This window comes from Coptis chinensis, chromosome 5 (genome assembly GCF_015680905.1).
Source record: "Coptis chinensis isolate HL-2020 chromosome 5, ASM1568090v1, whole genome shotgun sequence".
NCBI lineage: Eukaryota > Viridiplantae > Streptophyta > Magnoliopsida > Ranunculales > Ranunculaceae > Coptis > Coptis chinensis.
Genome location: NC_141460.1, coordinates 11,448,637 through 11,509,584, shown reverse-complemented (window position 1 = coordinate 11,509,584; position 60,948 = coordinate 11,448,637). Strand labels below are relative to the sequence as shown.

The 60,948-nt window shown below is 37.1% G+C and overlaps 2 protein-coding genes and 1 long non-coding RNA gene across 4 annotated transcripts; all 3 read left to right on the top strand.

Annotated features, from left to right (window-relative positions):
• Positions 1-229: 229 nt before the first annotated feature.
• LOC147496671 (Chaperone DnaJ-domain superfamily protein) lies at positions 230-8,733 on the top strand. Of its 2 annotated transcripts, none has more exons than XM_086559617.1 (4): positions 230-307; positions 393-466; positions 643-821; positions 8,271-8,733. In XM_086559617.1, exons 2-4 carry the CDS (start codon positions 464-466, stop codon positions 8,425-8,427), a joined length of 339 nt encoding a protein of 112 aa, XP_086415743.1. In that variant the 5' UTR covers positions 230-307; positions 393-463; the 3' UTR covers positions 8,428-8,733. The 2 variants fall into 2 exon arrangements, with proteins under 2 accessions (XP_086415743.1, XP_086415744.1); XM_086559618.1 differs by having other exon boundaries at positions 250-307; positions 396-466.
• A 1,485-nt stretch (positions 8,734-10,218) lies between these two features.
• Positions 10,219-11,739, top strand: LOC147496670 (AP2/ERF and B3 domain-containing transcription factor At1g50680-like). The gene is made up of 2 exons (XM_086559616.1): positions 10,219-10,433; positions 10,531-11,739. The coding sequence occupies exons 1-2, from the start codon at positions 10,354-10,356 to the stop codon at positions 11,567-11,569; spliced, it is 1,119 nt and encodes a 372-aa protein (XP_086415742.1). The 5' UTR covers positions 10,219-10,353; the 3' UTR covers positions 11,570-11,739.
• Positions 11,740-13,944: 2,205 nt separating this feature from the next.
• Positions 13,945-14,589, top strand: LOC147496669 (uncharacterized). The gene is made up of 2 exons (XR_015196636.1): positions 13,945-14,061; positions 14,139-14,589. It is a non-coding gene; the product is annotated as an uncharacterized LOC147496669 (long non-coding RNA).
• Positions 14,590-60,948: the final 46,359 nt, after the last annotated feature.

The window sequence follows — 60,948 nt, the reverse complement described above, 5'->3', positions numbered from 1 at the left end:
ATACTCCTCCATTTTTCAGGTAATATAGATTTTGTATTAATGGGTAACGGTTTGGAAGAATTTAAAAGAACAAGTGCGTTGCATACTGCACGGATCGCATTACAAACGCATTGGGCCCACAGTCCTATGGCCCAATCTCTATTCTTTCTAAGATCTTGGCCCATTAAAGAAAGTCTGTTGGGCTCTACGTGGGCCTATTGGGCCTAATAAATAAATTTCACACACTCTTTCTTCTCCCTTCTCTCTCCGTATATAACAAGGCTGCCTCTCATTTTCCAACTCCTTCAACCGCCATCAACTCTCACAGGTATTTTCTTTCCCCCTTCTTCCTCCTTTTTCTTCTCATTTACTTATTACACCATCTTGTAATCATTCATCTTTGATTCCTAAAGAAGGTACCACCTCATATATTCAAACAATCTCCTTGTTCTGAAACCTGCCCTCGCCTGGAACTTTCTAAGAAATGGTAAGTGTTATTTACATACCATGTCATTTCATTTTTTCCATTCTATTAAGAAAAAGGTGCCCTTTTACTTTTTTATCTAGGAAACATAGAAAATGAAAGGGTGGTGGTGTGTTTCATGTTTATTTCTTGGTCAAAGATTTTGACTTTAGTAATTTTGACCTTTGGTTATACATCAGGGTACACCGTTTATAGCAGGAATTGCAGTTGCTGCTGCGGCATATGCTGGAAAATATGGAATCCAAGCATGGCAGGCATTTAAGGCACGACCACCTACTGCTAGATTACGCAAGTTTTACGATGGTGGGTTCGAGCCTTCAATGACTAGAAGAGAAGCATCTCGTATTCTCAATGTTAGGTAATTTTACATGTTATTTATCCGTTTTGCTTGCTATCACAGAAATGAAGGATTGATACATATGGATTATTCGTTTCATAATTAATAGCGTTTCTTCAGTTTTTACTTTCATGGATAATGACCCGATGTAAATATCAGCTTTCTGTATATTACTTGTTAGTGTCACATACTATCGACGTGTTTTCATGACCTTGTTCTCTATGTGTTGAATTATAATTTCATATCATTTGGGAAAAGACATGCATGGTTGACCATGTTGAGTGGAAGTATAAAATCCTTCGGGAAATATCATTTCCAGCCAATCGTAAGAGAATTTCACTTTAGTAATTCTGTACCTGTGGTTGTGTCAGTAAGTTTCCGGACTCCGTAAGGTTTAGGCAACTGGTTTTTTCCTGTTCGTGTTGAGTGCTTTTCCACTTAATGTCCAAATGTTTCTTCATTTTTAAAATGGAAAATGATGACTGTTCAGGATGTAATATGGATTGTGAGGCCCAGCACATTATCCTCAAAGGACTTAAGAGTTAAATCTCCTGTTGTTTTTCTCCTTCCTAAAATAAGCAACAGTTGCACATATGAACACCCTGTAGATTTCTGCTTCAGGAGACTTGCCTTCACAAAACCTTAGTATATCACACCGTTCTCTGTTAACGGGATAGACATCTCCATTTAAATCGATTGTCTTCTCCACTTTAGACCACAAAATCTTCGGATAGGCACAAGCAAAGTAATTATTCTTCCCATAGGTCTGTGTGCGCAATATATTATGAAATCTTATAGGAATTTGTATCTTGTTAGATGCATGACTTAGGCTGAGTCCAATGGCTCCCTATCCCTTTAAAAGTAGAGCTAAAGTCAACAGATTTTACTCTCTATCATTAATTTCCTCTTTATATATACAAAGGATTCTACTCTCTATCTCTATATATAGAGAGTAAAATAGAGATAGAGAGTAGAATCCTTTGTATATATACATAGAAAAATAATGATAGAGAGTAAAATATGTTGACTTTAGCTCTATTTTGTTGACTTTAGCTCTACTTTATTGACTTTAACACTACTTTTAAAGGGATAGGGAGCCATTGGACTCAGCCTTAATGGCTATGTTACATGGACACACCATATTTCAAAAATAATCTGTGTCGGATACGTATCCACGTGTCTGTATCGGACACACAAGGACACATATTGTGTGTGATATACCTTAGTTTTTGATATTTCGCCGTGTCAGACACTCCGTATCCGCATCGGATATGGACACACGTGTCCGTGTCAATGTATCTTAGCTTAATGGTGATTGTTGTACTTGAAGGAAGAAGACAGCTTTAGTTTAAAAAGCATTATTTAAAGCAACATTTACTAGGCAACGACAAATCTTTGACATTGTCTTGGAAGCTCCATATTCATTGTCAGACCATGTCAATATACCGCAAGAGAAGTTTATGTCAATAGGTCCTGTATTAATCAAAAAGTCCATAAAGCCTGCAGTTTCTTTAGGGTGCACAACAACACATCCAACTTGTTAGAATACAGTACATTATCAAAATCACCTACAACACACTAAGGTCTTGAGAAGCAAGAACTAATTGTACCCCCCATCCCCACCTTTTTTTTTCCGTATTATTTGGTGTATTATTTTATTTATTGATATTAGGTTTTTACTGATTTAGAAAATAGAGTTTTCAAAATATGGTTTAGTTAGAATAGGAGAGAAACATGGGAATAGTTATCTGGACTAACTCACTTATCTTTCTCCTTTCTCTCCTACACGTTCCCATAAAAAAAACATGGTAAAAAGAAAAGAAAAACCCTACTGAAAAGAAGAAAAATAGAAGAGAAGAAGAGGAGAATGTAAATTGGTCGGTTCGCTGCACAATATAATATCGTTGTCCTCGTCTTTTAGATTTTTGTTTCCAGTAGAAACATGATAGGTTGTTCTGGTATGTGTTGTTCATATGAATGTATATAGGAACTAGGAAGTCATTAATAAACTGTAGGGATTTATGAGAAGATGATGAATAGTAAACAATACACCTGAAAACTACATTGCACAGTTTTTTTTTTTTTTTTTTTTTTTTTTCTGTTTAGATGGATATCTTCATGTACTCGGTTTTATATAAAATTTAGTCCATAGGTTCATGATAAACTGTAGTCTTACATATGAAATTTATAGACCGATCCAACAGTTAGGTTTATGTTGAGGCCTTTTGAGATAAATCCCCCCACCCATGGATGAGAAGACTTTGGATCTGGTGTCTTCGTGTCTGGGCGACGTAAGTGGGGACAATATCGATATTATCGTCACGCCTCGATTTTCATAGAATCCAAATCGACAACAAATAGATGTTACTCTATTTCTACCTCATTCAGATTTTACTGATCTCAAAGCGTGAGCCGAGATTGTTCCTTTTTGGTAAACAAGCAATGAATTACAGCTATATAAAATTGCGGAAAAAGATAACTTGCATTGATCCAAAATAAATAACCTCCGAATTACAATCATTCTCGACAGAAACTTAACCTTTGGATCGGTCTAAAAATTTAATATGTAAGACTACAGTTTATCAGAAAGCTATGGATTAAATTTGAGATAAAACCGAGTACGAGAGGATCTCCATCTAAACAGGAATAAAAGACTGCGCAGTGTAGTTTTCAGGTGTATTATTTATTGTTCATCTTCTTATAAATCCCTATAGTTTATTAATGGTTTCCTAGTTCCCATATGGCCATAGACATTCATATGAATAACGCATACCACAACAATATCATGTTTCAACTAGAAACAAAAATCTAACTCACCGTGTTGAAGCTAAAGACGGACAACGAATAATATTGATAGTTGCGGCGAATTGACGAATTCACGTTCTCCATTTCTCCTCTACTTCTTCTATTTAGTAGGGTTTTTCTCTTTATTTTTTTTTAATGGGAATGTTTAGGAGAGAGGAGAAAGATACGTGAGTTAGTCCCTATAACTATCCCCACGTTTCTCTTCTATTCTAACTAAACCATATTTTGAAAAATCTATTTCCTTTACTAAAACATAATATTAATATATAAATATTAGTAAATATAATACACCAAATAATAAGAAAAAGGTGGTGGGGGGGGGGGGGGGGAAGTGTTTCTTGTGAAATCAGATTTCTTCTAACTTATGTTTCTGATTGGCCAAAGAACATAAAACATCCTCAGGGATCATTTATCGCCTTAGCTTTAAAGGTGTCATTTGTTGCCCTTACATTCCCGACGCCTATTGATATTACTATCATGTGGAACGTCTGTTGTTCTTCTCCCCTGACCTTCTTGGTCTTACTCTCCCTCTCTTCCTCTTAGAGCTCTGCTACTGGTTTTTGCTTTCTGTCCCTTTCACTATCAAATGACATCAGAATTCTGTAGAAGCAATACTTTCTCAGAACTCATTTGCTGCACCTCAACAATCTCATTATCTAGATTACAAGGAGCTACATCTCGATTCACACCTTCATTGACATTTAGGTCATTACCATCATTGCATATAGATCATCTACCGCACAGGATTCCAATACTTCCTTAGCAGTACAAGGACTGACTACCTTCACAACTTGTTTCGTAGTCCTAGAATTAGAGACTCGAGGAGAGCTTCTCATAATTCAAGATATAGGTGAAGGAGTGCTAGCCAAAGCTCTGTGTATTGCTTACCCTTGCATTTACTAAAACTGCTGGCTGTAGCTAATTCAGCTATTAGAATGCCTTGTTGTTTTTCTGTGTTCTTTGCATTAGGATTAATTAAGTGCTTCTGAACTTCATTGTGACCAGTTACTTTTGTAATATCGGGCCTCTGGTACATCTTGGCTGTCCAAATAGGGCCAACTCTATTCGGGTATTTATAAATAAATGGTCAAATCGATTTCAACTAGAACAAACTGTTGGTGACAAAGGGTATTCAATTCCCGCTTTAGCTCCAATTCTGAAGGTGTAGGCTGAAGTTGTATTGACATTCATTTTTATACAAACCATAACAAGGTTTCCATAGGTGAACCTGCGGAAGGATCATTGTCGAAACCTGCTCTATAGAACAACCCGCAGACAAGTCTGCCTCTTACTAGTAGATTCATTTAAGCAAATAGGCACACCAATCATACTAGCTACATACGAATACCTTGATTAGTCCATAGCTTCTTTGGAATGTTCAAAATATTCAAATATTAATTCAAATGGAATGAAAGTTAATCTGGTGGAGTTGAGCTCCCACTTCTTCAGACGTAAGTCTTTTAACAAATATCCTTCCAGCAATGCGGATTGGTCCCATTTCCGTCACCACCTTCTTGTCTTTCTCAGTGTTAAAGTAGAAATAAAGGAGCCCCTTATTAGAAGCTATTTTGTAGTTACTTTTGAGCTTCAGACATGACTTCCTACTGATGGTGCTTAGTCATAAGCCATCTCTCATCTATCTATAAATATCATGCTTTGTCAAAGCTTCCTTAACCATTGGATATGTTAGACACTTTTCATTGAAGAAACCTACTAGCTAGCCTTGTCAAGTTGTTACACCTCTACATAATGGAGGACGGAATTTTGAACATATGATTCACCTATCAAGGCTTGGTAGTGTTACTTTAAACAAGGAACCCCAATACAAGATCTCTTACTGCTTGAGTTGGGGTCTCCTTGTATCTACTCAAACACTTGAGATTATGGAGGAAGGTTTTTGATATAGAGGGAACGATCTGTTTGCCGTTGACAAAATCGATCAAGATAATAGAAGATCTGTTCTTATTCTTGACCAAAATAGAGAGCTTTGTCTGGTCAGTTTTGGTCAACAACAGTGAAATTTACTATAAGTGGCCTTTTGCCCTCCTCGAACAAGAACAAAGGATAAAGATAACAAAAGTAGTTAAAAGAAACACGGAGTCGTGCTTTCCAGAGTGAGAAAACAGGATATTCACTCTAACCCATGAGATCCCTTCATTCCTTTTGTGAAAAATGTTAAAACTTTGTAATAGGAAAAAGTTGATAACTCTTAGTGCATTACTATGTGGAGCAGAAGCACTTCAAGGTTTCCAGTTATAGTCTCTTGGGTAAGTTCTGGCCCTGCATGGATGGTGAGTTGAATCGAAAGAACAGAGTTAAGTTTAAAAGAAAAAGAATTGGAAAAAAGGAACATATTAGAGATGATTAAAACCAAGTAATAAAATATATTCTTACACAAATCTGTGTTCGGCACCCGGACACACTGACACGTTACGCGTTCGATTTCAATCTAGGTGTTTACTACTTTGCTGTAAAATCTAAAAAGACTAAGAACATAATCTATTAGCCAAGTGCAATGGTTTTGAGCTTTTCATCCTCAAATCCTCAAAAAAAAGTGGTTTGTGGATGAGGGTTACGAACATGCGTCCCAATGGGTCATCCACATTCTATGCCACTTCAATTGGAGGGGTTTGAAAATGGAAAATTATAAAATCAATAACAAAATCATTGTATGCTTCCAACGCCACTTCAACTAGCTTGGTTTAGTTTTTCCAAACTACACGAGTTGAAGTGGCGTTGAATCTACTCCTAAAACCTTGAAATCACTTCTCATATATTCCAAATGATATATGGACAGGGATGGAGGAATGGGGGCTTGAGGGACCATTAGAGGGCTGATTTTCCACATTTTTGGGGGATGAGAGACCATTGGACTCCACCTTAATATAGTTATGACTCCATGCAGGTGCCAACTAGCAAAGTTGGTAAAACCTTTGGGTGATGATACAAGAGGTATGGTGGGGCTTGAACTCCTCTAGCATCAAAGAGTTGCCGAGCTCATTTTAAAAAACAAGGCTTGCCAATAAAAATTAAAAAAAAAAAAAAGTTACGGCTTCATGGTATGCCACTTTCATAGTAACTTATTTGTGATGCGCTTTGTAAGGTCTTGAGCGAAAGAATTAGTTGTAGTAACAGTTTTCTTTTAAATTAGATGCGCCCCCATGTCCTACATCAGGTCACCATGTCGGACAACGACGCACGTATCTGTGTCAGTATACATAAGTATACATAGATAATTTTATGGTTAGTTAGGGATATTACTAGTTGCAATTAGGAAACCCCCTCCCCCCAATTGCAAGATCCAACGGCTACGAGATGAAGTGTTTTTTTTCACATGAAAAAGTATTACCGTTGGATCTTGCAACTGAGGGAGTATCCCTAATATTTTTGAAAATGGGGGTGGGGTGGGGTGGGGTTACTAACCCATAATTTTAATATGTTCAGAGGTAGTGAGATCCACAGGAATTTATTTTCAAATAAAAATTAGATAACCCAATGATTGTTGCCAATTTAGTTTTTTTTTTTTACCCGATGGGTTTCTTCTTGTCATTTAGAGCATTTGCAATGCAGGTGATAGAGGGGGGTTTGTGAAAACTATCACCTAGTTGGGTCCAAAAGTGCTGTGCAATGCAGGGTGATAAACTCGGTGATAGTTTTCCCCAGTTCAAAACAAGGTGAAACCTTCCACCGAGTTTTTCACTGACTTGTTAACTTCGGACGGGATGTTGGATTCCGTCTCGTGTGTTTTTTTTAAAAAAAAAATGGGTTTTTTTTTCGGACGGGATGTTAGATTCCGTCTCGCATGATTTTTCGACTTTTTTTCGGTTTTTTTAAAATTTCAGACGGGATGTTTCATTCCGTCCGGAGTGTTTTTTTCAATTTTTACGTCCAGACGGAATCCAACATCCCGTCCGAGATATTTTTTATCACCTTTGCATTGCACAGCTTCACCTTGTTTTTCACCGGGTTAGTGAAAAGAGGGTGAATAAGTGATGAGGTGGCGGTGATAGAGGGGGGGAAAATTATCACCTGCATTGCAAATGCTCTTAGTCTGATATGGAGGGTATTAACTAGACCTGATCTCATGGCTAATAATTCCAGGGCAGGTAGTTTACATGTCTGATAGCTCATCATCCATAATACACTGGAAAATGATTTTATGTAGGAAAAAAGGATACCGCAGTCCACCTTCTCCCCATTTGTCTCCAAACTAATATATTTACTGGGATAGAGTGACTAGTTTGGAGGACTGCATGTGCTAAATAAGGTCATATATGAGCATATGCTGCTTTCTTCTACCTGATTGTCCATTTTTTTTTTGTTATTTCTTTTTTAATTTGATCAGTAAAATTAACTTTGTTTTCATAGAAAGATAATAAATGCTATAATGTTCAAGGCTCTAAGCTGCAAGGAGGTACTCGACTACACTCAACCTCCCCAAAACCCTAATTAGGTAATTAAAAAGCTCGCTCATCTCACTAGGCCCATCCCAATTACACAGTAAATCAACAAAGTGACATATTTGCAATCTATTACATATTTCACGTCACACAAACTATTACGTACTTCATGTCACATTACTATTAGATATTTGCATCACCTTCATGTTTCAGGTATTTGCTTGTATTAACATACTCATTATCCGGAGTCGTTTTGTTTTGTCAGGGAGAGTGCACCACCAGATAAGATTAAAGATGCACACAGAAAGATCATGGCTGCAAACCATCCTGATAGAGGTGGAAGTGGTTACCTGGCTCGGAAAATTAACGAGGCTAAAGATATGTTGCTTGGTAAAACAAAAGGCGGTGGGTCTGCATTTTAGTACCATTGGCGATATTTTGATGTTACTCTGTCCATTCTTGGTATGTGAGCCTATAATTTTATTGTACCATCTAGATAATGCAACTCTCCCCTTATGTGTGGGAGGTGCAAATTATGATAGCTTCATGGTGCCAGTATTTCTTTTTTCACTCATTTCTTTAAGACGGAGAATGTTTCATATCTGGGGAGTCAACAAGTACTGTATTATTAGTATGTTAAGCGTGGGAGTATGCAGTAACCATTTGAACTGTGTTCTCTAGAACTGCGGAGCTATAGCTTGATGGGAATCAAGGTACTGTTTTTAGAATTGCCTGCTGGAGTTCCAAATTTGAAACTTCTGTTTGCACGGCAGAGATGGCGTATTTTTTTGGTTTTGTGCTTCAATTACACTGACTAAAATTGTCATTGATCAATGGGGCCACAGTGAATTATCAGAATTCTAGCTTCAAAATCCTTAATGCCAACTGACATTATTGGGAACTGATGCTATACTTACTCACGGTCAGTAGCAGGTTTGCGTGTGTTGACTTGTATGACTGGTTAGGCATAGGAGGAACAAAATTCGAGTATTTTGGATCCTATAGGGATTTGTGTGTACCCAATTTGAGACAGAAATTGTTGTATACCCAAAGAAGTTGTGGACTAGTGGACGAGGTTCACTCCCAAATCTCAATACCGAGGGCGACTCACAATCCATGTTAAATTCGGCATAAACTTATCGTGCCAAAACTCTCTTACCTCCTGTGTGTTACAAGGGAAAAGATAACTTCTCATTTTTTATGGATAATTTCTCATGTTTAACCAATCAGTTGGAATGCAAAGCATATTTTGCATCTGCATACAGTATACAGATTTATGACTATATAGGGTCGCTTCCTCCCTCAAATTTGAAGATCTAAATTATGACTGTGTGACTGTGTCTTCCTTATCAAAGTACTTTTGATGAATATTACAACATCATACGGAAATGACCTTTTCTATTCTGCTTTGGACATTGTGGATCTCCGTGCTTGAGACAATAATAGGCTACCCAAGCAGCGATAGATGCACTAAGTTTGTCTAGGAGCAAAGAGAAATCATTGATTTTTGGTCCTGTGGATGATAAGGTCAAGGTGGTACAGAGTTACAGACTACAGAGCAACTGCTCGACTGGGTTGGACACTTTCACATCTCAGAGAGGCAAATTTTGGAGCAGCTGCTGCTGCTAAGAAAGGATCATCCTTGAGTAGAGGGGATTTCATATGGAGCACCTCAAGACATTCCTTCATATCCTCTATAGAATGGACTACCAAATATGTGTTCTCCAGTTTGCTTACATATTCACTTGTTCAGACTTCAGAACCCACACTACATCGGTGCTCAATAACACAATAATATATTTACACTATTTCCTACAGTATTTACAAAACCGAGCAGCTTACTGCATATCTGATTTTCAATTTTCGAGATCCTAATCTATGGTGGACTTAAGAATCACCAAAGACTGTTTTTTTAATTTGTCACATCCATAAGTTAAGAAGTACTGGAAACATTAACCAAATTCCTAGACATGCTTACGTTATGGATCTGCTCCTTATGGGGACTTGAGCATCAAGCAAACAAACCCAGCTAATAATGATTATCTGATGATAACCCACGTCTTGGTTTGCCAAAGCCACAAATATGATGGTTTAATGATACACAGAGACGTGTGATTTCATAATTGTTTTCAAATAAAATCATGTTGCCTATAATAATGACATTGTGATTTATTTTGGTTTATAAAAATTTTGTAAAGTAGAATCAAATTAGTGTGGTTTCTTAACTAGCTGGTTCTCTAATTAGAACTTTCCATTTCCATGCAACATAGTATCTCCTCTCACAGGATTCTCTCTTTCAAATCACTTCTATTTCTAAATGAGTTTTCTAAATTGATTCTTTGTATAGAATGATTTCAATTACTTATCTTCATTGTTGGCTGTTTCCCCGATTTGTTGAAACAGCCTACTTCATCTGCTATATATCCAGGTAACAAAAGTTTTTAAATCCAATCTCATGCACTAATTTCTTTGATTTGTTTATACTTTCTTTGCTAATCTGAGTAATCATGTGCTTTGTTCTTTAGATTCAACATGTCTATCACAGCGTCTTCAGATTATTCTACCAACATAAGTGGTGGAGTTCACACTCAAACAACTCCAGGAAAATTCAAAGGTGTTGTTCCGGCAAAGAATGGAAACTGTGGGGCTCAAATCTATTCTAACCAGTATAGAATATGGTTGGGGACATTTTCATCTGAGATCGAAGCAGCCATGGCATATGATAGTGCGGCAATCCTGCTTGGATGTGCAGGTAAGGACAAGCCAAATTTACCACTGACTGATTTCAGTGCTCAAGAATCGGCATTTCATAAGTTACATACCGTGGAAGAAATTTTGAACATGATACGAAATAAGACATACCAAAACAGCCTCGCGGAATTCATAAAAGTATCAAATCAATCTCACAATGACGCTGAATGTAACATTAGAAGTTTTGGTGATATGGGATTGTTGCGGCATCAACTCTTCCAAAAGGAATTAACGCCGAGCGATGTTGGCAAGCTTAACAGACTTGTCATCCCAAAGAAGTACGCGACAAAGTATTTTCCTCAACTTTCTACTGCTTCTGAACGTTCTGAAGGTTTAGAAGACAATGGTTTGGAAGACAATGGTGGAAGCGTGGAGGACATCGAACTAGCTTTATATGATAAAGAGATGAGATCGTGGAGCATTCGATATTGTTATTGGAAAAGTAGCCAAAGTTTTGTGTTCACAAGGGGTTGGAATAGGTTTGTTAAGGAGAAAGAATTGAAGGCAAAGGATGTTGTTACATTCTATCAATGTGAATGGAGAGAAGGTGCACAAGTTCAAGGGAAGCAATTTTGCATGATTGATATAGAGCACACTCCAAGTGAAACAAACACTTGCAGCTTTATTGAGAATACGCTGTATGATGGTAGCAATGAGGGAATAGGACTTGAACTGGGAGTAAATCATGACTGTGGATTGAACAAGGACATGAATAATAAGATGGAAGTGGAGCCACCACAACCAATTAAGAGAAAGGCTGTAGAGGAGAAGAAGGGTATTTGGCTTTTTGGGGTCCAGCTAGATGCTCAATAGTTTATAAGAAGATGGTATTTTTGTTAGAAATTAAATTTTCTCCGTTTTTGGAGTTTTAAGACACAGTTGCGCTGTGTTATATGTATAGGCGCTAATGTTACCTTTTGAGCTAATTAGTATAAAAACAAACTTGGTGCTATGGATGCATTGGTCCACTTAGCACTTCTCTTTATCTGGAACAGGAAGCATTATAACGAATGGATTTACGTTGTTCTTGAAAATTTAGAACCAAAAATTGTGAAAACTGATAAAACCGTTGTGTGGAAACAACAAGAAGTTGAGCACAGAAGGAACGTTAGGAACTAAGGCATGCATTACATTGTCCTTAGAGCATCTTTAGGAGAGCAACAAAAAAAAAAACACCAAAATTTTGAACAAAAAAAACACCAAACCAAAAAAACACCAATCAATTTTAGGAGCAACATAAAAAAAACACCAAGCAACTACGCCAAAACCGCGCCACTAAAGCCCAAATGATAGGCCCAAGCCCACGCGGTTTTCAGAACACCGTGTGCTACTTCTATATAAATAGCTCCAAAACCGCGCGGTTCAGTCACTTTCACATTTTCTCACAATTATAAAACTCTCTCCTTAGTTAAAAAAAAAACAAAAACCTACCTAAATTCTTAAAATTTGATATGGATCATTTTGAACCTTTCGACGATGATGATTGGTAGTACACATACGACATTGACGATGAGGGAGAAGAACATGAGGAAGTAGAATACGGTGGGGGAGAAGACAGTGGGGGAGAAGAACCCGAGGATGTCGCGCCGACTGATAGACATCCCTATGTACTGGAGTATCAGATGAACGATTTCGATTGACAATTTGCACCTAGAGAAGCACTTGATATGGAAGTTGTGTCTTCTACACATGATACAAAACACGTGTCGAGTGCAGTGGCTAATACTCAGGTAATTAATTAGTTTTGATTAAATATTTTGAATATTAATTAGTTGATTTGGACTAATTAATTATTTATCTTATACGCATTATTTTTTTTTTATAATATCAGCATGTTATTGACTACCGAGTTAGATCGGCTTTACTTGGTGTTAGAGAGTGGTGGAAGGTTATTAGGAGTTTGGATGAGTTTGTACATATTAGAGATAGTATTTTGTATACACCTTTGGGTATTTTGATTGATGTGGATTATGAGAAGGCTGATTAGGTAGTGGTCATAGCTTTAGTAGAAAGATGGCGGAGTAGAACTCATACATTTATTTCCCTTGTGCGGAGTTAGGGTTCACACCACTAGACTTCATTATGATTTTTGGGTTGAGTATCGGTATAGGCCAACCGATACCTTTTCATACAAATTATGAGAATATGGATAGTATGCTTATGAGTTTTCCTCGTTTGGGTGCGGATGCTTATGATTCTTCTGGGATTAAGCTATCTCATATTAAGACTGCATATATGGAACCCCTATTGTATATCGATACACGAAGCCGGAGTTAAGCTTTATTTTCTACCGGGTAGTGAGGGTGCTGATCAGTATGTTAGGGCTTTTTTGATGTTTTTTATTGGGCATGTTTTGTTTCCCAATGGTCATTCTACGGTACGACTGGGATATTATGCTTATGTATCTGATTTGCATACTATGAGAGATTATGACCTGGGTAGCTCAGTATATGCCACATTGATATCGACGTTAGATAAAGCTTCACAGACATTCGGAAGTAGAAGTCCTCAGATTGCAGGATTCACGAGACTTTTAGAGATTTGGTTTTATGAGTACTTTCGATGTCTTTGTCCTAACATAGACATGATTGCTGATACTCGCCCTAGATTTGCTAGTTGGTCAGGGCCTCACTTGACTCGTAACAGATGGCAGATTAGGAATAATATCTGTATGGCTCGTGCTCAGATTGATATTAGATCATTGTCATCTATTGAGTGGAGATCTTGGCATTTGTCTACTGTCTTTGGACGATCCAGTTGTACAACATGTTTGTGTGTTGTCACGTCACATAGTTGTTTTTGCCGCACGTGACTATCAGGTTTGGTACTGTGGCGACAGATGTTGGAGGCAGATGACTGGACATTATGGAGTTCCATGTGCTCCCATGCCAGATGTTAGTGATGCAAAGTCGTGGGGTAGAACTCATATTCATGAAGTTAATGCTAGTTGTGGTCCTTGGCCAGATGCATCTTTTTTTGTTGTTGAGTAGACTGCTGATCAGTATTATAGATGGTGGAACCGTGTCTCCATGGGTCCGTTGTTGCCTCATGTTGGTCGGGCTAGCAACTTCGAAGTTTTGTGGGCTGGAAGGGATGAGGCGTGAGCTACGTATTCCTCATCCGCCCGCGACTGTTTACAACCCACAACCTCTCGAATGCATATCATCCAACTCGTGGTAATGCGCAAGAATCCTCGGATGTTTGCCGTGTGTGGACCTGATGGGGAACCTACTTATATTTCCATTCCTGAGGTGCCTCATGCTCGTTTCTCTGAGTTAGAGCCACATATTGATCAGTATACCATGGTGAGTTTAATTGTTTTATTTATCTTCTTCATTATATATATAATATGTACTCACACTGTATTTTCTTGGATTTTTAGGCTGAGGTTCTAGAAAGATATGAGAACCAGGTTCTTATGTTTGATGGGATGAGGACTGCCCTGTATCATTATAGCCAAGAAAGAGAGGAGGCATATTCTCAGACATATCAGCAATCCCAGCGTGCGTATGATGAGACTCGGAAAGCGTATGAGGATATGTAGCAAGTGTACACGTAGCAACATCAGGGATATGAGGAACTTCAGGCTGAAGTAGTTAACCTCCGTGCAGACAGAGAAGATCATAATTCTCAGATTAGGAACTTAGAGGAGTAGCTTCGGAACGTCCAAATAGGGAGAGGAGAGGGATCGAGTGGTAAGGGGCGTAAGAAGAGAGCTAAATAAATTTGATGTAATATGATAGGTTTTGGATTATTTTGGATATTATATGATTATATCATAATCATAGATTTTGGACTGCATAATCATAATCATAGGTTTTTAATTTCTTTAATTTTTTCGATTTTTTACAATTAATTTCTTCAATTCAATTGTTAATTTCTTAACTTCTATGCACAACTCATAATTTTTCAAGTTCTATGCACCACAGTTCTAATTTTCAGAAAAAACGCACGCGGTTTTGGCAAAACCGCGCCCATTGAAGCCCAAGCCCACGCAGTTTTGCCAAAACCGCACCATAGAAGCCCATTTAGCAGCCTAAGCCCACGCGGTTTTGGCAAAACCGCGCGGTGTTCCTACAACCGCGTAAGTGATTTGATACAGCATCAAACCTGGAGCCAAATATTGGTCAATTTGGTGTTTGGTTTGGTGTTTTTTTGGTATTTTCATCAACATGTAGTTCTCCTGAAGTTGAAATAACACCAAATTCTTGATGTTTGATGCTAGGTTGATATCACTGCTAAAGATGCTCTTAAGGAATGGAGCTAGGAATGTAAGTGAAGGTGAACCAGCCAGACAAAATCCAAGCATACAAAAAAAATAAAAATAAATAAAAATAAAAAAAATATATATATAGTCCTTCTCTAAAAAGTAGCTATTTAAGTTAACTTTAAAATAAGTACGTAAATAAAACTTTCCCTACAAAATGAATTCAAACCTATTTTTTTGTGGATATGATATACTCAATATTAAGATCACCTCTACAAAATTTCAGCTCATTTGGAAACCTCTAACATTGACAAAAAACGATTACAAAAACTCAACATTTTTAGACCGTTAGATTTTTTTTTTAAAGATGTCAACAATTTTTATCTATGTTAGAGGTTTTTAAATGAGCGGAAATTTTGGAAAGATAATCATTATGGTGAGTGCTTCATAACCACAAAAAATTAGATTTAAATTCATTTTGTAGGTAAAGTTTTATGTATATACTTATTTTATGTTAACTTAAGTAGCTACTTATTTTTAGAGAATTACTGTATATATATATATACAGCCCGACTCCTAAAAGAACCTTAAATAATTACAAAATCTAAAATACCCTAACTTCACCTACAAAATGATTTAAAACCTAATCTTTTGTACATATGATCGATCTACTAACCATAAAGAACATCTTTACAAAAATTCAACTCGTTTGATATTCTCTAACTTAGATAAAAATTGTTGTCCACTTTTGAAAAAATATCTAATAGTCCAGAAATGTCTAGTTTTTGCAATTATCTTTTGCCAATGTTAAAAATTATCAAACAAGTTGAATTTTTGTAGAGATGTTCTTTATGGTTAGTAGATCATATGCACAAAAGATTAGGTTTTAAATCATTTTGTAGATGAAGTTGTAGGTGTTTTAGATTTGGTACTAATTTAAAGTCCTTTTAGGAGCCGGGCTATATATATGGGGAGGGATCCGTTTACCATGGTTTTTTATACCATGGTTTATACCACACCCCTTTATAAGATGAGTTAAAAGTTAATATTTTGTGGATATGATCTCCTAACTATGGATAGATTTTCTACAAAAATTCGGCTCATTAGGAAATCTCTAACCTATTTACAAATTGTTGACAACTTTAAATTTTTTTTAACTGCCCAGATTTTTCGATTTTGCAATCATCTTTTGACATTGTTAAACATCATCAAATGAGCTAAAATTTTGTGGAGGTGATCTTCATGGTTTGTTGGACATATCCGCAAAAAATTAGGTTCTAGTTCGTCATGTGGGCAAAGTTGTGGGCGTATAAACCATGGTATATTGATTCCTCCCCTATATATATATACAGGCCCGATCTTAGAAGTACATACTTATGTTAAAGTTAAAATAAGTACGTAAGTAAAACATCACCTAGAAAATGAATTCAACTTTATTATTTTGTGGGTATTACCTATATACCATAAAGATCATCTCCACAAAATTTGAGCTCATTTGGAAACCTCTAACCTAGCTAAAAATTATTGTCATCTTTAAAAAGAAATCTAACGGTCCAGAAAATAATATTTGTGCAATCATATTTTGCCTAAGTTAGAGATTTCCAAATGAGTTAAAATTTTGTAGAGATGATGTTTATGGTGAGTAGATGATATCTACAAAAAATTAGGTTTGAATTTATTTTCTAGGTGAAGTTTTACTTACGTACTTATTTTAACTTAAAATAAGTATGTACTTTTAAGATCCGACTTATATATATATACAAAAGATTAGGTTTTAAAATATATATATAAATGTCTAATCTTTTGTACATATGATCTACTAACCATAAAGAACATCTCTACAAAAATTTAACTCATTTGACAATTTTTAACATTAGCAAAAGATGATTGCAAAAATTAGACATTTATGGACCGTTAGATATTTTTCAAAAATGGACAACAATTTTTATCTAAGTTAGAGGATATCAAACGAGTTGAATTTTTGTAGAGATGTTATTTATGGTTAGTAGATCATATGCACAAAAGATTAGGTTTTAAATCATTTTGTAGGCGAAGTTGTGGTTGTTTTAGATTTGGTCCTTATTTAAGGTCCTTTTAGGAGCTGGGCTATATATATATATAGGAAAAAAAAAAGAGAAAAAAAATCAAATCTAAACAAATACTTGTTCATAGTTATCCTCGGCGGCCTTCTTTTTCATCATCCTTCTTCATCCTCTGGAAGCGTTGTAAGATCAACTCGGTATCAATGCTATCAAAAACTTCTTTTTCAATGTATGCTATTAAACAATCATTCAACCATTCATCCGCCATCCGATTGCGCTGATGATTCTTTATGATATTCATAGCAGAAAATGCCGTCTCCATAGTGGCAGTAGCAAAAGGTAAAATCAGTGCCAATTTAATCTACAAATAAACAAGTGGGTATACAATGTCTTTCTTCGACTCAACCATTTTTTTTGGCTAGGCCACTAATTCTATTTACTTTACCAAACTTAGTATCAGAACACACATCAATGATATAATTCTCAAGTTGATCCGCTAATTCAATCTGATCTATGTCTGAAAAATCATCGGGATAAAGTCGAGCAAAACGGATCAACTTTTTCTTATCGAAAGCAACAAACAATTCACTAGGATCAAGACATGTCATACAAATAAGTAATTATGTGTTTGCTTAATTAAACCGGTCGTTTAACTCTTGAAGTTGCAAATCAATACAGTGATAGAATAATCCAAGATGATAGTAATGTAAATTGGTGTTTCCTTTTGCTCTTCGTCGAGACCTCCCTCGAGCCATACACCTCTCTTCCATATATGGAACAACCACATCATGTTTGGCACATAGTGAAAAAACTTCAGTCAAGAGACTATCCCACCTATCATCTTTCATCGTCTGTAAGCGTACCTTTGTTATTTTAACAAGAGTCATGGCATTGACAATGCCTTGGTCTTCATGCTGCAAAGCCTTTGACAAATCATTGCTAATTCCTCGTATCGCTTTCATCAAATGCAAATTGAAGATAAATTCAAAAGACTACACTAAATCCAATAATCCGTAAGCCTCACCTCTTTGTTCCGAGCTTGAACCATCTTCCGCTACATTATCAAGCACATCAACTACTGAACCATAAGTGGTTATCATGCCAAGACGTGTATAATAGTGTGAGCCCCATCGGGTGTCACCAAATCATTTAAGACTAGTCTCTTGATTCAATCTTTTGCCACTTGAAATTTCTCCGCTTTGTAACACTACAACAACTCTAGCCTTCATTGCAATGTGCAACATATCTCATCTCTTACATGATGTTCCAACAGTATTTACCACATTAGAGAGAGAATACTAAAAAGGTTAGCAATTGACTCATGGTTCTTTGCAACTGATACAAGGGCTAACTGAAGCTGATGAGCAAAACAATGAACATAAAATGCAGACTCATTCTCCTTCGTTACAAGTGCTTTTAGGCCATTCAATTCACCTTGAATATTGCTGGCCCCATCATACCCTTGTCCACGCAGCCTAGATATGCTCAACCCATGTTTAGAGAACAACTCATCGATTGCCTTTTTAAGTGTTAATGCACTAGTTTCCTTAACATGCATAACTCCAAAAAATCTCTCAATCACGCAACCTTTCTTGTCGACATAACACAAAACAACTGCCATTTGCTCCTTAATTGATATATCACATGTTTCATCAACTAAAATAGTAAACAATGAATTTCCATAATCTTTTAGAATAGTATTTGTAGTTTCCACAACAGCCGAATTTACAATATCTTTTTGGATATCAGGCGAGGTCAATTTCTGATCTTAGAAGCATTATCAAAACTTTCTTAATGACTTCGTTATGATCTTTCAGAAACCGTATAAGTTCAAGAAAATTACCTTTATTGATCGACTCATCTGATTCATCATGGCCACGGAAAGCTAAACCTTGTCTCAAAAGAAACCTAATGCAATCAATTATTGTAGTTAGGTGTATTTGATAATCCCTTCGAACTTGGTCAGATTGTCTCTGTAGAAATGTCTCGATATGCTGCTTTTGATTTAACAAAGCATGTGCTGCCCTGTAAGCAATATTATGAACACTATTTGGTCCTCCAATGTGCTATTTTAATTTGGTTTTCCTTTCCCAATTAGTAAACCCCCTGTGAGAAAAAACATCCCCATCTCCTTGTGCCCCCTTATTAGGTTTAAAGAGATAACTGTTTCGACCAAATATGATCAAAACACTAAGTGGGGACGAGATACATGAATAACATAGAAAAATAGTGAGAAAATTGATAGTGATATAGTGAATGATGAGATTGTACCTTTCGGTTGCCTACGTACCCAAATTATCGATATGATCAAGTCTCAAGAACGTAGTTCTTTATGAAAAATAGTTTGATATTTATATGTGTAGAGTAGAAATTTCTTGTAGCTTAAGTAATCGTAATTGAACATGACTCTTAATTGATAATTATCTCTTTGATAACAAACGAATCTGGACATAAACTAATGTACGTATGTGGCAAGTCATGTGGCTAGGGTTCAGCCCTAGACACATGAGTTAATGGGCCTGTACATCAATCCATGGTATTGCAAATTGGGCCTTAGCATTGTCAATTAAACAAATAAAGTGGAGACCCCTACTAATGGAAGTTTGCCACGTAGGTGGGGGTCGAAACACCACCCCCTCTTTGGCATGTGAATGAAGTTCATATGGCAAAGAAGAGAAAAGAAAATTAACGAGGAAAAATAATGAGAAAAGAATAATTGGAATAAAGAAGGTGTGAATTTAAACGAATTAGTTATATGTGAAAATCGATGGGCCAATTAGACGGGACTTAGGCGGGGCTGGACAGATTAGTTGGGCCTATGTATTAGGCTTTGTTATAAAAGCCGATCAAAATAAAAAGGAACTTAAACGTTCATAGAACCAACCCAACACAAAAACATAAAACACCCAAATAGGACAAGCTACTATAAGGGTCCAATTGCTGGCCCAATAGGACATGCTAACATCTTCTTCTTCGCTCTTACTGTAAAAGATTATAATGGAGGAACAAACTCGACGAAGCCTCAAAATTATCTGTGTGCACGAAACTAATTTCGTTTATCTAGTGACTTAAAGTAAGCAAAACCTCGACGGGGGGGGGACGCTTCTTAAAGTGTGCATGTGAGGCAAGCCACCAAATGGAGAAGGTATTCTGGAAATTGGATTTATATTAGAACTTGGATTTGTGTGGGTGACAAAACAATAACGTGCAAATGGATTAGAAGATGGAAACACTAAAGGGAAAGTAAACACTAATGGGAACTCGGAGAGAAACATTAAGACTTGGACTTGAGTTCTAATTGCCTAAGGAATGGACTGAAAGCGTATGAATTTGAATACGAATTGGAAAAAGTAAAAGACCTGTGTATACACCTTATAGGGTGGACGAAATTCGATATCTAACAACGTGAATTTCCTGCAAGGTAGTAGTAGTACGTGCAAGCTCGCGAGAGAAAGCCAAGCCGCCAAGCAACCTGATAAATGTAAAAAGAATAATAGTTTACCTACGAAATGAACGATGAAACTCAAAACGTAAGTAAACTAAAACTTATTATGTGCCTAATTTATCAAAGATTTCTCTACTCTCGATCTATTGAACAGATATAGTGGAGTAGGAAGTTCGTTCCACTCTTAGTCCTTCCGCATGTTGTGTTTTCTAGTCTAAATAATCTTAACTAAAGTCTAATGAGAGATTTACTAAATGATAACTAGACTACGATGCAACTACCCACAAAATGCAACTAGTCGACTATTTAAACAACTATGGGAATACTACGTCGATTCTATGATAAGGAGTTAGAGGGGGATTGATTCCACCTTAGCTCAACTTAATCCACTAACGACGAATCATTGTAATCCGAATTGAACTGCTTCGCAGAACAATTTGGTTATTCCTAATCCCTAATTACACATGGCATTTCTACCAATTCATAACTAGCATGTGAATGATTACACCCATTCTCATGGTGAACTAATCATTTCTAGAGTGGAAAGGAAATTAAGATGACTCTACGATAATCGGAATCAAGCTTTCATCAAGACTTCTCAACCCCCTCTAATGGAAGTTTAGCCGAGAATCATCACGCTATCATTCCCAATCAAATTCGAACAAGACATGATATAAAGATTTGAACTTTGCTTATTTAAACTCAATTGGAAACTAATCATGCAAGAATTAATTGAAACTAATAATGACAAGTAATTGAATCTAAGAATTGAAACTAAACAATTAATGGAAATTGAAACTAGATTACCAAGAACACTATTTTATTAATCTAATGAATAATAAAACAATGATTCAAATACTAAATTAATAATCTACTTTGTTCCAAAGTAATTAATTAAACATGAAACTAGATCTAAAACAAGATATGAAAAACTAATTAATTAACTAATTGAAATTCTAAAACTAATTAATGGAGGCTAACTAATCTAGGTCTAACTATCTACCATTAACAAAGAGTCAAGCTTTTGTTTGTATATCTTTCAGATCCAAAAATCGTGCATGGGCTTGGAGCCATATTTTGGGCCAGAGAATCAGGCCCAAAACCCAATTCTTTCAGTCCAAAAAGGCCTCTTCAGCTACAGTTGACTTCAACAGACTTTTCGTCCACTTCTGCTCCTCTGATTGCATCAAGGCTTAGACCATTGGAAATCTCTTTCCGAGCCGGTCGTTTTGACATAAGGTAGGCCCAATTCCGAGGACTGAGTCCAAAGATACGGTCTTCGAAAGTTCTGTTGACTTTGTGTGCTGTTTCTGTCCGCGTCGACTTTTCAGCTTTTGACCGGGCTTTAGAAAGGCTTTGTCTTCTTAAATCTTGGCCTTTAATCACAGAACTCCTTAGAAACCAACCATTGCTCCTTTATCTTATCAAAGTGGCACATTTCTGCACATAATTGACTTTGAAGCCTGAAACGCATAAAAACACGTAATCAGTATTAACTCTTAATTATTACTCACATAATTGGTCTAAAAGTATGACTGTTATAGGGTTAAAACTACAGTTTTGGGCTCTTATCAAACCACCCCCAAACAGCATTTTGCTTGTCCTCAAGTAAAGATGAGATATTAGAATAAGTGACCAATAATGGAGTTCTATCTATTCTCGTTTCGCTGAGTGCGATTGCATTGACCATATGCAACAAGGCCTTAAACCACTAGGAATTCCCTAGTGGACTAGTTATAGCCTCGTGAGAGTTTTCCAGTGAAGGTACTCACAAACTTCATCTATACTACAACGACTAAGAAATAAAACTATTGTTTCCTTATTCATGCTCTAAATTAACTATACCTCTTACTAGCAATGCATATAGAGTAATCAAGTCGAAACCTAAGCTAATATATGCATAATAATCAATCATCTACAATAAACATATATACAATGAGTAATACTATGAAATGCCTAGCAGGTTCGTTTCTGAAACTCGGAATAGTGTCCTTAAGTAGGTTCTCACAATAATAGTCAAGATACAACACTCTGATTTTTCCACTCAAGTTTATTTACTCCGATTAGTGCAGTGGGCACACTTTACCTTACAATCTCAATGATAACAAGGAAGCCGGAGTCGATCAAACACATCTACCACTTACTATCACACTAACCTATTCCTAATTAAGCTAGAGGTCTTTATTATGTATTGCGGGGATTAGGAGATGGTTTAAGAAGGAAGGAAATGGATATTCAAAAAGGACAAGTATGAGATAATAGAGTCTTCATATTATGTAACTAGAGAAGACCTTGTTATTTACTTTTGCTTCTACACTTTGTTTCCATCTTTAGCATATATTTTTTTTTCTTTTTCTTTGGCTTTTGACTCATTTTATTCTATTTTTTTGGAGTTTTTATTTTATTTCTATTTTTATTTTTCTTTTCTTTGGATGGAAACTTCTTTTCTTTATTTTCTGAAGCAATTAATTAACTTTTGTTTACATAGATTTATCTCTTCTTCTTTCTTCACTCATTCTATTATCAGACTTATCTAAATTGGGTAGGTTTTTTTTTTTTTTTTTTTAATTTTGTTTTGTTTTGTAATAGGGTAAAGGATTTGTGGTTTATGAAAGGCTAAAGAAAGGCTCAGAGGGGCGACTAGCGGAAAATGATTCATAGGTTTGAATTTCTGGCTATATCAATCCAAAGAGGGCCTAAATTCTCGCTTAGGATATGGTTTAGTGATCAAGCAAGTGGACGTGTGATTTCTCTATCCAGATTTTACTTCTCTCTTGTGTCATTTCTCAAATGTTTCGCTCATATAAGGCTTTAGGCTATATTCTCATAGGATTTGTAGAATAAGTACTCTAGCCTAGATTTCAGAAACTTACTGCTAACAATCATAGATACTCATGTAATATATTTATAGATAGATGCAAAGATTATTACCTACATATTAACCTAAGTTTCTAAAAATTATTCTAATGCAAAAGCTACGTGAGACTTCTAGATTATTAAGAGCATAGAGAAGGAAAACAATACCAATATTCCTAAGTGTATAGCATGAACTTATTTATTTATATTTTTGAATTTTTGAAATTTTAACTAGAAAACAAATGCATATTATACCTATCTATATCCTAACAGAAGCATTTAAATAAAGAGGGTAGAAAAATACTATAGAAACGCGTGAAATTCTAGAACATATGCAAAACAAGGTTAAAACATACTAATATAAAACTGGCGCAACTCTATAAGAGTTCCTCCCATTATGGGGTTAACAAGAATCAAATTGATTGGGACATAAGCAGGCACTAACTAGAATGAAAACTTACCTTATCTCCCGCTTTATTCATCATCCTCATCATCCTCTTCTTCTATAAAGAAGTGAGGTTCCTTCGCGTCCTGCCATGCCATGATAATTTGCCAGGCTTCCCGCCATTTATCATCTATTATTGCTAACCTATTAAGCGCCATTTGGTCTGACGGGGTGTAGGGTGCAACCTGATGAGGTTGTATCCTCCACCCTTGCCAAGTCATTACACGGAAAGAGCGAATAATACTATTGGTGGGTCGCATGCGATTGTCGCGGCCGTAATCCAATCCGTGAAACGTGTACAAAAAACAGGAAAGAAACATAGCATAATACGGGAAATTAGAACAGGCATAAGAAGGTACTTATGCCTCATGCTATGGGCTCGTGCTAAACTAGACATCAAGGTTCTGGGAAGGTCATGGCACATACGTCCCGTGGCTAAAGCAAGGAAGATGCTGCAAGTGGCATTATTTACAGAAGAAAAACGCCATTCCCCTAAAATGTTTAGCTTGATCCAAAACATAACAGTTCCTATGTTTCATGGACAGGCTACCAAAAGCGACGTTATATTCCCCTTGGTCCTCGATACGGAAAATGCCTGCCCCATATGACTCATGAAAAAACTCATAAGTGTAGACATGCATATTATCTACCCAATAGCACCATGGGTCTTGTATTTCAGCGGGCATAGCAAGTCTAAGAACAAATGCTAGCAAGAACCTGGTAATTTCCATTGGTTCATCATCAATGTTGATGGAGAACACTTGTTCTCCATCTGGTCTCTCAAAGAACATGTAGTTATCGTAAAAATAAGATGCTAGTGTTGGAGAATAAAGTTCAGCAGGTCTTACCATAAGTGGTTCCGCCCTCACGATGTGATTGCCTCGCGAAACCAAGCACCATAAGTAGTGCTTTGGAACAAATCTTCGAAAGACTATTTCGGTATTATTGTAGGAGATGTCATCTCAAAATGATGCTCTGGAACAGCTGCAAATGATCCGGGAACAACCCGCAGAAAATTGGAAATTTTTGTGTTTTACGGAGGTCGTAGCGAGTCTTACACTTGAAGCGTAATGCGCTCGATGATTTTCGAGTTCCAGTGTTTGGACGCGAGTCGCGCTCAACTTGGGCGTGGGTGCTCTCAGTGCAAAATTTCGACGAGAGGATGAGTAGTAGAGGCGCCTCCGAGGCCGAGTGGCTCCGAAGTCTTGATGGTTGAAAAATGACACGAAACGTGGGAAACGTGGGAGTGAAAGGTGAGTGATAGAAGTTAGGTGTAGTGTAGGTTGTGAGTGTAGAATGAATGAAGTTTATATAGGTTTTAAGTTGCTAAAACGGATCGGGAAGTTGCCAAAAAGTTTTTACGGCAGTTTCCGAAAATACTAAAATTTCCAAACACAAAAACGGAAACAACTCATATTCTTGATTCTAAAACAACCCTAGTATCTTTTAGGTTGAATTTAGGATATAATCTACCTATTTTATCGAGATTTCATCCTACCATGATATTTATTCATAGATATGCCTAATCGGCCATATTTCCACCCTGACTCCGAAATAACTTCTAAAAACGAGGGTCATATAAAAAAATCATGCTGGAATAGATAACACCACCCCCAAACAATTTGGGAAGGTGGGATCAATATTAAACAACCACGCACAATGAAAATAACCGTATTATATTAAATTTTTAATTCAAAGTACATTTCACTACAAAATTCAAATTACGGAATTAAAACTTACATTAAAATAACTAACAATAATAAAACTACAAATAAAAATCATCAAGCTATACTATCTCTAAACACGTCAGTACTGGTAGCGGAGGGCACACGCTCAGGAGATGGCTCCTGAGCTCCCGATGGGCCAGCACCATTCGTCTTTCGGCGATGACGCTCGTGCCTCGATGATGTATCCTCAGAAGGAGAATCCTCGTGAGGTGGGAAGCGAGCAAGCATATCGGCCCAGAACTGGCGCTGAGCTTCTAGCTAAGTCCTCATCTGTTCCCACTGCTCATCCTCTCACTGGGTACGAATCTCGAAGTTATGGTGGATAGTAGCCTGTCGAGTCCGGAGGTCTTCGCAGATAGTATTGAGTGAACGCATGCCACGATGAATCACAGCCATGCGTTCTGCATCTGACCAACACCTCTCCAAAGCATCAGCATCAAAACAAGTCAAGTCATCCTCATCCTCCGAGTCATTCTCATTTCCACCATCCTCCTCATCCTCTTCCCTATCCTCAGGCAACCTCCAAACTAGTTGGACACAATCCTTATAAATACGAAGATTTTGGTGTAGGGTGAGGTAAATCCTATTAGACGTCGGAGTCGCTCTCAACTTCAGTATGATCTTGGTTATCAAAACAGGGAGAGGTGCAATAGACTTCCCTACTCCCCTAATCATGTTAAGCAAAAACTCCAAAATACAGAACTCGTACTTCTGCTCCTGGAGTATCCATAGAATGTGGAGGCAGTTCAGACCGATGTCGCTGACCTTCTCCTTCCCTAAGACGTTCCGACTAATCCACTGAGCTGCAACCAGCTGGTTGGTTCTGAGGGATGCCTGGCAAACACAATGCGAGCTTGTATTGTAGTTCCGCCCGGTGGCTGCCGCGTTTCATCAACGGCTCGACCCCATTATATTGGGACTCTTGTAACGTGGCATCCAGATGGATTCTAGGCGAAATGCCTAGAATCTCAACCAACAACCCAGCAGTTACTTCCTTCCTCCTCTTTGCCACCGTAATGAAAATTCTACTCCCCTCCAACTCCCTCGTGTTGTAAAACCGTCGGACTAACTTTTCGTGGTAAAAGCGCCGGTCGAAAGTACCACAAGCTATTCCAATCTCTACTAATCATTTCGTCACCGTAAAACGGCGCGAAGTGGTCGCCAGTAAATGCTTGCTCCGGCAAAATTTGACGTTGTTGAGCCATTGGAGTTTGAACTGATTTGGGGTTTGTAAAAGGTGTAGGAAGCAATGAGGGACAACCTCACAAAAAAAAACGATGGTGGTGGTGGTGTGGTGGCGCGGCAACTTGATTTTTTTTATTTTTTGGTGGTTTTTGATGATTTAAATTGGTGGAGGTGGTGGTGGTATGGTTTTGAGAAGATTTGGAGTGGGTTTGGATGTTTGGCGTGGGTGTATTGGTTTTCTCTTTTTTTTTTTTTTTGTTAGGGTTTTTTTTGTTGGTCTTTGTTGGTCGTTAATGGCCGTTTGGAGAAGTGAATAACGCGATTGTTGGTGTTAAGGTAAGGGGCGCAGGTGCGCGCGGGTTGGGCCCAAGCCCAATTCGAATTTTTCGAATTTTGTCGATTTTTAGCGCAACTTCAAACTAAATTTGCCGCTTTGTTACCGGTCCGATTTTTGTGAATGAGATATGGAAATGATCAGGAGAGAATTTCCAATCCAATGATCCATAAAACACTCTATTCTGACCATGGATGACATATAATATAGTGGAAAACGCCTCGAAGTGCATGCATGACGTAAGTTATGTGAACGAATGAACTCTAAATTCATAGATTATGTCAACCCGAATCGAAATACAATTAAACGGCCTAAGCAATTCTAATGGGACATCAAACATTCGAGGACAGAAACACGAAACACCCCATTTTTTTTTTTTTTTTTTTTTTTTTTTTTTACAATAGAGTTTAGAAAATTTGTTTTTTAAGTGGGTCTTTTAAAGTCAGATTCCCGAGACTTCCTAGATTACTATGTTTATTATTTATATATATATATATATATATATATATATAATATATAAAACAATAAGAAATAAGGAAATAATTCATAACCCCATAGAGAAACATGACTCAAAAAATTCGAGAAAACATGCAAGAGTGGAAAACGTGAATTATGTTAAACGTGGACTTAGGATCCGGTACTTACAGCCACACACTCCATAGGGAGAGCCCGGTTACCTTAATGGTGCACTCACCAATATATGGAAATGAAAGGAAATGCACCAAACACAAAAAATTGAGTCATTTATAGTCAGATACTCGAGACTTTATCTAAACATATGTATGAACATGCAGTTTATCATATATCAACAACCAAAATAGTTGTGGATCATTCCATAAATAAATATCACAGAAAACATATCCAAACACAATCAAGCACCAAGATTTCCTATGACGCAACCTAGTAAACTGAAAGCGAAGTCGGATAGACCTATAACGTAACCTAGCATGCACCTTCTTTTTCATCTTTGAATGAGAGGGTGTCCTAGTGAATAAGTGTGGAAAAGTGAATGGTTGTGGAAAATATGGTGGATATGGATAAGTTGTAGAAGGAAAGCATGTAAACAATGAGGATGTGGGTTTAGCACAAAACTCATTCATGGTATAGGTACGGACTGTCTCAAGTCTGAAAATGAAGGTGTCAAATGGTTTGTCCTTCTGAAGTATTTGTTTACTAGGTGGATTTAAAAAATTATGAAGCACGGGAGAAACAAAAGGATCGAGTGCAAACTCGAGATTCCTTTGAAAAGGTGGAAGGAGGGGAGTCGAGGTGGATGTTGTGCAAAGTAGTTCTTAATAGGGTGAATCATCACCTGCTCTAAGAAACTCATCGAATTCCTCATCTAGATTGGTCATATCCATATTACTATGGTAGTCCTCTATATCTTTGAGAAAGTCATCTATCTCGTCTTCATCCATAATATGTGTATCGACTAGTGTAGGGATGAAAATGTTGGAGTCTGAACTTCCAAAGGAAAGAAATTTGGGCATATGATTATCAGGGAACGTGTTGTTAAAATAATCTTGAGCGAAGCTCTCGATCATGCTAACCTCTCCATCCATAGACGAATCGGGTAAATGTGTCTTTGTTTTAAAAACATTTACTTCAACAACAAGATGGCCAAAAGGCATGGACATTAAACCATCGCGGCAATTAATAAGCGCATTGGCAGTTGCCAGGAAAGGACGCCCTAAGATGATCGGGACAGAGTCGTTAGCGACTTCTGTATCGAGGATGACAAAATCAGCCGGATAGTAGAAATCCTGAACTTTTACCAGCACATTTTTGACCACACCCTTAGGATACTTAATAGACCGATCAGCTAATTGCAACGTCATTTTAGTGGGTTGCATCTCGTCTAAACCTATTTGTCTATACAAATAAAACGGGAGTAAGTTAACACTAGCCCCCAGGTCTAATAACGCGGTTGTCGTATAGGAATCTCCTAAGGTGCATTGTACAGTAGGACGACCAGGGTCCTTGTACTTAACAATTCCATTATGTTCAGATAGAGTTGGGAATTGTTCTATTAAAAAGGCGTCTTTTGGTATATTGGTTTTACGCCTAGTAGTACACAACTCCTTAAGAAACTTAGCATGGTGTGGTAGCTTTTTAATAGCTTCGAGGAAGGGAAGGTTTATAGTTAGATTCTTGAAAACGTCCCTAATCTCCTCATAATTTGTATCCCTAGTTAACATGGCTAATTTTTGTGGAAACGGTGGGTTTTCTCTATATTTAGCATATGTAACACTTGGATGTTTAACCTTGGCTTTCTGTTTCTTAGGTTATGTTGTAACTGGTACCTCTACAGTGGTAGGCTCTTCATGTTGTTTCTTAGGTTCTGTCCTTGTCGTGGTGGAGCTTGGATAAAACTGTGTGTTGGCCTAACATATTGATTATTGTACCCTGGAGGTGTGACGTGTTGGTTATTTCTCCAACCGAAGTTGGGATTTTGTCTCCAAGGGGCGTTAGGTTCACTATTAATGGAACAAGCCTGTTCATAGGCTATAGGACAGTGGGAGTCGGGATGCTCAGGACTCCAACAGAAACTACATGGATTTGAATTTACATTCATGACGGGGATGGGCTTTTGTTGAACAGAAATGACCTCTACCTTTTTAGTGAGTGATTCGATTAAAGTTTTAAGCTCGGGATTGTGTTTAATTTCAAACATACCGCGCCTTTAATGTATTAGAAGAACTAAGCGGAGCGGATGGATAACGCCACTACCCCAGTTGTTATTTTCGCTTAGTTTGATCCTCTCTAAAAATTTATAAGCCTCCGAGGCTCCTTTACTTAAGAAACTACATTACCCCATTCATTATGTCAAGGACTTCTTTATGGTGGTGTAGAAGTCCTTTGAAAAAAAGGCACGAACTAACGTGTCTTTCGCTAGGTTATGATGTGGACACTCTATAAGGAGATCGGTGAAGCGATTCGAAGCCTCCGAAAACGATTCATGAGGATTTTGTAGAAAGAAATGAATCTTGGAAAACATCTCATCCGTCTTTAGGGGTGGGTAAAATGTTCCATAAACAATTTGAACAAGTTTAGCCCACGAGTCCACGGAATTAGGCTTTGGGCGTTAACCAAGACGCCGCCTTTATCAGCTAAGGTGAAAGGGAATACCCTCAGTTTAATTTGTTCCGCACCAACCGTAGGATGGTGGAATGTTGTTAGGACTTGTTCAATCCTACGCATGTGCTGATAAGGTTTTTCATGGTTTAAACCATGAAAAACGGGTAACAAATTAAAATATTTGGGGATTGAAAATCCAATCGGGTCCGCTAGAACGATGCAAGATTTGGGGCTATCGCTCAAGGCTTTGTAGAAGTCAGAGAGAGGAGTCTCTCCTTTTCAGGCATTATATCAGGTGGTGTGTGTGAAATAGTAGCTAGAGGTGCAATGAGTGGTATACTAGATAGGCATGCTTGTTGATGTTGCCGTGTAATTATGTTAGGTGTTTTTGTTCGACCAGACCTTAATCTCAGACAAGGTTAAGACCAAACTTAACTAAACATGACAACCTCCAAACAATCCTGATATTCTAGTATAAACCTCTAACAGGAGATGCGAGGTGTGGAAGAAAGAAATACCTGATTGCGTCCTTGCTTCGCTTATGAATAGCGTCTTGTTTACGCGTGTTCAGTGTATATAACAAGTTAGAACACTGAAAAACTTGAAAAATCAAAGTTCGAATCAAACCTATGGAAATCCGGCAAAATTCAGCTGGTGCGCCACTTTGGGCTCGGTGTAAACTTTCAGTAAACTTCGTGTTTTACAAGTGTTTGAGCTGGTCGCTTCCAAATAACTTTGACTTGCAGGTCACGCCTCCTTTGGGGGGCAGCAAAGTGCCGTGCAAATTTTTTTTTTTATTTTGTTCGAGGAAATTTAATCCTGAAAAGACAACCACAGTTAGAATCGAACAAGGGTGGGTGGGTGAAATGGGACTTTAAGAAGAGTATTTATACTACGAAAACAATGCGAAAGTGAAACTAAGATGGCAGCGGCGCCATTTGATAAACATAAAAATGATATAGTTTACCTACGAAATGAACGATAAAACTCAAAACGTAAGTAAACTAAAACTTAAATACGTGCCTAATTTATCAAAGATTTCTACTCTCAATCCTATTGAGATATAGTGGAGTAGATGATTCATTCCACTCCTAGTTCTTTCACAAAGTAATGTTCTCTACGTATAAATAATCTTAACTAAAGTCTAATGAGAGATTTACGAAATGATAACTAGACTACGATGCAACTACCCACAAGATGCAACTAGTCGACTATTTAAACAACTATGAGAATACTACGTCGATTCTATGATAAGGAGTTAGAGGGGGATTGATTCCACCTTAGCTCAACTTAATCCACTAACGACTAATCGTCAGAATCCGAATTGAATCGCTTGAGAACAACTGGTTATTCCTAATCCCTAATTACACATGGCATTTCTACCAATTCATAACTAGCATGTGAACAATTACACCCATTCTCATGGTGAACTAATCATTTATAGAGTGGAAAGGAAATTACGACGACTCTACGATAATCGGAATCAAGCTTTCATCAAGGCTTCTCAACCCCCTCTAATGGAGGTTTAGCCGAGAATCATCACGCTATCATTCCCAATCAAATTCGAACAAGACATGATATAAAGATTTGAACTTTGCTTATTTAAACTCAATTGGAAACTAATCATGCAAGAATTAATTGAAACTAATAATGACAAGTAATTGAATCTAAGAATTGAAACTAAACAATTAATGGAAATTGAAACTAGATTACCAAGAACACTATTTTATTAATCTAATGAATAATAAAACAATGATTCAAATACTAAATTAATAATCTACTTTATTCTAAAGTAATTAATTAAACATGAAACTAGATCTAAAACAAGATATGAAAAACTAATTAATTAACTAATTGAAATTCTAAAACTAAGTTCTAAAACTAATTAATGGAGGCTAACTAATCTAGGTCTAACTATCTACCATTAACAAAGAGTCAAGCTTTTGTTTTATATCTTTCAGATCCAAAAATCGTGCATGGGCTTGGAGCCATATTTTGGGACAGAGAATCAGGCCCAAAACCCAATTCTTTCAGTCCAAAAAGGCTTCTTCAGCTGCAGTTGGCTTCAATAGACTTTTCGTCCACTTCTGCTCCTCTGATTGCGTCAAGGATTATACCATTGGAAATCTCTTTCCGAGCCGGTCGTTTTGACATAAGGTAGGCCCAATTCCGAGGATTGAGTCCAAAGATACGGCCTTTGGAAGTTCTGCTAACTTTGTGTGCTGTTTCTGCCCGCGTCGACTTTTCAGCTTTTGACCGGCTTTAGAAAGGCTTTGTCTTCCTGAATCTTGGCCTTTAATCACAGAACTCCTTAGAAACCAACCATTGCTCCTTTATCTCATCAAAGTGGCACATTTCTACACATAATTAACTTTGAAGCCTGAAACGCATAAAAACACGTAATCAGTATTAACTTTTAATTATTACTCACATAATTGGTCTAAAAGTATGACTGTTACAGGGTTAAAACTACAGTTTTGGGCTCTTATCACAACCCAACGATGAAACAAACTCAAGTGATGAACTCTGGGAATATACTAGATACGCCCAATAGAAACTAGGATGCAAAGCAACGAAAACGATGATGAATGAAAAACACTCAAGGTGTGAAATTTTTTAAGATTGGTTTAACTGAAGCGATTTGTAAAAAGTGAACTGAAGTTGTTGGTTTAATTTATTAGCACAATGTTTGAGGATGGAATTAATCTAGTTATCACTGTAGGTGAAGTTAAGATGTGCAAGGCCACAGAAGAATCAAGGATATGGAAAGAAGTTCGGAAGGAGAAGTCAGTCTAGCAATGAAAAGCAATGGATAACAAAAACGAGTGATTTTCGATAGCATGAAACAAGTATGTCAATATCATCCACCTCATCAGGGTAAGAGTGACCCAGGCGTATGCATGAAGAGCTTGGGATGGTGACAAGGAAAAATATGGTGGAAACATAGATAAGGAAAGAGAATGGAGAGGGAAGGCATGGGAGTCGAGACCGTAGTGAGAAGGACAGAGAGAGTGAGTGAGGGAATCTTGACTTGGAAGTTTGTGTCTGGTTGGACGAGATAGCGGAGCGTGGTTTTACAACTAAGTCTACTGGAATTTCTCTCTACTATGAGATGTCGGTAATTTCGAATTTGATATGCAACTAAAGATTGATCGGCATAATCTAGGTCAGGTTTGATCGGTGTCAAATTGGATCTGCAAGGATATTAAGTTCAAATTGTTGGGTTTCGATCAAAATGAATTTGGGCTGCTGAAGAAGACGGAGAAAAGTTCGGAGAACATGAAAAAAACGGTGTCAAAGAGTTTCGATAGCATGAAACAGGTATGTTAGTATTTTTTATTATTTATCTTAAAATTTTGGTTAAGTCTGAAAGACTGACGAAAAGTTTATTTTTGTCGTCGCAGGTAGAAACAACTATATGAAGGGTGAAAGAAATTCACGAAAAGGCTGCGAAGAAAAGTTTCACTCCACATGATCTCAATGCCTTAGAAGAAATAAAGAAGGTGAAGATAATTTTCGTTTAGAAATTTGACGTAATGCGAATTTTCGCCCCACGGAGAAACGACGGTTTTACGAGCAAAATATATTCACAAAGAGTCGTCGGAGAAAAGTTTCGTGCAGAAAGGCGCCAATTAATGTCGTAGAAGAATTAAAGAAGCTGATAGAAGTTTCGTTGAGAAATATCGGCTCAATGCTTTAGAAAAAATAATGAAGCTGTCGAAAAGTTTTAATTCGCTCAGAAAAATCGATTCAATGCCTTAGAAAAAATAATGAAGATGTCAAAAAAATTCGCTAGGAAAATTTATCGTAGAAAAATCAGCATAATGCCTTAGGAAAAATAATGAAGTTGTCAAAAAATTTCGCTCGGAAAATTTCTCATAGAAAGATCAACACAATGCCTTAGAAAAAATAATGAAACTGTTGGAAAATATTTAACCGAAAGCGCTAAGCGAAGCGAGTGTAGATTTCGAAGAAGAAATCGAAGATTTAATCGAGCGACCGTAAGACAATTGACAAAGACAATTAATTAGGTAATTGTGTGAATGTAATACCATAGAGCTAAAAATTCTTTTGATGAAAAATAAAAATAAAGTATAGGTTTGCTATTGAATATTGTTGTTGTGTCAGATAACATACCTGTGGAAAACTGACAATGTTGTTAATTTATGTAGTTGAAATGAAATAGAACGAAACACCCCCATGTAGAGAAAAATGCTCCCCCCGTGATAACTTGGGCGGAATTTGTCTTAGCGATAATAACGTACTAAGTGGGCGTAAAAACGTTCAAACCTAGACTGACAAAGTTAAACATAGTAACTTTGTCAAAGTTGTCATAATGATAGTAAGGTACTAAGCTAGCATAAAAGTATTCAAACATAGACTGACGAAGCTAAACGTGGTAACTTTGTCAAATTTTGTCGTAGTGATAATAACGTATTAAGTGAGCGTAAGTCGTAGTGATAGTATATTAGGAATGTATACAAAATCACTATCTTGTCATAAAGTGGGACATCTCAAAAAATTAAAAGACAATAGTATATTAGGACGACGATGTGACTTGTTTTTCCCTTTGAACCCACTTCATATGATTACCAATCACATAGTTGTCCATGGCTGATGTCCCTCTGGTTGGTCTAATTAATTTCCATATAGTTGCAGTGAAAACGGTAGTTGAATGGCTTCACAAGTTCATATCCAACAAAATTGGACACTAATTTTCCCCAAACAATCACATTAATCTTATAGGGTTTGGTACCAAGTACTCGAATTCATAATAACCCTAAACACTTTTAAAGTTTATTATATCAAGACCTTTACATAAACCTGACCTCATCCAATGTGTAATGATTTTCTTCCTATAAGCCGCCATGGATGGAACACCACACGTAGAAAGATTAGAAATCGAGCCCATAGTACATAATTGGGTGAGAATTACATCTCTAGGCAAGAACGGCTGGGAATTATGGTTCCAGGACAAAAACATAAAAAGACAATTTTGCCCCTCTAAGTGTTTTAATTTAAAACAAAAAAAGACATATGTAGTTTCTCTCTCTCTCTCTCTCTCTCTCTTTATACACATGCATAATGATGTTTGCATGTGCGTTATACACATGCATAATGGTGTGTGCATGTTCGTATACACATGCATCGTGGTGTTTGCATGAGTGTTGTACGCATGCATAGTGGTATTTGCATGTGTATCGGACATTAGTGTTAAAATCGAGATAAATCACATGATTGATTAACATAAGATTCGAGGATTTAAAAAAGAAATTTAATTGTTGTTTAATTGCTAGCTTGTCGAACCGGTGCCAAAATTGACCCAATTATTCTTCAATTATCAATATTCTAGAATTCAAAAGTGAAAAACAAGATTGCAAAGTGAGAAAAGTGTTTGTCACGAGAGAATAAAATGTTTTCTTATAGCTTAAATCACTAATCACAATACACAAATCAACTAGCTCAAAAATGGAAACAACTAGATCTCAAAAGTAATTTACAAGTTTTTAGTTGGAGTTTTTTTTTTTTGAGTAATTTAGATTTTAGTCCTTGTTATAATAGCTATATTTGTGTTTGGTCCATAGTTGTTCGTTTATTAGCGTTTGGGCCAAAATTGACAATTATTTGCACTGTAATGTGTTTATTAGCGTTTGGTCCACAATTGTTATTATAGTGCAATTAACCATCAATTTTGGCCCAAACGCTAATAAACGAACAATTATGGACCAAACGCAAATATAACTATTATAACTAGGAATAAAATTTAAATATCCATTTTGTTTTTGCTAGATGGTGAAGAAGGTCATAATTGGCATTAAACAAAAGTAAATTGCAAATGTCAGCCCAAAAATGTCCTAAAACCAAAATTATTAATGATAGTTGCTAATGTCAGCACGTTTTTGTCCTAAATCCAAAATTATTGTTCATCCGGGCCTAAAACCGAAATTCTTAGTCAATTTATGTGTTTGGGCCTAAATTTATGTTAAAAAAACAAGCCCCAAATTGTGTTGGGCAGATTGATAACTATGTTTTAATTAATATAAAAACAGTGTTTCTACAATACTAAATCATGCACATCAAGTTAATATAGTCATACTCCCTAAACATGTTGATATAGGAGAGTAATCATGTTCGATCCACTCTTGTTTGCACATACTTGAATACTTATCTAGACTAATTCAACTACTTCACTAATGAGAGTAATTAATATGATATAAAAACAGTAAATTTAAGGTATGAAAACAGTGATTTAAAGGTGAGAGAAAGGTATAGAGAGGGGTAATCCACCACACGATTTGATTGGCTATTAGTTTAATCATTGAATAGCTTTTCTTGATCCCTAGTGAACACCAAGTCATCTTTGATCATGGCTTCACTAGCATGAGAGATTAGCACCTCCACAAATCTCTTTGATGGGGTTTCTAATCTCTAGTTCACCGTTATGAGTTCTATCTCTAGAATCTCACAACAAAGAACTTGAAATACTAATTACAAAATAATAACTATTCTAGCTACCAATCATCCTCACGTGGCTTCATAAACCCCTTCTATTGGAGGTTTAACCTTGTGTCATCGGATTGAAACTAACTAAACAATAGAATAAAGAAATGAAAAGTAATGAGAATGATGGAGTTTAATGGAGGCTACAAGAATAAACCATAATTACTTAACCCTAAACTATTCTATTCTAAACTATACTAAACTAATGAGGGAGTAAGAGAGACCTAACTAAAACTAAACTAATGAGGGAGTAGCCAAGTTTGGTTTAGCCTTAATCCTCTTTATATAGGAGAGGATTATGGCTACATTTTCGTGCATAAGCCTAGAGGCTAGACTTTGGGTCTTTAATGTGAGGCCAAAGTCCATTAGGTTAAGTCTAAAATGGTCAATTATGCTAGAAATTACTTCATTACCCTTTTCATCTATTTTTACAGTTTGGATTGGCTCAAGACTGGGTTAATTGGAAATCTTATTTCGAGCCGTTCGTTTTGACATATAGTAGGCCCAATTTCGAGGCCTAAGTCCAAAGATACGCCATTTTAAAACTCTGATAGCTTTTTGTCCTTTTTCTACCCGAATTAACTTTGCCTGGGCTTAAAAAAGCTTTTTCTTCTGTATTCTTGGGCTTTAAACATAGAACTCTTCTAGAAATCATCTAGACTCATTTTCTATAAATGGCATATTTAAGTACATAAACAGCTTCAAGACCTGAAATACACAAAAACACGTAAATAATACTAACTCTTATTTATTATAAATATAATTGGCCTAAGTAGAATACTATTAAGGAGTTTAAACTACACTTTTGGGTGCTTATCACACCACCCCCAAACAACATTTTTCTTTTTCTCAAGTAAAGATGAGAAATAAAAACAGATAAGTGGCCAAAAATGTGGTCCTAACTAATCTCGTTTTGCATAGTATGCTTGCATTGACCATATGCAATAAGGCCTTAAACCACTATACTAGAAATTCCCTAGTGGACTAGTTATAGCCTCGTGATAGTTTTTCAGAGAAAATACTCACACACTTTATTTATACTACAACGACTAAGAAATAAAAGTAATTGTCCCCTAATTTTATCTCATAATCTATATATCTCACTAGCAGTTAAACAAGGATCATCATTCTAAAACTTAAACTAATACATGCATAATAATCAAATCATCTTAAGATAAACAACTATAGAATGCACAATGCTATGAAATGCAATGGCAGGTCTTATTCTGAAACTTTTGGATAACGTGCCTAAGTAGGTTCTCACAAGGAATGTGTCAAGACACATAACACCCTGATTTTTCCACTCAAGTTTGCTAACTCCAGTGTCCAATAGGCACACGTTTCCTCACAATCTCAATGACAATCCAAGAAAGTCTAGGTCGATCAAACACATCTACCACTTAATATCACACCAACGTATTCCTAATTGAGTTAGGGGTCTTTATTAGGTGATACGGGGTGTAAGTGTTTCTTAAAGAAGGAAGGAAATGGATAATAAAAAAGACAAGTTTGAGAAAATAGGGTCTTCATATTATGTAACTAGAGAAAACATTGTTCTTACTTCGCCTATACACTTTGTTTCCATCCTTAGCCCTTTTGTTTTGGCTTTTGACTCATTTGATTATGTTTTTGGAGGTCTAACTTTTTATTTTATTTCTATTTTATTTTTCTTTTCTTTGGATGAAAACTTTCTTTTCTTTTCTTTTCTTTTTCTATTTCTTTTTCTTTTGAAGCAGCTAACTAATTTTTGTTTACACAAGTTTTTCTCTTTTCTTTTCTTCACTCATCCTATTTCTCAGACTTATCCAGATAGGTAGGCTATTTTTTTTTTTTTTTGTTTTATTGGATAAAGGATTTATGGTTTGTGAAAATGCTAATGAAAGGCTCAGTGAGACAACTAGCGGAAAATATACTTAGGTCAGAATTTCTGGCTATATCGATCCAAAGAGTACCTAAATTCTCGCTTAGGATATGGTATGGTGATCAAGCAAGTGGATGTGTGATTTCTCTACTCGGATTTGACTTCTCCCTTATGTCGTCACTCAGATATTTCACTCTTATGAGACTTTTTAGGTTAGATGCTCACAGGATATGTATTAAGTACTCTAACCTAGGTCTCAGAAAAATACAGCCAAGTAAAATTATAGATGCTCATGCAAGATGTTCATGAAAATATGCAATGACTATTACCTACATATTAATCTAAGTTTCAAAAATTAAATCCTAATTCAAGTACTACATGAGATTTCTAGACTAATATCATCATGGAGAAGGAAACAATACCATTATCACTAAGTGTATAGTATAAACTATTTTTATGATTTTTATACTTTTCTAATTTTTATACGACAAATAATAATACGTAATATTCAACCTAATATATGTTTAAACATTTACAACATGTTCTATTGCACCCCCAAGCAGAATCATACTTTGTCCCCAAAGTATGGAATGAAAATAAAGGATAAAGAGTACCATAGAAACATGTTAGTAAATGCGAGCACCTGAAAAAGAAGGTTAATCTATACTAATATAAATAAATAAAAATTTACACAACTCCTATATAAGTTCCTCCCGTTATGGGGATAACATGAAATAATAAATAGCGTTAGGGACATAAGCGGACTCTAACAGAAATAAAATAATATCATAAGTTCACAAATCAAGCATACGCATATCGTCGCTCCTATAGGATTAGCTTCTGAAATTCTGCGAAATATAAAAAAATTATGAAATTAGGGTACCTAATTATATTATGCATCCCAATTAAATCAACAAGGCACATGGGTTCTATATTTTGATATTTATACATTCAATTTTAATACGTGAACGTACAATGTGCTAAAATTAAATATATCACCCCCAAACAATTTGGTAGAAGAGGGTTCATGAAATAATTCAATAATACAATTAAATTACATAACTAACTAACCTAGACTCTACTAGAGTAAACATGACAGGCAAATGGTGGCAAATTTTTTTGAAATAAAATACAAAAATACACCACCCTCAAACAAAATTTGAAAACTTTTTAAGTTTGAAAATTTTTGTAGCCAATACTCCATTAAGGTGGTATTTTACAAAAACTTGGGTCTTTTAAAGTCAGATACCCTAGAATTACTATTACATGTTTATGTTTTTAAATTTTTTTTTTTTTTTATATGTTTGATTTTTGGAAAAACAAAATTACAAGGAAAAAATAAAAATGAAACTCACTCCATAGAGAAACACTACTCAAACAATGAGAAAAAGTGCAAGAGATGAATATGTGAGTTACATGAAATGTGGACTAAGAATCCGACACTTACAACCACTCACTCCAAAAGGAAGGTCCGATTTTCTTTATGGCGCACTCCCATAAAATAAGATTGGAATGGAGTACACTAAATAATAAAATAAGTCTTTTAATGGAGTACACTAAAGAATAAAATAAGTCTTTTATAGTCAGATACTCGAGACTTTATCTAAAATATATTAACATGTAGTTTACCATATATCAACAACCAAAAAAGGTGCGAGCATCGCATAACGAATGGTACTACTTGATGAGACTGTGTAGAGCGAACACCTTAGCTTCTGAAGTGATAAGAGCCTTTACCTGTGCAGCAGTCCAAACCATTTGGAATGAGTGGAACTGGAGGTTGAAGAAAGAGAGATTTCGGTCAGCAGATGTTGTGAGCCAGAAAGTCTTGAGCAGTATGAAGATTTATATGGGTAAAACACTAGAGCAGGTAAAGGAGGAGGAAGCTGCGAAAGTGCTGCTAGCGAAATTGGGAATAGGAGTTACTCTAAAACAAAGAGAGGAGATATGGGTAAAATGGAGTAAACCACCTGATGGGTTAGTAGTTCTGAATTCAGATGGATTGGTACAAAAGGGAAGGGCCAGCTATGGTGGAGCGGTAAGAGATAGGAATGGAGATACTCTAATGGTGTATAATGGCAGCTCAACGAGAATGTCAGTTCTGTACCAGGAGCTATTGGGAGTACAAAAAGGGCTAGAAGGCGCGGCAAATATGAGGATTAGCAGAATTCAAGTGCAGTCGGATTTTCTGAGGGCGATGTGGATTTTGGCGAAGAAGGAAGAGGTGCCATGGCACTGCCAAAACATAGTTGCTCATATACAAGCTGAGATTTTGAAGTTTGAGATAGTAACTTTCAAGCATGTATTTCGCGAGGGTAACCAAGTAGCAGATTATCTATCTAAGCTAAGTAGGCAATTTTGTAATGAGTGTGTGTACTTTATTCCACCGCTGGATCACAAACTTAATGATTTGATCTTGGCGAATAAGGAAGGAAAGATGTATCTACGAGTATCTTAGTTCCATAAATAAAGGTTGGGGAGCCCAAAACCCTTAGTTATTTAAAAAAAAAAAAAAAAAAAAAAAAAAAAACAACTGAAAAAGTTGTGGGTCTTTCCATGAATAATTATCATAGAAAGCACCACCAAACAAAATTAAGTACCAAGACTTTCTATGATGTGGCTTAGCAGAATGAGAGCGAAGCGAAATCTGATAGACGTAGAACCTAATCGAGCATGCAACTTCTTCTTTTTCCTCCAACAAAAGGGTACTGATATACTTAAAAAGACAAGTTTCTTACCTATGAATAATGATTTATGTTAGGAATAAGAAAGCTAGTTATTCTACGTTTAGATCAAAGTTATACTATCAATTATCATGTAATAACGGGAGTCAAAATTCGTTCCACTCCTAGTTTCTTAGACGTAATAATTTCTCTAAACTAAACAATCCTACAATATCAATGAGAGCAATGGTTTAATTATACTAATATGTGGGAATTAACTAATTAATATATTCTAAATTATACTATGGCAATTTAAATGAGAAGATGTGAATAAGAAGAAAGGTATTAGGGGGATTTGAAATCCACCTTGATTAATTCTTAATATGCTAGTATAGAGTTGTTGCAATCCTAATCTTTCTGTTTTCACATAAATTTTAGGTCTTTTTAATCCCTAATTATTCATGGCAATCTCTACCAACTAATAATTAGCATGTGAGACAATTGAAACTCATTCTCATGATGAATTAACTACCTTCTAGAGTAGAATATTTTACTATAACTATTCTACACTAACAGATCAAATCTTCATCAAAACTTTAATAAAACCCTCTAATGGAGGTTTAGCTATGATTAATTAGACTATCATTATTAAAAGAATAAGAATAAGACATAATAAAGAACTACTTTATTAAAGATAACTTGAATATAATTAATGGTGACTAGGCTAATAAAACAATAACTAGGGTTTAACTAAAGAAGAAAACTAATTTATTATCTAATGGAAGGTTTAATTAACTAAAAGGTGAGAGAGAGTTAGTGTTTTGTCTTAGTCCTCTTTATATAGGAGAGGGCTAGGTTTACAATTTTGTGCATGAGCTTTGGAGCTATGTTTTGGGCCATTAAATCAAGCTCAAAACCTAATTACTTAAGTCTAAAAAGGGTTTCTCTGTTGGAAATTATTGCAACAATTGTTTCATCCACTTTTACTCCTCTGATTGGGTCAAAACTTGGACCATTAGAAATCTTTTTCCGAGCCGGTCATTTTGACATATAATAGGCCCAATTCTGAGGTCTGAGTCCAAAGATACAACCTGCGGAAGTTCTGTTGATTTTTATGCTCTATTTATGCCTGCGTTGACTTTGACTTTTCAGCTTTGACTGGGCATTAAAAAGGCTTATTCTCCTTGAATCTTGGCATTTAATCATAGAACTTCTTAGCAACTAATCTTTGCTCTTTTCTCTTGCAAAAGTGACACATTTCTTCATATATTTGACTCCAATACCTGAAATACACAAAAATACGTAAACAGTACTAACTCTTATTTATTATAAGCATAATTGGTCTAAATGTAATATTATTAAGGGGTTAAAACTACAGTTTTGGGCTCTTATCAGGTCCCCAAGTGAATGATCATGAGAAAAGGAATGGTTGTGGAAAATACTTGGAATGTGGATAATTGTTAGAGGGAAGGGGTGGAAGGAATGAGAAAGTGTCAGGTGGCTTGTCCTTGGATATTACTTCTTTACCAGATGGGTTTAGGAAGTCATGAAGCACAAGAGAAGCAAGAAAGTCAAGTGCAAACTCAGGGTTCCAAGGCGGAGGGATGGGAATCGAGGTGGTAGTAAATGATTGGATTTTATAAGGGATTAGCTTAGGTGGATGATGGTTAGGTGGTGTTCTAGGTAGTTTTGGAGAGTGTGGATCATCACAGGCTCTTAGAAACTCGTCGAACTCCTTATCTAGATTGTTCGGATCCATATAATTATGGTAGTCATCTGCATCTTTGAGGAAGTCATCTATCTCTTCCATTGTGAGATTGACTTTAACTCCCATTGGGTCGGAAGGCAGGGTGGAAAATTCTTCCTCTATTTCAATTATGTTCAGGGAGTCAAAATTGTGATCTTTGTTTTCTTCCCTAAGAGGTGCATCTACTAAAGTGGGGACTAAGGCATCAGCCATACTAATGTGAGAGAACAAACTCTCAATGGAATTCACTTCTCCTTTTACAGGCAAATCCAGTTGTCCATGCTTAAGTCTAAATATGTTAACCTCCATATAAAGATTTCCAAAGGAAAGAGTCATTGATCCATCCCGACAATTGATTTGGGCATTGGCGGTTGCCAAGAAAGGACGCCTTACGATGATGAGAATAGAATCATGTGCAACTTCTGTGTCAAGAATAACAAAATCAATCGGATAGTAAAAATCCTGAACTTTAACGAGAATGTTTTCAACTACACCCTTGGGGTATTTAATCGAATAATCAGTTAACTGCAAAGTTATTCTGGTTGTTTTAAGTTCATGGAGACCTAGCTGTTTATATAAATAAAAATGGAGTAAGTTAACACTTGCCCCCAGGTCTAATAGTGCAGTTGTTATAAAGTTATCTCCCAAGATGCATTATATAGTAAGATGACCAGGGTCCTTGCACTTAATGATTTCGTTATGTTCAGATAAAGAGGGAAATTGTTCGGTTAAAAAGGCTTCCTTAGGTATGTTTGTTTTCCTCTTTGTGGTGCACAAATCTTTAAGAAACTTAGCGTGTTTTGGAAGACGTTTAATGGCATCAAGGAAGGGTAGGTTTATAGTCAAATTTTTAAACACTTTCTTAATCTCATCAAAATTTTCGTCCGTTTTAGACATAACTAGTCTCTGGGGAAACAGTGGTTTTTCTTTGTACTTAGCATAAGGGTCAACAATATTATTAACCTTGTCTTTATCTTTTGCTTCTTTCCAACTAGGTTTCCATATTGGAACCTCTATAGGTGTAGGATCATCAATTTCTATTATGGGGTCTTGTAAGGTTTTCCCTTTTGGTTGTGGTTGTACTGGAACTTCTATAGTTGTAGGGTCTTCAATTTCTATGACAATATTTGGTATGGTTTCATTTTCAGCTTCCGTTTTTGGGCAATCTTTAGGCATAGTCACTTTGTTATCAACTAGTGACAGCCTGTAGGTCCCATTGGTTTATATTACCATTACACTAAATACTATTTACTTCAAAGGTAGTGTTTGTTGACTTAGGATTAGGCACAAATTAACCTGGAAACACACCTGTTTGATTATTATTTTAGTTAGGAGGCATGTTAAAAACCTTTTGGCACAAAGACTGCATCATTTGCATCGTTTGTTGTAGCATGTTATAGTTTTGATCATGCTGATCTTTCATCAAGTTGGAGTTTTGTTGCATAATTTGATTTTGTTTTTCCAACAAGGTTACTACTACTTCCTCTGTAGATGATGTAACTAGGTGAGTGGGCATAAGAGGAGTGCCTTGAACTAAAGCTTGTTGTGTGGTCATGTCTTAATATTGATAGGTCTGGGTCACATGCACTAAACTTCGGTTCTGGTCACCTAAGTCTCATTGTCCTAAATATTGGTTAAATTGGTGGAAGTTTGTAGTGGGCCTAACGTTTTTATAATTAAAACATGGAGGTGTAGGTTGTTGTTGTTAATTATAATTAATTTTCTGCCTCCATTGTGTGTTAGGGATGGTGAAAGCGTAATTATCTACGAGTTGTGGTGGAGGTGAACCGTAGAGTAAGGGACAAAAGGAATCGGTATAGTTGGTATTAAAATAGACATTACATGGAGGGGAGTTGATGTTTATGACTGGAGTGGGTATCACTTCTTGTTTATAAACAGAGAGGGCATCTACCTTTTTAGTGCGGGATTCAATAAGATTTTAAGCTCATGGTCAGGATTAACCTCAAACGTACTGGTTACCTTAACTATTGAAGAAGAGCGGGAGTAATTGTTAATTACCTCCCCAGTTGTTGCTTTTCTTGGATTGATTATCTAAGAAGTTATAAGCATTTGTGGCTCCTTTACTTAAGAAATTACCTCTATTCATGATGTCTAGAGTCTCCTTATGGTGTTTAGATAGACCTTTGAAAAAGGCACGAACGAGTGTGTCTTTTCCAAGGTTATGATGGAGACACTCTACTATAAGATCAGTGAAACGATTCCAAGCCCCAAAAAAAGATTCATGAGGCTTTTGGCAAAAAAAAATGAATATTTTGAAGCATTTCGTTAGTCTTATGTGGTGGGTAAAATTGTTCTATAAATAATTCAACTAGTTTTTCCCATGTGTTGATAGAGTTCGGCTTTTGTGTTGTTAGCCAAGCAGCCGCTTTGTCAGCTAGGGTGAAAGGAAACACCCTAAGTTTTATTTGTTCAGGACCTACTTTAGGATGATGGAAGGTGGTTAGTACTTGTTGTATCCTACGTAAGTGGTGATAGGGTTTCTCATGGTCTAACCTATAAGAAATAGATAGTAAGTTAAATATATTAGGGGGGATTCTAAAATCACCTATTATAGCTGCAAGAACGATGCAAGATTGTGGTGCATCATTCAATGTTTTGTAAAAATCAGAGAGAGGTCTCTATGTCTCTTGAGTCATTGCTACAGATGTGGTGTGTGAATATCTAGATAGGCGTGTGGTATTGTGTCTACGGTAAACAAGTAAAGCAAGTTTATGCGTACTAGATCTTAATCTCATACAAATTTTAAGCCTAATATGCACTCAACCTAATTAAGCATGCAAAACAGCCTAATTATTACTAGAAATTTAATCCTCTTACAATAGATTTGAGGATGTAAAGAGGTGTTACTTGAAGCAAGTCTATTGTTACCGGAACACTTATACGAGTATTGGTCTAGGTCCACGGGGTGGGTTTCGAAGTCCTATAAAAAGTTCAACCTGATCAGTATTATCTAGAGGGCGGGCACGCTCTGTATTAAAAATAAAGGTCTTTTTATTGTTGGTGATAAGAGCCCAAAACTGTAGTTTTAACCCCTTAATAATACTACTTTTAGACCAATTATGTGAGTAATAAATAAGAGTTAATGCTAATTACATGTTTTTATGTATTTTAGGCATGGAACTTAATTATGTGCAGAAATGTGCCACTTTGGCGATATAAAGGAGCAAAGAGTTGGTTGCTAAGATGTTCTGTGATAAAGGCCAAGGTTCAAGGAGACAAAGCCTTTATGATGCCCAGTCAAAAGCTGAAAAGTCAACATGGGCAGAAATAGTGCACAAGTCAACAGGACTTCCGAAGACCATATCTTTAGACTCAAGTCTCGGATTTGGGCCTACCTTACATGAAAACGACCGGCTCGGAAAGAGCTTTTCAATGGTCTAAGCCTTGACCTAATAAGAGGAGCAGAAGTGGACAAAAAGTCTAATGAAGTCAAAGCCAGCTGAAATAGGCTCTGTCCACTGAAGAAATTGGGCTTTGGGCTCGATTTTCAAGCCCAAAACATGGCTCCTCAACCCATGTACGAAATTGTGGATCTGGTCTCCTCCTTTACATAAAACAAGACTTAGCTCTTAAGAAAGGGATAGTTAGATAGCTTAGATAGAAAAGTAGCCATTAAAATAGCTTGTAGATCTAGTTTTTGAATTGAATTAGTTAAATTAATTAGTTTCATACATTGTTTTAGATTAATTCTTTGAATCATAGTTCTTCATTGATTAGATAAATAAAATAGTTATTTCTTGTTCATTTTGATTTTGTCATTTAAAATTGTTAGATCTAAATTCATTTGTTGTTATTCAATTCTTAGTTATTAATTTAGAATTCAATTATTGTTAGTTAAATTTAATAAAGTCATAATCTTTATATTACGTCTAGTTTTAATTCACATCGTAGTATAATTCCCACGATTGCTCTCATTAGATTTTGAATAGATTAGTCAATCTAGGAAACTTGAATGCTACAAAACTAAGAGTGGAACAAACTTTTTACTCCACTCTATTTCGATAGAATTGTGAGTATAGAAATCTTTGATAGCAACGCGTAATTAAGTTTAGTTTCACTTGCGTTTTGAGTTTCATCGTTCATTTTGTAGGTAAATTATTCAATTTTACGTTTATCAAATGGCGCCGCTGCCATCTTAGTACTATTTAGTATTGTTTTCTGTAGACTTGATAGTTTTTCAAAGTCCCATAACCCACCCACCCTTGTTTGGATTCTCACTGTGGTTGTCTGTTTCAGCTTTGCAAGTTTCCACTAAAATTACTTTCGGGCGCTTTTGCCCCTGGGCAAAGCAAAGTGGAGCACCCTAGCCCACACGCCTGGAATCCCACCCTTTGGCTGAGCGCCACCTGCACCCTACTAAGGCCAACTTGGAGCGCCACCTGCGCCCACACGCCTGGAATCCTACCTTTTGCCTGAGCACGACCTGCGCCCTGCCTAGGCATATTCGGAGCGCACCCGCGCCCTCTGCTTAACTACCCGATTTCCACAGGTTTGTTTCGAACTTCCATTTCTTCAAAGTTTTCAGTGTTCTAACTTGTTATATACACTGAGCACGCGTAAACAAGACGCTATTCATAAGCGAAGCAAGGAGGCTTTCAGGTACTCTTTTCTTCCACACCTCGCATCTTCTGTTAGAGGTTCATACTAGCATATCAGGATTGTTTGGAGTGTTGTTGTGTTTCATTATTATTGGTCTTAGCCTTGCATGAGATTAAGGTCGGGCCGAAGAAAAACACCTAACGTAATTAACCGACAATGGCAACAAACAAGTCTTTCTAGTATACCACTCACTACACCTCTAGCTAGCATACCACACACACCACCTGAAGTAATGGCTGAAGAAAGAGAGTCTCCTCTCTTTGACTTTTACAAAGCCTTGAACGATAGCCCTAAATCTTGCATCGTTTCTATCGACCCGATGGGGATTTCGAATTCCCCAAATATATTTAATTTGTTACCCGCTTTTTCATGGGTTAGACCATGAAAACCTTATTATCAACACATGCGTAGGATTGACCAAGTCCTTACTACATTCCACCATCCTACGGTAGGTGCTGAACAAATTAAACTAAGGGTATTTCCCTTCACCTTAGTGGATAAGGCGGTGTCTTGGTTAACTGCCTAAGCGCCTAATTCTGTGGACTCGTGGGCTAAACTTGTTCAACTATTCATGGAACATTTTTACCCACCACTGAAGACCGATGAAATGCTTTCCAAGATTCATTTCTTTTGACAGAATCCTCATGAATCATTTTCAGAGGCTTGGAATCGTTTCACCGATCTACTTATAGAGTGTCCACACCATAACCTCGCGAAAGACATGTTAGTTTGTGCCTTTTTCAAAGGACTTCTACACCACTATAAAGAAGTCCTTGACATAATGAATGGGGGTAGTTTTTTAAGTAAAGGAGCCTCGAGGAGGCTTATAAATTTTAGAAGATCGGACTAAGTGGAATAAATAAATGGGGGTAGTGATGATATCTCCGATTCGCTAGCTCTTCTACAACAGCTAAAGCCGCCGGTATGTTTGAGATGAAACCCGATCCAAAACTTAAAAATTTAATCGAATCTCTAACTAAAAAGGTAGAGGCTATTTCTGTCCAACAAAAACCTATCCCCGTCATGAATGTCAACTCCAACCCATGTAATTTCTGTTTGAGTCCAGAGCACCCCGACTCCTATTGTCCTTTCGTTTACGAACAACAAACATTACAACAAGATAACGTTTGCTCAATTAATAGTTATCCTATTCCTAATGCCCCTTGGAGACAACACCCCAACTTCAGTTGGAGAAATAATCAACAAGTAATAACTCCAGGATTTAATAATCAAAATGTTAGGCAAGCAAACAATTATAACCAACCTCCACCACGACAAGGACAAGGTCAGGGTAATTATAATAATTATAACAACCAAGCACAACCACGACAAGGTCAAGCACAAGGTCAGGGTAATTATAATAATTATAATGCAAATCGAGGTATTGTTCCGGTTAATAATAATAACTATCACAACCCACCCATAAATAATCAACGTGACATAGTTCCTGTCACACAACCTATAACTAACACTCTTCCACAACTGGATTGTTTCGATACCTTTATGCAATCTCAACAACAGATTTTGCAAGCCATCCAACTTTTCTTACAGCAACTAGCTCAAGAGAAAGTACAACCCAAAGGTGTGTTTCCAAGACAAGCGATACCTAATCCTAAAACACCAAACACAGCCTTTGAGGTGAATGGTAATACTAGTACGGAAAATGTAAACATAGGTGAGCTAAATGCCATCACCACTCTCCGTTCTAGTAGAGTGATTGACAACAATGTAACTATGCCTATAGTTACCCCACAAGTAGTCCCTACACAGGAGATTGAACTAGATACCGAAATGGAAACGAAGAGCCTACCCCTATAGAGGTACCCGGTTAAACCACAACCTAAGAAACAAAAGCAAAGGTTAGACATCCGGTTGAACCATATGCTAAGCATAGAGAGACACCACCGTTTCCCCGAAATTAGCTATGTTAAACGAGATACAAACTTTGACGAGATTAGGGAAGTATTCAAGAATCTAACGATTAACCTACCTTTTCGAAGCAATTAAAAATTACCTCACCACGCTAAGTTTCTTAAGGAGTTGTGCACTACTAGGCGTGGGACAAATATTCCTAAAGATGCCTTTCTAACTGGACAATTTCCAACTTTAACAGAACATAATGGAATTATGAAGTACAAGGATTCTCACACGACCACCGCTTTATTAGACCTGGGGGCAAGTGTCAACTTACTCCCATATTATTTATACAAACAAATAGGTCTACAAAAGATGCAACCTACTCAAATGACGTTGCAATTAGCGGATAGGTCTATTAAGTATCCTAAGGGTGTGGTTGAAACATGCTAGTTAAGGTCCAGAATTTCTACTATCCTGCTGATTTTGTTATCCTTGATACAGAAGTCGTTAATGACTTTGTTCCGATCATCTTAGGGCGTCCATTTTGGCAATTGCCAACGCGCTTATAAACTGCCGAAATGGTTCGATGTCCTTGTCTTTTGGCCATCTTTCGGTTGAGGTAAATGTTTTTAAAATGATGAAACAGTTACCAGATTCCTCTATAGATGGAGAGATTAGCATGATCGAGAGCTTAGCATAAGATTACTTTAATAACACGTTTCCAGAAAACCATATGCATAAATTCCTTTCTTTTGGAAGTTCAGATTTTGTCGATGACTCCTACGTACAAGAAGTCAACACCATCTTCGAGTCTACACAAATCATAGAATCTTTGGTTGCTCTATATACAGAGTTTGAAGACCTGCTGCCTAAGCAAGTATTCATTACTCAAGATGAGGACACCCCATAAGCTTTTATCGACATACCAACCACCCCGGTACTTAAACCTCTTCCTCCTGACTTAAAATATATTCAACTTGATCCGGATGGTAGCCATCCGGTAATTATATCTTCTCTATTATCTAAGGAGGAAGAGACATATTTAATCAGGGTGATTAAGGAACATCGTTCTGCGATTGGTTGGTCCCTAGCCGATATTAAGGGAATTGACCCTAATGTGTGCACTCACCGTATCCATTTGGAGGATAATGCAAAGACTTCTCGCGAACCTCAGTGTCGTTTGAACTCGGCCATGAAAGAAGTGGTCAGGGAAAAAGTCTTACGGTTACTTGATGCGGGTATCATATACCCAATCTCTGATAGCGAATGGGTCAGTCCCATTCATGTAGTTCCAAAAAAATCAGGGATTACAATGGTACATAATGCCAAGGGTGAATATGTTTCCACACATGGTCCTATGAAATGGAGGATCTGTATTGATTACAGACATTTAAATGCCATGACACGAAATGATCATTTTCCATTACCCTTTATAGATCAGATGCTAGAACGTCTAGCTGGTCATGCTTTTTATTGTTTTTTGGATGGCTACTCTGGCTATTTCCAAATTATTCTTGATATTGATGACCAAGAAAAGACTACATTTACATGTCCTTTTGGAACATACGCCTATAAACGAATGCCTTTTGGCCTTTGTAATGCTCCTGGTACCTTCTAGCGGTGTATGCTTCATATATTTAGTGACATGGTAGAGTGTTTCATGGAAGTATTCATGGATGATTTTTCTATCTATGGAGACTCTTTCACTGACTGCCTGTCTAACCTATCTAAGGTTTTGACACGGTGTAGAGAGAAGAGTCTAGTTTTAAATTGGGAAAAATATCATTTCATGGTAAAAAAGGGCATAGTACTAGGTCACATTGTATCTAGTGATGGCATAGAAGTTGATAAGGCCAAACTAGATAAGATAGTGACTTTACCTATACCACGGACTATCCGTGATATCAGAGCCTTTCTAGGCCATGCAGGTTTTTATAGGTGCTTTATCAAAGATTTTTCGAAATAGCTAGGCCGCTAACTAATCTGCTTTTAAAGGATGCCATCTTTGACTTTAATTTTAACTGTAAACAGGCTTTTAAAACTTTAAAAGCTGCCTTAACTTCTGCACCCATTATACAGCCTCCCGATTGGTCTAAACCTTTCGAACTCATGTGTGATGCTAGTGATTATGCACTTGGTGCTGTCTTGGGACAGAAACTAGATAATAAATCCACTGTTATTTATTATGCTAGTAAAACTATAAACGATGCTCAAAGGAATTATACAACTACTGAAAAAGAATTCTTAGTTGTCGTTTATGCTTTAGATAAGTTTCATCCTTATTTGGTTGGTTCTAAGACCCTAGTTTACACCGACCATGCAGCCCTTAGGTACCTTCTCGCAAAGAAGGATGCTTAGCAGAGATTAATCCGATGGATTCTCCTCTTGCAAGAGTTCACATTAGAAATAAAGGACAAAAGAGGGGTCCCGAAAACGTAGTTGCCGACCACTTATCTAGACTGACAAATGACGATGATAGTGATTCGGAGTCCATACCCGACTCTTTTCCTGATGAGTATTTGTATGCTATTTTTTCTACCCCATGGTATGCTGACATCGTGAATTATTTAGCGGCTGATGCTATTCCTTATGATTAGTCAAGAAATGAACGTAAGAAGTTCTTGGCCAGGGTTAAGCTATACTACTGGGATGAGCGCTACCTTTTTAAGTATTGTACGGATCAGATTATTCGTCGTTGTATTCCCCAGTGGGAATATAATGAGGTTTTCTCATTCTGCCATGAAAAAGAGTGTGGTGGCCATTTCAGTGGTATGAAAATAGTTGCTAAAATTCTACAATGTGGGTTTTATTGGCCTACTCTCTTTAAAGATGCCCAAGTGCATTGCAAGGCGTGCATTCATTGTCAACAACTTGGGCAAATCACGAAGCGTAATATGATGCCATTGAATCCAATCATGGTGGTAGAAATTTTTGACGTATGGGGCATTGATTTCATGGGCCCCTTTCCAGTTTCCCATGGCTGCATCTATATTCTAGTTGCCGTGGACTACTTGTCTAAATGGATAGAGGCCATGGCTTGCCATAGCAATGACTATAAGACAGTTGTGTTTTTTGTTAAAGAGTATAATTTCTGTCAATTTGGCATTCCCAAGGCCATCATTAGTGATGGTGGAACACATTTTTGCAACAGAGTTATTGCATCTCTTGTGAAGAAATATGGGGTTACACATAAGGTAGCAACTCCGTATCATCCACAAACTAGCGGACAAGTAGAAGTTTCTAATAGGGAAATCAAAAAGATCTTAGAAACAATTGTAAATCCTGATAGGAAAGACTGGTCAAAGCATCTATCTGATGCCTTATGGGCATATAGGACTGCTTTCAAAACTCCTATAGGTATGTCTCCCTTTAGACTTGTATTTGGGAAACCTTGTCATTTGCCCGTTGAATTGGAGCACCGTGCTATGTGGGCTATAAAAAGCCTTAACTTCAATTTTGATGAGGCGGGTGTCAAGCGCAAGTTGCAATTGAATGAGCTTGAAGAAATCTGTAGCGACTCTTATGACCTCGCAAATGATTATAAAGCTAACATGAAACGTGTTCATGATAAGCAAATTTTGCACAAAGAGTTTGTGGTAGGTCAAAAGGTCTTACTTTACAATTCCGTCTACATATTTTTCCAAGGAAATTAAAAACCCGTTAGACTGGTCCTTTTCTGGTTACTGAAGTTACCCCTTACGGGGCAATCACCTTGGTAAATCCCAAAGACAACAGTACCTTTAAAGTAAATGGCCAACGGTTGAAACATTTTCACGAGCTATTGTCCCCTGATGTAAAGGAAGTCCTCTTACAAGATCCTGTCTATGAGGACTAACCTTTTTTATTGGTGTACTTCTTTTCATTTCCATATATTGGTAAGTGCACTATTAAGGTAATTGGGCCCTCCCTATGGAGTGTGTGGATGTAAGTACCGGATCCTAAGTCCACGTTTAACATAATTCACATTTTCCACTCTTGTATGTTTTCTCGGTTTTTGAGTCATGTCCCTCTATGGTGTGAATTATGCATTTACTGCTTTCTTGTTTTCTTATATTAAATTTTATTCATAAAAAAAATAAAATAAAATAAAATCACAAATATAGTAAGTTAAGAAGTCTCGGGAATCTGACTTTAAAAGACCCATTTTTTAAAACAAATTTTCTCAACTCTGTGTCTAAAATTTGTTTGGGGGTGGGGTGTTCATTCCATCCTAGATTATTCAATTCTCCAGTTGTGTTGGTTAGACCATTTAATTGTATTACGATTCGGGTTGACATTATCTATAAAATTAGATTTCATTCGTTCGCATAACTTATGTTATGCACGCACTTTGAGGCATTTTCCATCTTCTTACATGTCACCAACGGTCGGACTAGAGCGTTTATGGATCATTGGATTGGAAATTCTCTCCTGATCATTTCCATACCTCATTCGCAAAAAATCGCCCGATAACGGCGGCAATTTAAGTTTGAAGTTGCATGAAAATATCGAAAAATCAAAATCCAAAAATCAAGTGGGCTTGGGCCCCGACGCGACGATCGCGCAGACATCGACGCATCTCTCCTTCACACCAACAGTCGCAACTCCATTCTCCAAACCGCCATTACCAAACATCAAAGCTTCAAAAACCTAACCTAAAAAAAATAATAAGAAACCTAAATACACGCACACCCAAAGTTAAAACCCACCCTAAATCTCCTCTTAACAACAACCACCACCACCTCCACCAACTTAAACAACCAAACACCACCAAAAATTCAAAAATTTCGACTGCCACCACCACCACCGCGCCTTTTGCCATTATTTTGAGTTAGGGTGTTTCAAAACAAGTCCCCTACCTTATTCAAACCCACACATCTTATAAAAACTCCAATGGCTCAAAGACATTGGATATTGCCGGAGCACGCTTTTACTGCCAACCACTTCGTGCTGTTTTACGGTGACGAGATGGTTAGGAGAGACTGGAGTGGTTTGTGGTACTCAATAGACGATTTTTACCACGAAGATTTGGTCCGAGAGTTTTATAGGACGAGGGAGTTGAATAGGGATCGAATTTTTGTTAAGGTGGTTGGGAGGAGGAGAGAGGTTACTACTGGGTTGTTGGCTGAGATTTTAAGCATTCCACCTAGACACATCTCGATGCCACATTACAGGATTCCTAGTTTACTGCTGTAGAACATTTGATGAATGCGACTATTGCGGAAGGGAACTACAATGCGAGCTCGCATTGTGTTCGCCAGTCGTCCCTCTAAACCAACTAGCTAGCTGTAGCTCAGTGGATTGGTAGGAATGTCCTAGGGAATGAGAAAGTCAGTGATATCGGTCTGAACTGCCTTCACGTTCTATGGATACTCTAGGAGCAGAAGTATGAGTTCTGTATTTTGGAGTTTGTGCGTAACATGATTATGGGAGTTGTAAAGAGTTTTGCACCTCTCCCTGTTTTGATAACGAAGATCATGATAACCTTGAGAGCGACTCCGAGGTCTGATAGGATTTGCTTGAAGGAGCACCGAAATCATCATATTTATACGGAGTGTATCCAGAGAGTTTGGAGGCTGCCTGAAGAGAGGGTAGTCTAGGAGAGTGACTCGGAGGATGAGGATGACACGGCATGTTTTGATGCCGATACCTTGGAGAGGTGTAGGTCGGATGCAGAACGCATGGCTGTGATTCACCGTGGCATGCGTTCTCTCAATACTATTTGTGAAGACCTCGAACTCGGCAGGCTACCATGCATCATAACTTCGAGACTCGTGCCCGGTGTGAGGATGAGCGGTGGGAACAGACGAGGGCCGAGATGGAGGCTCAGCGCCAGTTCCGAGATGACATGCTTGCACGTTTTCCACCCTAGGGGGGTTCTTCTTCAGAGGAGCAGTCTATGAGGCACGAGCGTCGTCGCCGCATGACGGATGGCTCTGGCCCATCGGAAGCCCAAGGGCCCTCTGCTTCTCGAGCACATTCCACTACTAGCAGCGAGTGGCTTAGGGATCTAATGAGTTGATTTGTTTTATTGTATTTGTTTTTATTTAGTACGGATGTAAAAAGATTAGTTTAGTAATTAAATTTGAATTTGGTTGTCGTATGTTATTTGGAATTCAATTTTAATATAAGTTGGTTAATTTCAAATTATGTGTTGTTCTTATCATTAATCCCACCATCCCGAATTGTTTGGGGATGGTATTATTTAGCCTAACATAATTCGTTATATGATCATCTATTTTCAGAAGTTGTTTTGGAGTGAGGGTTAAGAATATTGCCGATATGGGCATCACTATAAATAGATATTGTGTTAGGATGAAATCTCAATAAATTAGGCAGTATCTAACCTAAATTCAACCTAAAAGATATTAGTTTTTTTTGGAATAGAGAATATGGGTTGTTTCTATTTTCGGTTTTGGAAATTTTATTATTTTCGGCAATTGCCTTAAAACTTTTTGGGTAACTTCCCAATTCGTTTTAGCAACTTAAATCTTATAAAAACTGCATTCATTCTACACTCACAACCCCAACTACATCTCACATTCATCTCTCACGTTTCATTCCCACTTTTACCTTATTTTTCCTTCAAGACTTTGGCCTCACAGGCTCCCCGAAGCGCCAAGATTCCTGGGCAGCCCACCACGCCCTCGGCCAAAGATCGTTAGAGGAATTCTACCCCGAAAGCACGTGTGCCCTCTCCAAAGACAAACCCGAAGCCACTTGTGCCTAAAACACTGGAATTCCAGTTTTCATCCTGAGCGCACCTTGTGCCCATCCCAGGCTAAAAGTGAGCGCACCCCGCGCCCAAGTGCCTGGAATTCGAAACTCAACAGAGCGCACCCGTGCCCATCCCAGGCATACATTGAGCACACCTGCGCCCTGACCCCTGTGGGCACCAAAAATTTCAAGTTTTACGAGGGTTGTTCCGGGATAGTTGCAGCTGTTCTAGAGAGTAGTTTTGTGATGACTTCTCCTATAGTAATACCAGAGCAGTCTTTCGAACACTTGTTGGGGAGCAAGTCTTATGGACATTGGTTCCCAGAGAGGATCACGCAGTTCGGATGGAGGAATCTTTTAGTAAGTGAACACGATTCGTATTCACCTAACCTTACTGAATTTTTCTACAATAATGTTAAGTTCTATTGTAACCAGGATGGAGAACAAGAATTCTCCATCACGGTTGATGACATACCCCTAGAATTCAATAAGTATGTGGTAGCATTAGTTTTGGAAATACCAATACCTGATTCTATTCACACGTGAGGATATATGACCGATAATTCATACCTCTATGACTATACATATTTCCATGAGTATTATGGGGGAGGGCTATTTCGTATAATGGACCAAGGGCATTACAACACAGCCCTTGGTAGCCTGTCCCTAAATGTAGGCACCACCATGTTATTCATCCTCATGAATATTCTAGGGGAGTTTCAGTTTACTTCTACAAATAGTACCGCTGGTGACATTTTCCTTGCTTTAGCTGAAAGTCGTCACTGATATGACATTTCTCGAGTATTAGTGGCTAGTTTTAAGAGAGCCCAAAGCATGCGCCATAAGTATCTTCTTATGCCTGTTTTGGTTTACGTGATCCCGCAAATTGTCTACGAATTATGTACCCAGTTCACAGATTGGAAAAGGGTTGAAGTCATGAGATCCACCAATTGGGTGGTTCGTTCATTTCGAGTAATGACTTGGCCGGGATGGCAGGTGCAACCTCATTTGGTTGCTCTTTACACCCCATCAGACATAGTAACACTAGAAAGGTTAGCATAAGTTGACGACCCATGGCATCGGGCTTGGCAAGTTATCATGGCATGGCTGGATGCGAAAGAACCTCATCTCTTTGAAGAGGGAAATGAGGAGGACAATGTTTAAACGAGAGTGCAAGTAAGTTTTTATTTCAGTAAGTGTCTGCTTATGTCCCAAGCAATCTATTTCTCATTAACCCCATAACAGGTGGAACTCTTATAGAGTTACATCAGTTTTCTTTTCTATATTAGTATGTTATAACCTTGTTTTGCAGATGTTCCAGAATTTCACGCATTTCAATGGTATTTTCCTACCCTCTTTATTTAAAATACTTTAAGGACAAAGCATGCTTCTTGTTACCCGTAATTAAGACATCTGTTAGGATATAGATATGTATAATATGCACTTGTTTTCTAGCTAAAAAATTCAAAAATTTAAAAAATATAAATAAAAAGTATGTTATACACTTAGGAACATTGGTATTATTTTCTTTCTCTATGCTCTCAATAATCTAGAAGTCTCACGTAGCTTTTGCATTAGAATATTTTTTAGAAACTTAGGCTAATATGTAGGTAATAATCCTTGCATCTATCTATAAATATGTTACATGAGTATCTATGATTGTTGGCAGTCAGTTTCTGAAATCTAGGCTAGAGTACTTATTCTACAAATCCTATGAGAATATAGCCTAAAGCCTTATATGAGTGACACATTTGAGAAATGACACAAGGAAGAAGTAAAATTCGGATAGAGAAATCACACGTCCACTTGCTAGATCACTATACCATATCCTAAGCGAGAATTTAGGCCCTCTTTGGATCAATATAGCTAGAAATTCCAACCTATGAATTATTTTCCGCTAGTCGCCCCTCTGAGCCTTTCTTTAGCCTTTCATAAACCACAAACCCTTGACCCTATTACAAAATAAAACAAAATAAAAAATCAACCTACCCAATTCTTTGAATAAGTTTGAGAATAAAGATGAAGAATAGAAAAGAGAATAACCTTTGAAATCAAGAACTCGTTAGTCGCTTCAGAAGAGAAAAGTAAGTTTTCATCCAAATAAAAAAAATAATAAAAAAATAATAAAAATAAAGAGTTAGAACTCCAAAAATAGAATCAAGGAGTCAAAAGCCAAAGAAAAAGAGAAAAAAATATGGTTAGGGATGGAAACAAAATGTAGAAGCAAAAGTAAAGAATAAGGTTTTCTCTAGTTACATAATATGAAGACTCTATTATCTCAGACTTGTTCTCTTTGAATATCCATTTCCTTCCTTCTTAAACCATCTCCTAATCCTCGCAACACCTAATAAAGACCTCTAGCTCAATTAGGAATAGGATAGTGTGATAGTAAGTGGCAAATGTGTTTGATCGACTCCGGCTTCCTTGTGTGTCATTGAGTTTGTAAGGTAAAGTGTGCCCACTGTACACTGGAGTAGCGAAACTTGAGCGGAAAAATCAGAGTGGTTTGTGTCTTGACATTTATGTGAGGACCTACTTAAGGACGCTATTCCAAGTTTTTAGAAACGGACCTGCTAGTTCATCTCATAGTATTACTCATTGAAAATATGTTTATTCGTAGATGATAGATTATTATGCATATATTAGCTTAGGTTCTGACTTGATTATTATGTATTCATTGCTAGTGAGATGTATAGATAATTGAGACATAGATAAGGAAACAATAGTTTTATTTCTGAGTCGTTGTAGTATAGATGAAGTTTGTGAGTACCTTCACTGGAAAACTCTCACGAGGCTATAACTCGTCCACTAGGGAATTCCTAGTGGTTTAAGGCCTTGTTGCATATGGTCAATGCAATCGCACTCGGCGAAATGAGATTAGTTAGAACTCCATTTTTGGTCACTTACGCTAATTTCTCATATTTGCTTGAGGACGAGCAAAATGCTGTTTGCGGGTGGTTTGATAAGAGCCCAAAATTGTAATTTTAACCCCTTAATAATACTACTTTTAGACCAATTATGCGAGTAATAAATAAGAGTTAATGCTAATTATGTGCTTTTATGTATTTCAGGCATGGAACTCAATTATGTGCAGAAATGTGCCACTTTGGCGATATAAAGGAGCAAAGGGTTGGTTGCTAAGATGTTATGTGATAAAGGCCAAGGTTCAAGGAGACAAAGCCTTTATGAATCCCGGTCAAAAGCTAAAAAGTCAACACGGGCAGAAACAGTGCACAAGTCAGCAGAACTTCCGAAGACCATATCTTTGGATGCAAGTCTCGGATTTGGGCCTACCTTACGTCAAAACGACCGGATCGGAAAGATCTTTCCAATGGTCCAAGCCTTGACCCAATAAGAGGAGCAGAAGTGGATGAAAATCTGCTAAAGTTAAAGCCAGCTGAAACGGGCTCTGTAGACTGAAGAAATTGGGCTTTGGGCTCGATTTTCCGGCCCAAAACATGGCTCCTCAGCCCATGCACGAAATTGTGGATCTGGTCTCCTCCTTTACATAAGACAAGACTTAGCTCTTAAGAAAGGGATAGTTAGATAGCTTAGATAGAAAAGTAGCCATTAAAATAGCTTGTAGATCTAGTTTTTGAATTGAATTAGTTAAATTAATTAGTTTCATACATTGTTTTAGATTAATTATTTGAATCATAGTTCTTCATTGATTAGATAAATAAAATAGTTATTTCTTGTTCATTTCAATTTTGTCATTTAAAATTGTTAGATCTAAATTCAGTTGTTGTTATTCAATTCTTAGTTATTAATTTAGAATTAAATTATTGTTAGTTAAATTTAATAAAGTTATAATCTTTATATTACATCTAGTTTTAATTCACATCGTAGTATAATTCCCACCATTGCTCTCATTAGACTTTGAATAGATTAGTCAATCTAGGAAACTTGAATGCTAAAGAACTAAGAGTGGAACGAACTTTATACTCCACTCTATTTCGATAGAATTGAGAGTATAGACATCTTTGATAGCAACGCGTAATTAAGTTTAGTTTCACTTGCATTTTGAGTTTCATCGTTCATTTTGTAGGTAAATTATTCAATTTTACGTTTATCAGTGGGTTTTGTGTTGGGCCTAGATGTCAAGCCTGTGGTCCGATGGTAAAACCGGTTTTGGTAGTCGGTGGGCTTACTGTTTCGACCCCCACCTGCGTGGCAAACGTCCATTGGTAGGAGTCTCCACTTTATTCGTTTAATCAACAGGGCTAAAGCCCAATTCACAATATCATGGATCAATGTACAGGCCCATTAACTCATGTGGCTAAGGCTGAACCTTAGCCACATGGCTTGCCACTAATGTACGTTGATTTATGTCCAAATTCGTTTCTTATCAAAGAGATAATTATCAGTTGAAAGTTATAGTATATCACAATTACTCAAGCTACAAGATTACTTTAGCTACAAGGACTATCTACTCTACCTATATAAATACCAAACTATTTTTCATTCAGAACTACGTTCTTGAGACTTGATCCCACCGATAATTTGGGAATGCGTAGGCAACCGCAAGGTATCTCATCATTCCCCGATCACCATCATTTTTCTAATTACTTTTCTCGTTCTTCGTCTTTTCATCAACACTTGGTGTTTTGATCATATTTGGTCGAAACATAATTGGCGCCGTCATGCGGTTCTTATACTACACCCTCGATCACGCTCTGCGAAAGTTATGACGCGATACCGAAGAGCTCAAGGTCCCGATGTGATTTCGGCGATCATCACGAACATGATGGTCAAGGACAACTTGGCACCGACAAAGATAATACCTTCTAATAATTGTCGTTCCACCAATCGCCAAAATTATTCGGCCGCGTGAGATTATTGCCTCTGACGATTCTCCAGTATCTAATGCGGATAATGTAAGGCATATGTCACGAGAAGCACTTCTTCAAAAGTTAAAGATTGTCCGC

What these genes read in the sequence shown, in the direction of transcription:
- LOC147496671 (XM_086559617.1), top strand. An exon ending in TCTCGTATTCTCAATGTTAG is followed by an intron (nt 822 to 8,270) that starts GTAATTTTACAT and finishes TTGTTTTGTCAG; the next exon opens with GGAGAGTGCACCACCAGATA.
- LOC147496670 (XM_086559616.1), top strand. Translation starts at nt 10,354, where the DNA reads ATGATTTCAATTACTTATCTTCATTGTTGGCTGTTTCCCCGATTTGTT. An exon ending in TTCATCTGCTATATATCCAG is followed by an intron (nt 10,434 to 10,530) that starts GTAACAAAAGTT and finishes TTTGTTCTTTAG; the next exon opens with ATTCAACATGTCTATCACAG.